The following is a 72,089-nucleotide window of genomic DNA, read 5'->3' as shown; positions in this document are numbered from 1 at the left end:
CAATCACTTCAGACTTTTGAGGCAAACACATGTGTGGTAAATTATTGTATCGTATCAATGATTTTACAAGTTCTACTACTTTGCATTACGAGTGCCACTATAGCATGTTCTTAGTTGAAGGCACTTAGAAAACGAGTTTAAAAAGTACTATATATATATCAACATTCTTAACATTCCAAGGAATTATATTATGCACTTTCTAATATATCCTAGGTGTTCTCTATAATTTAGAAAAAGAAAATACGATTATGTACGTAGTCCACGTACGTGTTACCTTGAATTTCTTTATTCAATTGAAACCATTTTTTTCCGGCTTACGTCGTAGTTGCGTGGATTCCCTACGGGTGTTAAACGACTTAGTTTTGATCAGAGACGGACCCAAAATTTTAAAATGATAAAACTATCACCGTCGAATAAAATTTTAAACAAAATGCTAGAGTTTGAATCGAACCCAAGCAACGCACAAAAAGTCAAGTTACCTTCAAATCGACCAATGCAGCTGCCTAAGATTTAAATTTTAGGTTGCCAACATAAATATAAATGTTATTTAAAAAATATAGATTTTTCCGAAGTTTTAGGGGCGGGTGACCCCCTACTAAGGGTGGCATGTGGGCCGGTTAGGCCCGGCCCGGCCCAGGACCGCAAGCCCAAATAGGCGGTGGGCCTAAACGGTCCTAACCGGATAGGACCGTGACCGTGGGGAGGTGGGCTGGGTAGTGGGTCGGCCCCATAGGTGAGGCCCGCGAGACCGGGACCGGCTGGAAAATGGGCCGGTTCAAGCGGTCCTAAACGGGCCCAACAGCTAATTTGTTTTTTAAAAAAAATCTGCCATATTATAGCCGTCATGGCATTTTAAATATGGCCATTTTACCTGTCAAAATAGTCGTTGGCTATTTATAAAATAGTCATTTAACCTCCCCCTCAACTTTATTTTAACCCCAAACTTTTTATAGTTATATATACATGTTAAGATATATACATGTTAAGATATACTATAGCTATATATACATGTTAAGATATATGTGTATATAGTAAATCGAATATAGCTTATATATCCTAAGATGTATATATAGTATAGTATAGTATATATATATAAGCTTATATATATATCGAGTCACCCCAAGAGCAAGGTGGGGAGTTCTTGGAGGGAGGGAGCCGAGGGTCTATCAGAAACAACCTCTCTACCCCAGGTTAGGGGTAAGTTCTGCGTACACACTACCCTCCCCAGACCTCACTAGTGGGATTATACTGGGTTGTTGTTGTTGTTGTTGTTGTTGTTGTTGTTGTTCTATATATATCGAATATAGCTTATATATCTTAAGATGTATATATAGTATATTATATACTATACTATATATACATCTTTATATACTATATATATACATCTTTATACATCTTTATATATACATCTTTATATACTATATATATATATATATATAGTATATAAAGATGTATATATAGTATAGTATACATCTCTTTATATATATATATATTATAACGCATTGCTTTGAATATCTCTTTACAATATTTTTGTCTTTAAATTTGAATTAAAAAATTTAGGTCACAATTCTATAATATAATTTACAAGGAATTGCCTTAGATATTTTTATTACCATTTTTTTTCTCTAACTTCTATGATTTTTTTAAAAAAATAGAAAGTATCTGTTGGGCCCACTTAGGCCCGCTTGGGCCCAATTAGGCCCGGGACTGGCCCACTTAACCCGAAACCGTTAGTTCGTGGTTCCGATCCCGGATCAATTCCGACAAGAAGCCCGCGAAGTCCGGGACCACTTAGGACCGGACCCGCTTAGGATCAGGCCCGTGAAGCCCACTTAAGACTGGGCCCGACCCACATGCCACCCTTACCCCCTACCCAAAGGGTAGGTATGCCTATTGGTTTGATGTAATAACAATGATACTTACATATAACTCTAATTAGCTAATGAGCTCTCATTAGTGACCTATATAGTTTAAATCTTAAATTCAGATATATTGATTTTAGATTTTTTCTCGTAATTTTTATCGTCAATTGAACATAAGGAAATATTTAATATAAACGATATTTGCTAATAAGTCGTTTAAGTGAATGAGATATGAGGTCCTGTACTAATTATGTCAATGACGGAAATGCTGATATTTTCGCTTAATGGAGATGTAATTATATATGTATCTACAGATGTTTCGTTTATTGATAAACAAAAAGAAAGAAAGTTGGAGCGGCAAAGAGCATGCAAGTAGGACTGTAGGGTGCAATAGTTTGGTTCGTTCAGTTATTTTATAAAATTTGTACCATACCAATTTTTCAGTACTTATTCTATTATGTATCCGTCCCAATCATGTCGGTTTCTCTTCGGTATCGGTAAGGTTCAGTTAATTTTTGATTTTTTTTAAAAATATCATGTAAAAAACATTAATAAAGTAGAATGTCATAACATACATATTTTTATAGGATTTAGCCAAACTCTCTAGACAATTTTACTGTTTAAATGGTGATGAATTAAGAAAATATGAAATATGGCTAGAGTATAAATCCATCAACTACTCTACATCAGTGTAAAAGAAATTAAGCAAAGACAAAGAAAAAATAAATTACACTAGTAGAAAAATATTAACTAAGCTGGGACTCATGAATAAAATCTATAGAAGATTAAATATTCAAAAAGATAAATCTAAATTATACGAAAGGAAACATATTCAATACATTGTAGTTTGCTACTCATAACCGCTAGAATACTTTGTGTCTTGCTAGTGAATATGTTAGAAATAATTTAGTTTCCGTAGGAGTAGCATATTAGGTTTGGGAATTAGAGTTTTTATTTTAATTACTTGTTGGCTTGTAACATTTTTCATAATTCCTAGGCCCGAGAAAAAATTTAATTATTATTTTTAAACTTAACCTATATATTATTATATTTTCCACATGTAAATTTATTCGGTAAGATTCGGTATTTTTTTGGTTTATTTTCATAAAATAAAAAATCTACCCTAATTATTGGTACGGTTGTAGATTTATATAACAACCTACGGCTTTATTAATTGAAACCTAAAAATCGGTTCGGTGCGATACGGTTCGGCCGATTTAGTCGGTTTTCAAATATCCATTGACACCCCCGCAAGTGAATATTGGAAGGTATCATATATAGGTAAATTAATTAAGTTGTACTGCTAAAGATAACATTATTTAGATGATTAGGGTATTATTAATCAATTCCATAATAGATTGAGGTTGATATTTTTTGTTTAGTTATAAAGTTAAAATATATATAAATTGCTCAAAACATCGACCCTACTTAACCAGACAAATAATCAGATGCGAAGCTTAAAAGACCAGCTTGAAAGAATCTCAAGATATTCTGTGAATTGAGGGCCGGACTTCGAGTGCGGGGTGCATGTGAACTTATTAATTTTTGTTTAAATCTTATATATGTATTAAGAATTTGACTAAATATTTTACAATATTTGATTCTAAATCTAATTATTGTTATATATTAAAACTTTAGGTTGGTGTGTAAATTTTAAATTTTGGATCCTCTTCTCTTTTTTTTTTTTTTTTTTTTTTTTTGTGTGTGTGTGTGTGTGTGTGTGGGGGGTTGGGGGTTGTAAAAAGTAACCAAATCTCTGTCTACAAGCTACGAAGAGATATGATTTTCTTTCAGCTTATAGCACAATATTGTGAATCAATCATCTGATTGTGAAGTTCCCTTGTGATATTAAAAAATGGGAGGTTTGTGGTGGATAATTTTTGATTAATTAATTGGCTGTAGAGACTCCATATCAGAAGGTGGGTGACATGAACTGACATCAGACTCATCAAATTAGATGGTTATTATTTGATTTGATGTACACGGTAGATATTTAATTATATTGGACTAAGATCATAGTATAAAATTTGGGTTCTATCCTAATTTCAAGAAATGTTGATCCAATATGGTGTTCTATGGCTTAATTGCCGGCAAATTTGCTCAATCCATGCTTGAGAGAATACATGGGCATCCAGCTAAATAAGCTCAATAAGTTGTAAAGATACATAAATATATAGGACAATATTCAATAATCTTTTCTAACATGTGCACTTATATCATTGGTTATATCAGGATTAGGATTCTAATGCTGGTACAAAATTTGGGATATTTATCTGGTAGTTAGTTACCGGTATAAATTTTATATCGAAACTTAATTTGGTACTATTATTTTTCATGGGAGGCAAAAGTTTGAGTGAATAAATTGTAGTTTAAAAAAATATTAGCTCACATTGGATGTGAAATTATAGTGTCAAGATATGCTATACATGGATAAAGTTAACAAAATGAAATTATTACCCCTCAAAGGCCTTATTCACTGTCGTCACTGAAATATTCATTGTTAAATTTTTTTTAATAAAATCGGATTTTGTCCGATTCTATTATATACTGCTCAAATACATATGTCAATTTATATAGTACCATATATTCTGTTATATACACTGAAACAAATAAAAAACTATCCAGTAATCCAGAAATTATTAGCCCTATGATCATATTTCAAAATTATAATCCCTACAAAATTTTGTCTTGAACTTTTATGTTAAATTGGTACACCACTTATAGACTCGGGGGGAGGGGAAGGGGGTAAGAGGTGAATATCTATAGTTTTTGTAAGAGTTAATACCCTAAAATTCCACTAAACTATAATGTTTTTGTTAGTTTCCTATTCAAACTATTCGGTGTCCCCAAAACCCATGAACTATATTGATTTTCATATTAAAAACCCATCTTTGCATTCTCAGAGGTGCGTCTAGTACACACTCCTAATTATCTAAAAACGTGTCATGTAGCACTACATGTGGCTATTTAACTCAGCCTAAAACCCGCCTAAACTATCACTTTTTTGTCAATTACCTACTTAAAGTCTTAAACTATCTGGTGTCCCCAAAACCCTCATGAACTATATTCCCTTATGATGTATTCCCTTGTCTAACTGTATTAACTTATGGTTTGTATAAAGGTTTTTATATAGTTTACTCATGATGTATTACTCTCAGATGATTGATTAATTTTAGGAGTCTTGGCCAAAATAATATCTAATATATTATGTTAATTTCAGGTTTAATTATGATTGTGCTTTATGTTAAATTCCAATTGAATAAGTCCTTATTTATATTCACTTTGTAGCACAGTAAAAATATAAATAAAGGTATATAATTTTGCATATCTTAAAAATCATCTTATATTACATATAAAAGATTACAAAAGGTAAAATTTCACAAATAAGAAATCAATTGGCCAACAATTACATTCTCTAATTTCAGATTACATAAAGAAGGTTCAAGAGATTCAACTTTATTCTCTACAAGGTGTTGAGTTTAATAAGAAGATTTAAATTGATATTCTTTCAACAATATGTGTAAGATATGAAAGAAGACTAAAACAAGAAAGAGAATAAATCATTTCAGAGGAAACAAGAGAGGGAAGAATTTTTTCAGAGGAAACTCATATTGAGAACTGAAGAACAAAGGTTAAAAAATAAAGAAGAAGGTGAAAAATAATGAAGAAAGGTACAAATATAAGGAAGAATGGTGAAAAAATAAGGAAGAAAGGTGGATAAAACTGAAGGAGAATATTTATTAAAAAAAATAAGTATGAAAGAGGGTTAGGCTAATTAGCCATTATTTTTTGTCATGTGAGCCATTTTGATGACTTTTTTCAGCTGTCACGCGCTCCCAAGCGAGTGTTTACACACGTTATGCCAGTTCAGCAACGAATGGGTTTTAATATGAAGGACAATATAGTTCAGGAGAGTTTTGAAAATATCAAATAGTTTAAATAGAAAACTAACAAAAATATGATAGTTTAAGGGGTTTTAGGGTATTAACTCTTTCTGTAACCTATTAAAAGTTTACCTACCAAAACCCTGACAGTTCACTTACTACCACCAGACCTAGGTTTAAACCTTCTAATCCTAGTAACAAATAAGTGAAAAAAATAAATAAGATATAGATTTTTTACGTGAAAAACCTCCTTGCTCAAAGGATTAAAACACATGATCCAATTATAAGATTTTTCTCACAACGCTTCACTAAAGCAATGAGCAGTTTCAGGTTACAAAATATTTTATAACCTAATTAGAGACAAAACTCTAGTCACTTAGCAACCTACAATCAATATAATGGTAGCTACTATCCAGGCACTACAACAAATTTCATTATCAGTGATTAATTATTCTGTCACCTAAAATTCATATTTCGTCACAGAATGCTTTTTGTGACGAATTTTTTTTTGTCAAACTTTCGTCTCTAAAACACCGTCACTAATAGTATGCAACGACAACTTTATATTTCGTCACTAAATAAAGTTATATTAACTACAAAATCTGTTTTTGTCTCCAAATACATAGTATTTATGATGAACTTGTTTGTCATAAAAAGTGTAAAATTTTTGTAGTTAAAAGCATTGTGTCGTCGCTAAAAAGATCTTCAATACTAACGAATCTATTTTGTCACTAATTATCATTTTAATTGGTGACGATGTCAATTGTCTTAAAAGCTATGCATAATTTGTAGTTAAAAGAATGTGATTCTGTCACTAAATGGTTATGCTTTATGTACAAAAGAAAAGTTTCGTCTCTAAATAGATAAATTAGCGACAAATTTGTTTGTCCGAGAAGGAAATAATTTCGTAGTTGAAAACTATTTTTGTGTCTCGACAAATGATACTATTAGTGATAAGACTAATTTGTCATTATATATTGTCTTAATTAGTGACAATTTCAATTGTCATTAAATATTAAGTTAATTTGTAGTTAAAATATATTTATATTATTAATATGAAGGCCATTTCTGGAGAAATAATTTTTTGTTACTAAATGTTTTTTTGCGAGAAATTGCATATATATATTTATCGCTTTGTAATCGCACTATTCAACACTATAGTTAAATAGTTTGTTATTAGTTTCATGTCTATTCAGTTTTTTAAAATTAGCTTATGCAAATTTAAAACATCACAAAAATAAAATAGAAAACGTAATACCAAAAATTCATACAAAATCAGATACTAATACATCTATAATTATTGTAAGATAAACATGTGACTACAAATTCATTGAGTAAATAAAGCGAAATAACTAAAGCATAAAAAGTCTAATTGAAATACATGAACAATGGTAAACTAAAAAAGACAAGCATGTTGCTTCCTCATGTGCCAATGCAGCGTCCCTTATCTACAATCTTCCCAGACACTTTTTAGACCTTCATATACCTGTGTGTAAAGAAAAAAATTTATAAATACTTTTGATTTCATTATTTTAAGTAAAATATATCTTCAAACAGAATTCATAAAACTAACTTTAATTAGTGAATCAATAATAATAAAATAAGAAAGAGATAGTAACTTCTATACAAAATCGTTAACTATACAATATACCCTACATAAAAAATTTTGAAGAACAAAAAAAGTATTTTAGAAAAAAAAACCCTATATCAATAGAAATTAACCTCCTCATCAAAAGAATATCAAGAATTCCTTCCTTAAGCCATAAATTAAGTCCCTCAATTATAACAAAAGACGATTTTCTCAGCAAAGGATTGTGGAGTTGCTCCTTGTGTTATTCAACTCCTGCATATAAACTAAAAAATAGAACATTGGTAAATGTTGTTAGAAAATTTTATGAGGTAGAGAAATTAAGAAAGTCAAAACCAAAGAGAGGAGTTGGTTTACCTGGTTATAGAGGTCGGGGATGATGGCACCTGCGATAGTTGGATGTGGATGGCATTAATTGGGATAACAGAAAGCAATTGGGAGAAAAAGAAGAAGAAGTAGAAAATAAATGGTACGAATTTCTCCTTCTTATTGGAGTCTATGTAGTTGTATTTGAGTTGGATACCTCAAACTTATCTAAGTAGGAGATTGTTCGTGGTTTATAGGGCGGGAATGGATGAGAGAGGGAATTTTACACGAAAATATTGGAGGGAAAATAAAATAATTGAAAGTTAAATTTTGTTATTTTATCTTCCCTCCAATATTTTCATATAAAATTCCCATAATTATGACTTCCTTAAATATTGAGATAAATTATTTTTCGCGTTAATTCTTACCAAATATAATGATGAAATTATGGCCAATTATTTTGAAAAAATAATTCAAAGTTATACAACAGAACTACGATAAAATTTTGTTGTAATAGCTTTTTACGAGATAAATATTTTATTTATTGCAAGGGATTAGCAACGAATTTTCCCTCATAATTTTAATAAATTAGATGTGGCCGATAAATTTACGTCAAGAAATAATCAAGACGGCACATATTGTAACAAGTATAGTATTTTATTTAAATGTTATAAATATTACAGTCTCTATAATTCCTCCGATTCTTCTTTTCAAGGATATAAAATAATTTTAGAGACCTTTGAACTTGATCTTGAGTCTATATGGTTGTCACGAATGATAATCTTGAATTCAGTGAACAAATAACTTGCATTCGCACTCCTTGAATCTTAATTTATTCTTAGTTCTTAAGCGTGAGCTTGATCTCTCAAGTGTCTTGTCTAGTATCCCTTCTTGCATTTTTATTAAGTACTCTTTTATTTTTCTTTCTTTCTTTTTCATTGATTTATTCTTTCAAAATTTTCAAGGTCATATTAAAATTACTTTTCTTATTCTGTCACTGTAAAATTTTATATAATTAAATTAAATGTGTATATAAAATTAGTAACAACAGAGGATGTAGCATATAGTCAATGAATTTTGACTCATTCTAACTTTTTCGGCACAAAGTATAGATATATGTAAATCGTAAAAATTTATTATCTAAGCAAATTAATTTTGAACCTATAATTTCAAAAAAATAATAATAATGGATTCAATGGCAAGAATTTAAAGTTTGAAGCCATGAAATTATATCTAAGAAATATATCTTCATAATAGTGCATCAATCTTCTTGAAATCCTGAATTCACCCTAGTCCTAACAATCTCTAATGTAAATATAAAAAGAACATATTGAACGAAGTTATAATTTTGTCCAATCTAACACATTATTTTAAATCGGTAAAAACAATGAAAGACAAATATATACCACTTTATTTTTTCAAAAAAAGAAAAGCTTACATTCGCTTTTGTTTACCCTAAAAAACGGATAACAATTAAATTTGTTAGTGGTTTTAATGATACATGGGTTAATTCAATACAAACGATAAATTGCGTTAGATCAAACAGATAAAGGACGTAATAAATTGTCAAACCAATCAAGATGAGTAATCCCGAACTTAGTAACAGCTTAATGAAATGCCTGCCTTCGATCCCGGTCTTACGTTACTGATGATTTGATGAACAAAAGTAAGAACTATGAATAACAGAGAAAATAAGATTATATTGTCTTGATGTGCGTGTTACTGTGTCTCTAATGAATAATCATACTCTTTTTATATAATATGGGAGTTTTACCCTACGTACAATTACATAAAAGGTAAAAATCTCATGTTTAACTAATCGTCGGTTCTCTGCCAATACGTGCCGAGATTCACGCCCTGACATCCGGCCGGTCACAGATATCACAGTCTTTTGTTGGCCGTGCTCGATTATCTAGTAATGCTCTCTGTCTATTTTGGATGAATTTTTGGAGTTCTCAAATGGTCAAGCTCAACAAATTTGCTTCTCAAAGGCAATATACCACCAACATAAATTGGACCTTTACAAGCCTTCTTGTCCACATATTTCATGGCCTTAAACAATTCGAATCCTCCTTTGATATTTTATTTTTATTATCCTTAAAGATTAAAGATTTACGGCTATCGACAAAATTAATTGTTGAATTATTATTCTTGGTGCATAATTTGGATTGATACATTGAGTGTATTTGGGAGGGTTGACTTTTTGTAATTTGGGAAGAATATGGTAGAAAGAGAAGGTTAAATAAAGAAGAAAATCTTGAAGGGTGGAAGAAGTAGCTTGTCACCATATAAGAATTTGAAATATAAACACTTTTGGTTATAGAACACTTACACACTTCAAAGTCATGAAAATCCCTTCTGAAATCACCCAAATCCGAGATTTAAAACTAAAAAATGAGTAAAAATGGCGACTTCCGAATTTATGGGCTCTGCCTAGTCATTTTCGCATCTGCGGATAAAAGTTTCGCATTTACGGACTCGCATTTACGATGCCGGGCTGCCAGATGAAGTTCCGCATCTGCGGACATTCCTCTCGCACATGCGACATCCGCTTTTGCACAATATTGCCGCACCTGCGAAGACCCCAGGCCAGCCCAGTCTCGCATCTGCGTAATTTTCGTCGCACCTGTGGCATCGCACCTGCGTCCAAGACCCTCGCAGGTGCGATTACATCAGAGGCAACAAAATTCCAGAATTTGCTTAAATTCACAATTTGATCTGATTTCAATCCGAATCACACTCAGGGTACTCAGAACCCCGTCTGAATATACCAACAAGTCCCGTAACATAATACGAACTTACTGAGGGTCCCATATCACGTCATACAATGCTGAAATTACAATTCACACCTCGATTCGAACTTTTGAGTTTTAAACTTTTCAATTTGCAAATCTCGTGCCAAAACATATTAAATGAATCTAGAATGACTTCAAATTTGGTACACAGAGTGTAAAGCACGAAGGGTGTTGTCGTGCCATTTGTGAGTGTAAAAGCACGAAGGTTGTTGCCGTGCCAATTGTGAGTGTAAAAGTACGAAGGGTGATGCCGTGCCAAATGAGAGTAAAAGTACGAAGGGTGATGCCGTGCCAAATGAGAGTAAAAGCACGAAGGGTGGTGTCGTGCTATTTTTATATTATCAATTGCTCATTTTATTATTGATACATTAATTGGCTGCTAATTGACACTTCTCCTGCTGAAATTATTATATCCTTCCCTTTTGCATGTTCCCGCCCAATTTATAAATTATTATTTATTGTATTATTGTTACTTCGTATTTGTATATAATTGTACAAATTATTTATGTACGTGTCTTGTCATAGCCTCGTCACTATTTTGTCGAGGTTAGGCTTGATACTTACCAGTACATGGGGTCGATTGTACCGATACTGCACTTTACACTTCTTGTGCAAATTTCGGAGTTGGTCCTAGCGGCGTACCGTAGATTTGCCCGGATACAGCTACCAGTGGAGACTTGAAATATAACTGCACAACGTTCGCAGTTCTGAAGTCCCCTTCTATATTGTCTCAGATGTGTATTATATTTCAAACAACTTGAATTTTATTCAGACCTTTATTTGTATTTTTCTAGAAACTCGTACACTTGTGACTCCAGTTCTAGGATAGTATTTAGACATTGTTATTAATATGGATTATTCACTACATTCCAGACCTTACTTCCGCATTTGTTTTCTTGGTATTAATTAATTTAAAATTTTATTAAAATGGCTAATTATATTCTATTGGCTTGCCCAACAAAGTAAAATATTAGGCGTCATCACGATTTCGAATATGGAAATTTCGGATCGTGACAAAGGGGGGTTTGAGTTTCTCGAACTTGATAATTTTGATAAGATGGTTATTTCAATCACAAGTGAAATTAGTCGTAAAGAAGTAAGTATATGTATCATGTATGCATAAACTTCAGATTTATAGTTAAATACGAAGTATGAGTTTTTGATTTTGAACTACACATTTTTTTATAGCCAATTATTGCATGATTCAACTACAAAGTTAAGTCGTAGCCATTTAAAATTACATATTTTGTGACAAAATTTTATTGTGACTGAATTGTAAATTAAATAGAGACAATAAAATAATTGTCACTAATTGCTTGCACTATTAGTGACAAAAATTAAGGTCACAATTAAATATAAAATTTTATCGCTGAAGTTTACAATGTTTAACTACAAATTCTAATTCGTCACTATTACAACAATATATATTTTGTGACGAAAATTTTTCGTGTCCAAAAGTTAAATAGTTCTAAGACAAATAATGGTTCGTCACTAATTGAGTACATCATCAGTGACAAAATAATTTGTCATCAATAACTTTAAATTTGTGGCTAATATTACTCAATAAATGGCGCCAACTCATTTTTTGGTGGGAAACTTTAATGGACGAAACTTTGCTACGAATTTTTATGTTTCGTCACTAAAAGTATGTGATTCATATATTTAAAGACAAATTATTATTTTTGTCACGAACAATGAACAATTAGTGACAAATTTTGTATCGTAACTAATAATTTCGTAGCTAAATTTCACATTTGTTGTAGTGAGGGGCGGATACATGTGGAACTAAACGGTGCCACGCGACACCGATTCGTCGAAACCTTTTACGAAATATATCTAGTAATATTATACGGGTATAATAACATTAAAAAAATGACGCCACTTGACATATATTATTTCTTGGCATGCTGGTTAAGTTCCTAATCTCTTTCTAAGAGTGCGAGGTTCAAACCACAGCTAGATGATATTTTTTTCAAATATTTGAGAGAGCTTCTATTGTTTTTAACTCTACAAAATCAATGGACTAAGACTATTTCTTGTTGAGTAATATGATAATTAATATTATTTATTCTTTGCTCTTCTATAAATATCGACACCACTTACTAAAAATCTCGTGTCCCTGCTACTACCTCCCAGCTAAAACTTTATCCTAAAGACAAAAGATCTCACCGAGCAAAACCTTACACAGTGCTTTTAAATAAGAAAATAAGATTATAACTCAAATTGCACGTACTACAAGATCTAGAAAAAACTAAAACAATTGAAATGGACTCAATTGCTTGAACTTGATCCTCCAGTTTGTCTTTCTTGCTCACAGAAATTCTTTTTGCTTGTGTTCTCTCAATATTCTCAATGCGTAGCTTGGAAGAAGTCAATTATTAACAATATATAGCACACTGTTAGCTACGAGGTTCAGAGGCGAAGTCAGAATTTGAAAATTATGGGTTTAAATTTTGAAGATTTAACCCAAATAACTGTCCATCCAAATACTTAAACTAAAAATAGCCGGTGGAGGTATAACATATGCATTATTTATGTATTATATGTGTATAATTGTGTATAATCAATGTATATGGCTAGAAAAAATAAACAATGATTATGACTGACTATTTGTGTAAAGATCCCTTAAATTTTCAACCCTTTTAAATCACTGAATGCTAAATTAATAATTTATACATATTCAATAAATTATTAAAGACAAATATATTATTTAAATTAAAGCTACTGATTTCGACCGAACCCGTATTCCACGTGGCTGGCAAGGTTAGAGATAAACTTGGAAAGAGAATAAAAATTTCCTAATCCTAAAAAATAAAGGAAGTGTATCAAGAAAAATATTCTCCAATATTTCTTAACTTCCCTATAAACTTAACCTCTGAATTAACAGAAAAGATCTGTCAAGATTCTCTAATATTTAACCGGCTACCAGGTCATCAGATTGAAATAATTAAATATCTCGCGCGAAAGTGAATCCCTGCTAGAATTGAATGTGAGCACTATGCTAGAACCAACTAGCAGGATCATGGTCTTTAGCTTGCAAAAACTATTTCACACAGCTACATATTTGTTAAGCATCAAAACTCAATTTCCAATATTTTCTTAGTACAATTGCAAACCTTTTGCTGTTCCGACCATTCCAATCAATTGGCGCTTGTGTCCAGGCGGATCCAGAATTTAAGGTTTATGGGTTCAGCATATAAGGGTTTAGCATTTCAATTTATTATAATTTTAAAGTTATGAGTTCATATTTATTATTTAGTACAATTTTAATGAATATTTCCATATAAATTTATACTCTGCATCGAAAATATTAGGTTCAGATGAACCTGATATTTGTATGCTGCATCCGCCCATGGACTCCTGAACAATGCATAATGCCCAAAGAGACAGTGAGCTGAGACATTTAGAGGCTCCATCAGTGCCAGAACGATATATGTACATAAACTGAATTAATTATGAATTCCAGAACACAACCCTATAATTCAAAAGCAAGAACTTTGCGGTTTTTATAGATCAAACTTATAAAAACTTAAAGCTTTGCATATAACACTAGGTTGCTGTGGTGTAGTGGTTATCACGTTAGTCTTACACACTAAAGGTCCCCAGTTCGATCCTGGGCAGCAACATTATGTTTTTGTTTTTGTCACTTTGATTATGCTCGCCATTCTTATACTTTTGTTGTACTAATAGACTTTTCCGATACATTATTTCCTTAAAAAACACCATAGCCTTTCTTCTATCAAGTTCAACTAAGATTTTAACAAGCAATTTATTCCCTTCCAAGTCATGCACAAGAGCTTCTATTGTTCATTTAGTCTTTGTATAAAAAATGAGGACCCAAAATGCCTTGCGCAAAATACAAAATTGGTCGGCCGAAACTAATTACATTCGTTAACCAAAAGTATTACAACATATGTTTGTTTTTTGTTATAATGGAAGTATATACAAAAATATGCATTTTATCGAATATTATTTTTGGGAGCGGCTAAAAATATACATTTCTCAAATGTCTTCGACTTGGCTTTACTCCTGCTCTTATCATCTATTATACATATTCGCTACAATAGTTCAAAACCTCAGCCTGTAGCTTTCAAATCTTGGCCATCATAACATGAACCAAAATTTGGCAGTTTATATAGAAGCAAAGCTTGGCATTTCTACTTGAACTATAAGAACAAAAAATGTAGTCCTTTTTGTCATTTATTATATAAATTGTAATAGAAACACATTTGTGTCAGGTTCTTAATCTACTATAACAAGATTATGCGAGATCGAAGAACTTGTTAATTTTATCGTATAAACAAGGTTAGTCGCGGAGCAACTCTTGTTCAAGATAGGTAAACAAAAAATTATGCATATGTTGAATCTCCTTAGCTTCTTCGTTTATTAAATTTTTTATATTTTGATCGACTTTCTTTAGTCAAAATTTCGGCTTCGTCACTATGCAAGGTTAGTCGCAAACCCTTGGAAATATTATGTTGCGCCAGCCCTTATGAGAGCAACTTATTCTGCATCATGTTGTCTATTTGAAATTCAACATATATCTTATTTGAGCTGGATACTTACTTTCTGAAAATTTCTATTCGCTTTTTTATTTTATTTTATGTTGTTTTGACAATTTTGAGTTTTGCACGTAACATGAAACTGAACTTGACCATGAAATGTTGGAGTATTTGTTCGACCAAAAAATATAGATCTTGGTTTAACTAATTAAACTTATATAGACGAGGGTAAATCTTTGTTAACAACAATATGCTTGAAAGAAATCCTAGTAATATGACGAATGACATGCAAATCTGTTCTAACAGGTACGACAGCATGCAATAGTCGATGGTCAAGAATCAAAATAGAAATAATGCAGCATTGAATGTAGATGAACAATAATAAATGATATTTATGTAAATAAATGCAAAGGAGTCACCCAAGACAAAATGAAAGTAATGAATATTCTTTTTGACAATGATGAGCGATGGACAATCCTTTGAATATTTCAGTTATTCTCGAATCTGGTAAAAAAATGTAGACAAGAATCTTAGCGAAAATGTTATGTTTGTATCATTGCAATAAGATCTGATTCTCTCCTTTAAAGTCAAAGAGTCTTTTACAAATGAATATCACATGTGCCCTATCATTATCTCTCTTTCTATTTATAGGGAACATGTTCCTAAAAACCCTAATAGTACAAGTGTAGAGAATATCCATTAGAATATTATTTTCAATATCCTATGTTAAAACTAGCCGTTATAACACTATCAAGGGTGCTCAACCTCGACCTCGGTCCTTGACGACTCTTCGGCTTCCATCCTTGCTAACTCTTCGGTTTAGGCCTTGCTGACTCTTCAGCTTCAGCCCTTATTGACTCTTAGACCATGACCTTCATTGACTCTTCGACCACTGCCTTCATTATTGATTAGATCGCCTCGACCCTTGGCGACCTGGAGATGCTTTACCGACATCGTTTTGACTTATATTCTAGAGATAGATTTTGACCCATATATACAGTATCTTGAAGTTGCAGCAAGAGATATAATGAAATGAGTGACTTCTAGGTAAGTGTCCCCAAATGAAGACAAGGCAAAGTTGTAGTTTAAGAAATAAATAAAAACTTATGAAACTTGTAGTTTTAAATATGTCATAATATTTGTGTGGCTATAAGACATTTGTAACTGGTGAAACATTACGTATCATTTATGTGGCTATAAAAACTTCTGATGAGTAAAATTGATAGTCTAAGGTTAAATTATTTTAAATATAAAAATGTGTTATTATTTTTGGAACAAACTAATAAGAAAAGTTTCACGTAAATTGAAAAGGAGGGAGTACTAAGGTTTTGCTCTTTCATTGCTATTGGTTTTGACTTCAGCTTTTTATTAATTTGGTAAGCACAATGTTATTGATAAGCACAATGTTTCACTTGTGAGATTATACTTGGATTGTTGTTGGTAAGCACAATGTTGTATTGACTTTTAAATTTCATTGTTTTGATTTTTAAGCAAGTCGAAGGTTTCCACATGACAACTTTTGAAGATGATTATGTCGAGGAGAGCATAATTGCAGTTGGTACTTGCAGGTGGGATTTGATTCAAAATATATAGTTGCTCTTTGAAGCTTTCAAGGAATTTGTCTCCTGCCATCAAAATGAATTTGTGAAGTGAAATATACCTAACGTAGAAGTGCAAGAACTTGAGTCAAAACTAGAAATGAAGTGATTGGGATCCCACTCTTCTCAAAATCATTTCTTTTTTAGAAAAGCAGGAGCCTACCTTGTCAGCAAGCTGAATGGAATGGACTCAGGCTGGTGCTAGTTCAAAGTTAATGAAAATAAGGATCTTCTATCATCTTTTTTTTCAAAAAAATAAAGTGGTTGTAGATCCAGAATTTAAATTCAATGAGTTTAAAGTATGTACGCATGTTAGAAATAGGTATCTTCAGTGCACAAAACATTTTGCGTTTAGGCAATTTTCGAAAAAAAATCGCAACCTAATGAGTGCGTTATAAGCCGTTTATCCTGACTTAAGCATCAGTTATTGATTGCATAGCTCGAAGCTGTGACCCAATAGATCATAACTTTACCCTTGTTTCAAGGCTTCAATCATGCATATTATTATTATTATTATTATTATTATTATTATTATTATTATTATTATTATTATTATTATTATTATTATTATATAAGTAAAATAATTAATATACATATAAGTACATAGTTCAGAGTTAAAAGCGTGATATTGTTTATTATGCGTTTGTCATACCTTTTTTTTTTATAAAGAAAAAAGCACTTCCAGTTTAATTTTATATTACTAAACAGCAAATATATATATTACATGGTAGGGGATGTGACCACATCTCCCTGTTAAAATTGAGAATGGACCCCTCCATTCATACATCAAAGTTAGAGAAATCTAACACTACAAGATTTGGAGGATTCCTCACAATTGTCAAGTTAAGCTTTGCAAAAAACTACTTTATATTTACTACGTATGATATCACTAACTAACCATATTCCAAAGTAATACTTTCTTTCTTCGGTTTAATTATGATCTTCTCAATTTATGTAACACCTTTTTTATATTTTAAAAATAATTTAAATTAAAATTCTCAATAAGTGAAGAATAAGGATTTACACAAATCTTGGAAAACATATTTGATACTCTTTCCTTTTACTTTTTTTTTTTGGGTTCTTAGTTATCCCTTTTTTTACTTTATTGGAGTCTTTGTTATGCCGTATTGTATGACAATTGCTTAAAAGGAAAAGAAAAGCAGAAATAAAGAAGCTTTTCAAAACGCATAAAATTGAAAGAAAGCTTTCTTTCTAAAATTGTATTGCAAGTAAAGCAGAATGCTTCTATCACAGCTCTCCATGATCTCTGGGCCTGCAGTTGTCCCCAAATGGAATACTCTTTGGAGAAAAAGTAAAGGCAAAGTTTATAATACAAATGTTAATATGGCAGATGTATAAATATTTTTGTAGAATATGTGTATAACCGTATATAATCAATATATTATTTATATATATCATCTAGAAAAACTAAGCCGGTTGTTTGTATAAAGATCCCTAAAAATTTTGAGTTAATTAATACGTTGACTTTTACTTTATAGAAATAATATTGTAAATTTACAATTATATAAACAACTTAGAAATTGATAATTCATTTTTAAAGTCGATCGAGTTTTTTTTACCATAATATTTTCATATCCCGTTTAATTATTTTGAATTGTTAATTATTGTGTCTTATCGAACTTTTTACGTAGTTTTCAAATATGTAATTATATCTTAAAACTTAAAAGTTTTATGTCCGAAATTCATGATTAAAATTACAAGTTTGACTCTCGAAATTCAAACTATATATGACACATAGATTGGGAGAAAGCAATAAAAATATAAACTACTTAAGTTTCAATTAACAATAATGACAATATTTTGGACGGAAAAAAGTATTTAAAAAGCCAAAGAAATTAAATAGACACTCTGCTCACGTCTAATTTATCTACCAATGGAAATCAAAAGGAGTTAGATGCATCAAAGGAAACTCCACCTCTACCTTATGAGTTGGATACCACGAAGCTTATCTCTTTAAAACCTTTCCCTTTTGCCAAATATTTCTCTTCTCATTCTTGAAATCATTTGGTTTCTATTTTTCCTCTGAAAATTTTTCTGTGTTTTTATTTTCTATATTTTTAAAGGAAAGGGAAATGGGGAGTTTTGAGAAGCAAGTGAAGGAGAGAGCACAAGAGCTGAAAACCCTTTTCAAGAAAGGAGTGAAGATTGTTGGAAAATCTTGCAAGAAGGGTTGGTATAAGGTGAAGCAAATAAGGAGTTGAAGCTTAGCTTAAATTTTCAAAGATTGATCTTTATGAACATGGTGTAATTTTTTTTTTTTTTCATTTTATTTGAGATTTTTGGGATTTGGGAAAGAATGATTGGAAAAATCTCACCTCCAATGCTTGTACCAAATTATATTAATTTACTACAAATACGTGGTGGATTGATAAATATGTCATGTAAGGTTTCGAGTCGTAGAAGTGACCACTAATACTTGTATCGGGATAGGTTGTCTACATTACACTCCTAAGAATTTGACCATTTTCTAAATCTTACGTGAATACGGAATACTTTGTGCATCGACTACTCTTACGTGGTAGATTGATAAACTATTACCTAACCATGATTTAATATAAAAGCCCATATGATTGATCTGATGGATGTGAGTAGAGTTTTTGAGAGTTTGTCACTAGACTTCGTTAGATTGGTTTAGCAGGTACTTTTTGTGGGGGTTATCAAAATTCAAACAGCTGGTTTTGATCTGTGCTCTTTTGGGTTGTTAACCTTTTTCCTCTACCATTCGATTTAAATTCTAGAGAGCTTAAAATGATATTTCAGTGTTATGCTTGACTTTATTTAGTATTTGCGTTAGTGATTGGAAATTTGCATTGTTTTATTTACAAGTATAACTTGCTGTACAATTTAAGAAATAAAAACAAATAAAATGGCGAGTAAAGAGAAACAATGATATTACTATAACTTGGAACATTTTTAACCGATACTTCAATTTTTCCAAGTAAAAGAACCTAAGAAAGATGTTGTATTTGCAGGACATGTTCTAATAGTGTTCTAACAATGTTCCGTCAAAAAACCGGCCGAAAAACTGACCGAAGTCGATCGATTTTTCAAAATATATATTTTTAATTTTTTTTTTTACAAAACCGCCCAACTTTGGTCGGTTTTCTTTGGCGCAAAAATATGAAAAACTATTTTTGCGTCCCGCGAAATTTATTTTTCAAGAAACCGATCACTTTTGGTTGGTTTTTCATTTAAAATAAATTAAAATTAATATATATAAAAAACAACCGAAATCAGTCGGTTATTTTCGCGCGAAAATACAATTAAAGAGTATAAATGAAATAAAAGACAGTCTTAAAACAAAATGCATCAATGGTCTAGTGGTAGAATAGTATACCGACCGACTTCGGTCGATTTTTCGTCAATTTTTTCTTTTTTGGAATTTAATTGACCAAATGAAATTTGTCGAAAAATACCGACCAAAGTCGATCGGTTAGCTCTACCGACCTTACGATTACCAACCGCCACGAATCGGTCGGTCCGCCACGAATCGGTCGGTTTTCGGTCGATTTTTGCCAATTACCGACCAACGTAGGTTGGCTTTGGCGGTCGGTTTCCCCCCTTTTTTTTAGTAGTGAAAAAACCTTTACAAATAAAGAGCACCTCATTTCTGTATCAGAAATTTGGCCTCCAACTAAACAGGAAAATAGCTACATTGTACTCTAATTACATAGGATTTGTTGTACTAAATTCCTACATCTACGTGCTCTATGTGAATTCTTGGTAACCTGTATTCTTTCTATAATCTACTGCTTTATCTGTTGTACTGCATCCTCTTTATGTACAGTAAACCCTCTGAAAATCTTCTAGTTTCTTGCACGCCATGTGTGGTAAATCATATCCCCATTGATAGCAGCTGCCAATTCTTTCTTTTAGACCTTTCAATGTTTCCTGTTTATCCTATCCAAAGACCGTGAGATGTTCCATACTGGTATCTTGATGTTTGTCCATTGATTTACCTCTTGCCTTAGAGTTGTGATTCATTTACACTCCACAAATAAGTGGATGTTAGTTTCAGTCATGTGGGTATTACATAGATAACACCTGCTATCCTCCACTGGAACTTGCAACTTGAGTAATCTCTCCTTTGTGAGTAGCCTCCCATGCACCGCCAACCACACTATAAACCTTTGCTTAGGTTGATCTATTGAGGTCCATATCAGATTAGCTATCTTCAACTTAGGTTGTTCACCGATGAGAGCAAGATAACTACTGGTAATAGAATAGCCACCACTTATAGTAAGCTTATAATTATCATCCTCATACCAGCTCTGCACTTTATTTTTTAGACCATTAATCTTTCTCCAGTACCAACTACTCTCTGCGGGGTCTGATGGTTCCATACATTTATTTTTGTTCTCATGTATACCCCATGTACCCATTTACCCAAAAGGCTTCTTTACATTTAATAAGATGCCATAATAACTTACCCACTGATGCCATATTCCAATTTCTGCAACCCTTAACATTCAATCCTCCTAACTTCTTAGGATAACAGATCTTTTCCCAAGCAACCAAGGATAGTTTATTTCTCTCCTCTGAGCTGCCTCAGAAATATTCTCTGCATATCCCGTCAACCTCCTTGAGTATACTTTTGAGGTAATATGTACACTGTGCCCCCGAAGTTATGGATGGAAAACAACACCGCATTAATAATTTGCAGTCTGGCAGCATATGATAGAAGCCTTGAGTAGGTGACTATGATCCTTAGAGTGATTTTCTCTACCAGTATATGACAGTCAAGCTTATTCCATTTCTTTGGGAAGAAGGGAAGTCTAAGGTTCCTTATGGGAAGAGTACCTAGCACAAAACCAGTTATTTCAAGCAACTTCTTCTTAGTATTATCATCTACACCAGCCATGAAGATACTAGATTTGTCCATATTTGCTTTCAACCCTGTTACCTTGCTAAAGTGATTTATTGCCTCCATAACCTTTTAACTGAGCTTTCATTTCCTTTACAAAATATCATCAGATCATCCGCAAATATGAGATGAGTCAGCTTTAGTGTTTTGCACATTGGATGATATTTGAAATCAGGAAGTTTGCTAACTGTCTTCAACATCCTTGATAAGTATTTCATAACAAGCACAATTAGAAGAGGAGATATAGGATCACCTTGCCTAAGCCCTCTCTTCCCAACAAAATATCCATGACTTTCTCTATTGACTTTAACTAAAAATATTATAGTAGACACATACATCATAATTCACTGAGTAAATTTATCTAGGAACCCAAAGCCCCTCAAAGCTTCTTCTAGGAACTCCCAACTCACCATGTCATAGGCCTTCCTGAGATCAATCTTCATAAGACATCTTGGAGTTATTTTCCTGTTATAATGTCTTAGAATTTCATGACAGATTAAGACATTGTGCAACATTGATCTCCCTAGTACAAATGAAGACCGACTCTCTACTACTAAGTGATCAACCAATGCCTTTAGTCTCTTGCATAGCAATTTGAAAATGCACTTGTAAAGTACATTGCAACATGATAATGGTCTATATTGGCTAGAAAATTCTGGATTGTCCACCTTTGGGATAAGAGCTGTGACTGTTGAGTTGAGTTGCTTGAGGAACTTTCCATTGTGAAAAAATTCTATTACTGCCTCTGTGATATCCTGCCCCACTATAGGCCAAACAGCCTTATAGAAACCACTCCCAAAGCCATCTGAACCTGGACTCTTGTTGCTGTCAATATGGAACACTTTCTCTTTAACTTCCTTATCCACAACTGGCCTTAGTAAATCCAGCTGTTGAGCAGTTAACAAAGTAAGGCCATTTTTTAGAATGCTGGTAAAAGCTTGCCTCTAGAAGTAGACCTTTTTCCTAATAGTTCAGAATATTAATCCACAAATAAGTTTGTAATAGACCCTGGATCAGTTTGCCATGTTCCTGCATCATCCTTAAGTTGTGGCTTGTTTTAGCTTCCTATGCTTTATAATTGAGTAAAAATATCGTGTGTTATCATCTCTTAACTTAATCCACATAGCTTTACTTATGTGTTGTAGGTATATTTCTGCCAAATGTGAAGACTGTTTGAACTTCTGATAAGCCAAGGATTCAGCCTGCTGAACCTCTTTATTCAAAGGATCCCTTTGGAGTTTCAACTGACTTTGCTTAAGCAACTTCCTATCTTATTATGCTTCTCTCACAATATCTTGAGAATATTGTGACTTCAGAACCTTCAGCTTATTCTTAAGTAGTTTCAACTTTTTCACTACTTGATACATTTGGTAGTCCTCAATACTATCAGCCCACTCTTCTCTTACTATTGTATTAAATTGTGGATGTTGAGCCCACATGTTACAGAACAAAAATGATTTTTTAAACTTACTTCTTTCCTATACGAGTGACACTTTTGCAGGATAGTGATCACTGATTCCTTCTGAGAGAAATATCGCCCTATAAGCTGGCATTACATCTAGCCATTCCCCATTTATGAACACCTAATGAATCTTTGAAAATATCCTTTGTTATTCATGTTTGTCATTCCAAGTTTACCTATTGCCTTGTGCTGGTTAAGGAAAATCTAGGCAGCAGTGTTAAATTCCAAAATCGAGGGTTTGAACTCATTTTTCATATTTTGAGTTAGAGACCACAGATTTAGGTGAATTTTGAAGGGATTTTCAGGGAGTTGATTGGGGTAAGTGTTTCTCACTTGGTTTTGGTTAAATTCCATGATTTTATCTTGATTTTAATCATCTAAATTATGATTTGGGGTGAAAAATTGGGAAAATAATGGAAGAATTCTTGAGATGGAATTTTGAGGTTTTGAAGGGGATTTTGTTGTCGGATTTTGGTAAATTTGATATGACTAGACTCATGAGTGAATGGGCTTTCAAGTTTTGTAAATTTTGTCAGATTTCGAGACATGGACCCGTGGGCCGAGTTTGAGCCAATTTCGGGTTTTGGGTTAATTTGATAGTTTTTCTTATGGAATTCATTCCATTAGCGTATATTGATGGTATTGTACTGATTGTGAATAAATTTGGAGCATTTGAAGGACGAGTCCAGAGGAAAGAGCATTGCAGGGTAGAGTTTTGACCGATTTGAAGTAAGTAACGATTGTAAATCTAGTATTGAGGGTATGAAACCCCAGATGTTTCGTATCATTTTACTATTTTGAAGTGACGCACATGTTAGGTGACGGGCGTGTGGGCATGCACTGTTGGGGATTTTGACTTGGTCCGTCCTGTAGCAACTGTGAAGTTGCATATTTTTTTGAAACTATATGATACTTATATGTTTTAGAAAGAGTTTCTGTAAATTGGGCTGAAAGCCATGTTTTGGGCCTTGTGCCAGTGTTGTTTGGACCCTTAGGGGCCTTTTCTTACTATCCTCTCACTGTTTTCGATTGAAATTCTATACTCAGTCATGTTTATACTTGCTCACTGCATAACTCAGTTTTATGACTCTATTTTGATGCATATACATATTGTTTTAGGCTGAATGCCCTGTTTTTACTGAAATGCCCGAGTGACTTGAGAGGTTTATGACTGAGTGAGGTCGAGGGCCTGATTTGTGAGGATAATTATGGGATCGGGTTGCACGCTGCAACATGTTCGATATAGGTCGAGGGCTTGAATGATTTATGCCATGATTTGGCTTGATATAGCGCTTGGGCTGAAGGAGCCCCTCCGGAGTCTGTATACACCCCTAGTGAGCGCAGGTACCTACTGAGTGCGAGTGACTGGGAGGCATGAGTGACTGGGAGGCATGAGTGATTGTGAGGTATGCCCGAGCGGCATGAGTGATTATGAGGTATGCCCGAGCGGCATGAGTGATTGTGAGGTATGCCCGAGTGGCATGAGTGACTGTGAGGTATGCCCGAGAGGCATAAGTGACTGTGAGGTTTGCCCGAGGGGCTGTATATGAGTGATGTTTTGCCCGAGGGGCTGTTTACGATTTCATCATTTTTGCTCACCTTTGCATTGAGCCTTTTTTTGAAAAACTGTTGAAAAATATCTTTAAATGATTTTTACTGGAACCGGGTTTAAACGAGATGATTTGATTCAAACATCGATTTTTAAAGCATGCCTTACTTTACTAAATTTTTATGATATGAACTTGATATGCTTTATTGCTCATCACTACTGCTCAATCTTTATTTATTATTATTACTTACTGAGTTGGCGTACTCACGTTAGTCCGTGCACCTTGTGTGCAGATCCAGGTGTAGCTGGGCACGGTAGTGGTTGTTGATTATTCTGGTTGCAGATTTTGTCGGGAATAGAAATGTAGCTTCTTAGCGATCGCAGCCCCTGCTCTTCTCCATCTTATCTTCCTTTAGTTGTATTTAGCTATTTTCCAGACTATGTTAGTCTTGATATTGTTAGACAAATGGTAGTAGATGCTCATGACTAGTGACACCCCGATGGCATGCTTTTCTTTTCCGCACTTTTGTTTTGATTGGAACTCCTTTGAGAAGGTTTCTATGCTAAATAGCCTTGAAATTATCCTTGAAATGAAAATATCAGTTGGTTTTGGAATGATTCGGCTTACCTAGTACCACGATATGCGCTATAACGACTGGGGTTAGTTTAGGGGTTGTGACAGATTGGTATTAGAGCCTAGGTTACATGGGTCTCACGAGTCATGAACGAGGTTAGTAGGGTCTTGCGGATCGGTACAGAGACGTCTGTACTTATTCTCGAGAGGCTGCATAACCTTTAGGAAATTCCACATTTTTGAATTCTTGTCGTGCGAGTCTGTTGATTCTAGTAACTAAACATCTGTTGTTTCATTCTCTCATAGATGGTGAGGACTCGTGCTACTGTTCAGGAGGGCTAGCCACAGTACCACCAGCCAGGGCCGCGAGAGGCTAGGGCCACGGTAAAGGCCGTTGTAGGGGCAGAGGTGCAGCCCATACAATAGCTGGGGCAGTACCTGCAGATCCACCAGTTGTCCAAGGTCAGGACTAGGTTCCAGTTATTGATGCACCAGCTCAGTTACAACCCATGCCTATTATGATTCCAGGCCTTCAGGAGGCCCTACCTCAGATTCTGACGACGTGTACCAGCCTTGCTCAGGCGGTCTCTATCTCGACGGCCGCTGCCATTTCTCAGGCCGGGGGAGGCATTCAGACTCCCGTCGCTTGCACACCCGAGCAGCTTGCTTAGGGACTTTAGACACCGGAGGCACCACCAGCCCAGCCGGTTGTAGCTGCATAGGATTATGTGGTTCCTGCCATGCTTGAGGATGATCAGCATAGGTTGGAGAGGTTTGGGAGGCTCCAGCCGCCACCTTTCAGTGGCACAGAGAGAGAGAATGCTCAGGACTTCTTGCACAGGTGTCAGAGAATACTCTGTACTGCTGGTATTCTGGAGACTTGTGGGGTCTCATTCACTACCTTTCAGTTTTTTGGGGCTGCACTCAGATGGTGGGAGACTTACGAGAGGCGCAGGCCTGTTGGCACAACACCCCTTACTTGGCAGCAGTTCTCCGTGGTCTTTTTGGAGAAGTTCGTGCCTCAATCCCGCAGAGAGGAGCTGCGCCAGGGTGATATGTCTGTGACACAGTATGAGATGCGGTTCTCTGAGTTGGCTCGTCATGCTCTCTGGTTGGTTCCCACGGACAGGGAGAGGATCATTAGGTTTATTGATGGTCTCACTTATCAGCTACAGTTGCTCATGACCAGAGAGAGGTTGTCGACATTGCTCGGCAGATTTAGATTGTTTGCGATCAGGAGAGGGTTGAGAGGGAGGCCAAGAGGCCTCGTGGTCAGGGTGGATTCAGTGGTGCTCCTTTTGGGGGTCAGTTCCAGCACGGTAGAGGTCGTCATTTCAGACAGGCTCAGTTAGCTCGGCCACTTCACCGTGGTGCATCATCTGGCCATAGTTCTCACAGTTCTTATCAGGGCAACTCATCACTTAGTGCCCTTCCAGCTCAGAGTTCGTCCCATGCTCCACCAGTTCTGGGCTCCTCTATGCCAGGTTCTTCTACGAGTTATCCCGGTGCTAGGGGTTCCCTTCAGTTCCCGCTACCAGCACCAAGGAGTTGTTTTGAGTGTGGGGAGTTTGGGCATATGTGTAGGCATTGTCCTCATCGTCATGAAGGTCTATCTCAGCAGAGGAGTCAGCCTCCAACTTCAGCACCAGTTACCTCACCACCCCCCAGTCAGCTCGGGGTAGAGGTCAGTCAGCTAGGGGTCGCCCTAGAAGGGGAGGCAGATCAGGAGGTGGCCAGGCCCATTTCTATGCCCTCCCTGCCAGGCCAGACACTATTGCTTCTGATGTTGTGATTACAGGTATTGTCTCAGTTTGTCACAGAGATGCCTCAGTATTATATGACCCTAGTTCCACATATTCATATGTTTTCTCGTATTTTGCCCATTTTCTGGATATGCCCTGTGAGTCTTTAGTTTTATCTGTTTATGTATCTACTCCTATGGGCAATACTATTGCTGTGGATTGCATATATCGGTCGTGTGTGGTGACTATTGGGGGTCTGGAGACCCAAGTGGACCTTTTGCTGCTCAGTATGGTTGACTTTGATGTGATATTGGGTATGGATTGGTTATATCCATGTCATACTGTTCTAGATTGTCACGCTAAGATGGTGACGTTGGCTATGTCGGGATTTCCGAGAGTTGAGTGGAGCGGTTTTATAGACTATGTACCTAGTAGGGTAATTTCGTACCTGAAGGCTCAGCGTATGGTTGAGAATGGTTGTCTATCCTATTTAGCCTTTGTGAGGGATGTTAGTGCAGAGACTCCTGCCATTGATTCTGTTCCGGTGGCACGCGATTTTCTGGATGTGTTTCTTGCAGACCTGCCGGGCATGCCGCCTGACAGGGATATCGACTTTGGTATTGATTTGGTGCCGGGTACTCAGCCCATTTCTATTCCACCGGATCATATGGCACTGGAGGAGTTGAAGGAGCTGAAAGAACAACTTCAGGAACTCCTTGATAAGGGATTTATTCGGCCTAGTGTGTCACCTTGGGGTGCACGGTTCTATTTGTGAAGAAGAAGGATGGTTCCATGAGAATGTGTATTGATTACAAGCAGTTGAACAAAGTTCTCCAAATGTGAGTTTTGGCTCGGTTCAGTAGCATTCTTGGGGCATGTGGTATCTAGTGAGGGTATTTAGGTGGATCCGAAGACGATAGAGGCGGTGCAGAGTTACCCTAGACCGTCCTCAGCCACAGAGATTAGGAGTTTCCTTGATTTGGCAGGTTATTACCGTCGCTTTGTGGAGGGATTTTCATCTATTGCATCTCCCTTGACCAAATTAACCCAAAAGGGTGCTCCATTCAGGTGGTCGGACAAGTGTGAGGATAGCTTTGAGAAGCTCAAGACTGCTTTGACCACAACTCCAGTGTTAGTTCTGCCATCAGCTTCAGGTTCTTACACCGCATATTGTGATGCCTCGAGGATAGGCATTGGTTGTGTTTTTATGAAGGAGGGTAAGGTGATTGCCTATGCCTCGCGCCAGTTGAAGATCCATGAGAAGAACTATCCTGTCCATGATATTGAGTTAGCAGCCATTGTTCACGCCTTGAAGATTTGGCGTCATTATTTGTATGGAGTTCATTATGAGATCTATACTGATCACCAGAGTCTGCAATATCTGTTCAAGTAGAAGGATCTTAATTTGTGTCATCGGAGATGGTTGGAGCTTCTTAAGTACTATGATATCACTATTCTGTACCATCTGGGGAAGGCCAATGTGGTGGCTGATGCTTTAAGTCGCCGGGCAGAGAGATTGGGGAGTTTAGCATATCTTCCAACAGCAGAGAGACCTTTGGCATTGGATGTTCAGGCCTTAGCGGGCTAGCTTGTCAGATTGGATATTTCAGAGCCTAGTCGCGTATTGGCTTGCGTGGTCTCCAGGTCTTCTCTTTATGACCGTATCAGGGAGCATTGGTATAATGACCCCCACTTGCTCGTTCTTCAGGACAGGGTTCGGAGAGGTGATGCTAGGGATGTGACTATTGGTGATGACGGCGTGTTGAGGATGCAGGGACGGATATGTGTGCCTAATATAGATGGGCTTCGGGAGTTGATTCTTGGGGAGGCCCACAGCTCACAGTATTTCATCCATCCGGGTGCCGTGAAGATGTACCAGGATTTGAGACAGCACTATTGGTGGAGGCGGATGAAGAATGATATAGTTGGGTTTGCAGCTCGGTGTCTCAACTGTCAGTAGGTTAAGTATGAGCATCAGAGACCAGGTGGCTTGCTTCAGAGATTAGAGATCCCAGAGTGGAAGTGGGAGCGGATCACCATGGACTTTATAGTTGGGATCCCACGGACTTCGAGGAAGTTCGATGCTATTTGGGTTATTGTGGATCGGCTGACCAAGTCCGCTTACTTCATTCCAGTTGGTACTACTTACACTTCAGAGCGGTCGGCTGAGATTTACATCCGAGAGATTGCTCGCCTGCATGGTGTCCCAGTTTCCATCATTTCAGATAGGGGCACTCAGTTTACATCGCAGTTTTGGAGGGCAGTGCAGCGAGAGTCAGGTACTCAGGTTCAGTTGAGCACAACTTTTCACCCTTAGACTGACGGGCAATCCGAGTGCACTATTTAGATATTGGAGGACATGTTGCGCGCTTGTGTCATTGACTTTGGTGGTTCATGGGACCGGTTCTTGCCACTCGCAGAGTTTGTATATAACAACAGTTATCAGTCGAGTATTCAGATGGCTCCGTACGAGGATTTATATGAGAGGAGATGTAGATCTCCAGTTGGATGGTTTGAGCCGGGTGAGGCTAGGCTCTTGGGTACAGACTTGGTCCAGGATGCATTAGATAAGGTGAAATTGATTCAGGAGCGGCTTCGCACGGCGCAGTCTAGGTAGAAGAGCTATGCGGACAGGAAGGTCCGTGACGTATCTTTCATGGTTGGGGAGAAGGTTTTGCTGAAGGTATCACCCATGAAGGGTGTTATGAGGTTTGGGAAGAGGGGCAAGTTGAGCCCCCGGTTCATTGGGCCTTTTGAGATGCTTCAGAGGATTGGGGAGGTGGCTTATAAGCTTGCCTTGCCACCCAACTTGTCGAGTGTGCACCCAGTGTTTCATGTTTCCATGCTCCAGAAGTATATTGGAGATCCGTCCCATGTTTTGGACTTCAGCACGGTTCAGTTGGAGGGTGATATGACTTATGATGTGGAGCCAGTGGCTATTTTGGATCAACAGGTTCGAAGGTTGAGGTCAAAGGATATAACTTCAGTGAAGGTGAAGTAGAGAGGTCAGCCTGTGGAGGAGGCCACCTGGGAGACCGAACGGGAGATGCGAAGCAGATATCCACGCCTATTCAAGACTCCAGGTATGTTTCTAGACCCGTTCAAGGACGAACGATTGTTTAAGAGGGGGAGGATGTAACGACCCGGTCGGTCGTTTCGGGAGTTATAGCCTTATTTTCCCAATTTCTATTTCCTTTATGCTCTTAAGCTATATTATGATATACCGGGTTAGTTAATTCGGGTCCGGAGTGGTTTTAGAGTGGAATGAAACACTTAGTCTCTTATTTAGAACCTTAAGTTGGAAAAGTTAACTGGAAGTTGACCTATGTGTAAACGATTTCAGATTTGAATTCTGATGGTTCCGTTAGCTCCGTTAGGAGTGCGTCCGGAATGTGATTTGGAGGTCCGTGGTAGAATTAGGCTTTAATTGGCGAAATTGGAAATTTGGCGATTTTTGGTCGGCAGTGAAAAATTTGATATCGGGGTCGGAATGGAATTACGGAAGTTGGAGTAAGTTAGTAGTGTCATTTTTGACGTGTGTACAAAATTTGAGGTCATTCGGACGTGGTTTGGTTGGTTTCGGCATTAGATGTCGAATTTGGAAGTTTAGAAGTTCTTAGGCTTGAATCCGAGGGTAATTTGGTGTTTTGATGTTGTTTTGAGTGATTCGAAGGTTCGACTAAGTTCGTATGGTATTTTAGGATTAGTTGGTATGTTTGGTTGAGGTCCCAGGGGCCTCGAGTGAGTTTCGGGTGGTTAACAGATCGTTTTTGGACTTTGTAAAATGGCTGATCTGTTGGTATGAACTTTCTCGTTTCCTTATACGCGATTGCGTGGGTAGGTCCGCGATCGCGTAGGCTTATTTAGGGGTAGAGGCGAGTTGTTCTATGCGATCGCAGGCTTTGGGACGTGATCGCGTGCGTGTGTGAAGTTGTGCTTCGCGAACGCATGGGCAGTGCCGCGTTCGCGTAGAGGTATCGAGGCGGTGAAGAGGTAAGGTGATTGCTCTATGTGATCGCGTGAGTTAGGATGCGATCGCGTAGGTTTGGGAAGCAGTGATACGCATTCGCGTGGGAGATTTTGCATTCGCGTAGAGTAAATTTCTGAGGGGGCGAAGTTGTTCTTCGCAATCGTGAGGACTTTTCCGCGATCGCGATTAAGAAAAATCTGGGCAGCAGTGTTAAATTCCAAAATCGAGGGTTTGGACTCATTTTTTATATTTTGAGCTAGAGACCACAAATTTAGGCGATTTTGGAAGGGATTTTGAGGGAGTTGATTGGGGTAAGTGTTTCTCACTTGGTTTTGGTTAAATTCCATAATTTTATCTTGATTTTTATCATCTAAATTGTGATTTGAGGTGAAAATTGGGGAAACAGTGGAAGAATTCTTGTGATGAAATTTTGAGGTTTTGAATGGAATTTTGTTGTCAGATTTTGGTAAATTTGGTATGACTAGACTCGTGAGTAAATGGGCTTTCAAGTTTTGTAAATTTTGTCGAATTTCGAGATGTGGACCCGGGGGTCGGGTTTGAGCCAATTTCGGGTTTTTGGCTAATTTGATAGTTTTTCCTGTGGAATTCATTCCATTAGCGTATATTGATGGTATTGTACTGATTGTGAATAGATTTAGAGCATTTGGAGGTCGAGTCTAGAGGCAAGAGCATTGCGGGGTAGCGATTTGACCGGTTTGAAGTAAGTAACGATTGTAAATCAAGTCTTGAGGGTATGAACCCCGGATATTTCGTATCATTTTACTATTTTGTAGTGACGCACATGCTAGGTGACGGGCATGCACTGTTGGGGATTGTGACTTGGTCTGTCCCGTAGCAACTGTGAAGTTGCATATTTTGTTGAAACTATATGATACTTATATGTTTTAGAAAGCGTTTCTATAAATTGGGCTGAAAGCCATGTTTTGGGCCTTGTGCGAGTGCTGTTTGGACTCTTAGGGGCCTTTTATTACTATCCTCTCACTGTTTTCGATTGAAAATCTGTACACAGTCATGTTTTTTACTTGTTTACTGCATAACTCAGTTTTATGACTCTATTTTGATGCATATAAATGTTGTTTTGGGCTGAATGCCCTGTTTTTACTGAAATGCCCGAGTGGCTTGAGAGGTTTATGACTGAGTGAGGTTGAGGGCCTGATTTGTGAGGATAATTATGGGATCGGGCTGCACGCCGTAACATGTTCAATATAGGCCGAGGGCCTGAGTAATTTATGCCATGATTTGGCTTGGTATATTGCTTGGGCTGAAGGAGCCCCTCTGGAGTCTGTACACACCCCCAATGAGCGCAGATACCTACTGAGTGCGAGTGCCGAGTGCTGAGTGACTGGGAGGCATGAGTGATTGTGAGGTATGCCCGAGCGACATGAGTGATTATGAGGTATGCCCGAGTGGCATGAGTGATTGTGAGGTATGCCCGAGAGGCATGAGTGACTGTGAGATTTGCCCGAGGGGCTGTATATGAGTGATGTTTTGCCCGAGGGGCTGTTTACGATTTCATCATTTTTGCTCACCTTTTCATTGAGCCTTTGTTTGAAAAATTGTTGAAAAATATCTTTAAATGATTTTTACTGGAACCGGGTTTAAACGTGATGAGTTGATTCAAACAACGATTTTTAAAGCTTGCCGTACTTTACTGAATTTTTGTGATATGAACTTGATATGCTTTATTGCTCGTCACTACTGCTTAGTCTTTATTTATTGTTGTTACTTACTGAGTTGGCATACTCACGTTACTCCCTGCACCTTGTGTGCAGATCCAGGTGTAGCTGGGCACGGTAGCAGTTGTTGATTCTTTTGGTTGTAGATTTTCTCGGGGATAGCAAGGTAGCTGCTTGGCGATCGCAGCCCCTGCTCTTCTCCCTCTTATCTTCCTTTAGTTTTATTTTGCTATTTTCTAGACTATGTTAGTCTTGATTTGAACTCCTTTACGAAGGTTTCTATGCTAAATAACCTTGAAATTATCCTTGAAATGAAAATATCGATTGATTTTGGAATGAGTCGGCTTGCCTAGTACCACGATAGGCGCCATCACGACAGGGGTTAGTTTAGGGGCCGTGACAGGGTTTTCGGTTCTTAATAAGCTAATGATAAGTCGATAATAGTAAAACGACACTATACAACAATATTTTAAGTACTACTAGAGCATAAATTCAAATACCTATAGTGATAGTTCTTTTAGCTATTTACATTTGAAACTGTAGCATCTAATATAAAGCAGAGTATTAAAGTTGTAGCAATAATATAAGATAGAAAACTGTACCGGGTGAACTAAGTTGCAGTACATGATAGAATCAAAAGAACAAGCCAAAATAAAGGTTCCAAAGTACAATCATCACTTTGTTGAATTAATGATAAAGTATTCATTGTAATAAATTAGAATCTTACGTTCATAAAAATCTTCTCAAACTTTAGCCCATAGTCTTGCAATTTGAGTAGCTTTTTTTGACTTTTGTGATAGATTGTTTTGTAACTCTTCTGTTAGGCAAAAGTAGATACGTAGGATTAGAGAATTTGAGTCTCTTAAGGAAAATAAATTGGCTAATTCCTATTACTTTGGGGTTAGGCAATCTTTTAATATATAAGTAGTATAAACCAAAAAATATATATAATAATTAAAATGTAGAAAATATTTAAAAGTATTCACAAAAAGATATGATACTTTATATAAATAGTTATTAAATTTTATATATAATTTATCGATTTGGTTCGGTTTATTTTTTGATTTTTTATAATAGAACCAAAACCAAACCAAATATTATCGGTTTTTAAAATTTAAAACCAAAACAAATCCAAATCAAGAAAAATATCGGTTTACTTAATCGGTTTGGTTCGGTTTTCATTTTGGATCAGTTTTTTGTCAAACCATGAACAACCCCACTTATCCCATAGTTCCTTCCTCTGTTCTCTAGTAGTTAATGCATATACATAAGCAATTCAAATGTCATTTGAAGAGGAATGTAATGAACTTCACAGTTGATTACTTGAGCTGACATACTCATAGGAATAACCTTGTAGTAATGTGATGACCCGGTAGGTCTTCAGTTTTAGCCCTAAATTTTATATTTCAAACCCTCGATTAGCTCCATTTAGACTTTCTTGATTTGTGTGCGCAATCTATGTCCTTTTTCAAAAAGGGTTTTATAAGAAACTTGACAAAAATGTGAAATCGTGCCTTAAAACTCATTTGAGTTGACTTTGGTCAACATTTTATGTTACAGGACCCAGAACAGAATTTTGACAGTCTCGGTGAGTCCGTATTGTCATTTGGGACTTGATCGTATGTTCAGAATCGAATTCGTAAGTCCCTAACTTGAATTATCACCATTTGTTGAAAACTAGAAGTTTAAAGGTTTAATGAAATTCTAAGTTTGTCTGTAGTATGACTTTGTTGCTACCAAGTCCGGATTCTGGTTTCGGAACTTGGCATAAGTTCATTACAGTATTTATGACTTGTCTACAAAATTTGGTGCAAAACGGAATTTATTTGGTGTGATTCAGACGTCCGATTGTTAAAATGGAAGTTCATAAGTATCTTTGAAAATTTCATTCGTTTTGGTGTCCGATTCGTAGTTTTAGGTGTTATATTGGTGTTTTGATCACGCGAGCGAGTTCGTATAATATTTTTGGACTTGTGTGCATATTTGGTTTGGATCCCCGAGAGGTTGCAGATGTTTTTGAACTCAAGGAAATTGCTGGTTTAGCATATCCAACCTTAGTCCAAAAGACTTCATTGCATTCTGAAAATGCCCTACGTAATTTCAAACCGAGTGAGCTTACATTAGTGGTGATTTACATGAGTGTCAAGCCTATGGTACTTAAAGCAGTACTTCTGACATTCTTTAGAGAGAGATGAGCAAACCTTTCACAAATCTTTGAATTGATTACTACATTATTAAGTGAGATGTAAACGGAGAGTAGAAGAGGAGGAGTTTGGGATTCACAATAACCTACATAAAAGAGCGAGCTTCCTTGATGGATTAAGTCAACTCTAGATGCTCAAGTGCCACATTAGAACTATTTGTGCTTAAAAGTTCAATCCATTGCCTTGTTAATAATTCATAAGTGTGTGGGTAATTGTTTATCCCAATTGATGTGTGATTGATGCATTTTTTATTAGCTGGAATAGGTCTTAAACTGTGGAGGTGGGAATTACCTTATTTGCTTGAGGAAAATCAAAAGCTTAATTTTGGGGGAGTTGATGAGTGAGGATTTTAACTACTTATTAGCAATTTTTTGCTTTCGTTTTAGTCCAAACGCGTTTATTTGTGTTCCCGAAAAATGATGAAATATGCTTAATTGCAGGAATGGTAGCAAATGAGCCTCAAAGATGAAATCCAACTCAAGAAGTAGTAATCTGAACTAAGGACAAAAACAGGCACATGAGCTCTAAAGTGCGGACCGCAGATTCTCATCTGCGGTCGCAGATTGTGAAGCAAAGGCCAACAGAGACTTGTGAGAAGTGCGGTCGCAAAAGCAAAGCAAGACCAAATTTTCACAGAACATGCATATGAAGATCAACGGAAGTGTGAACCGCACATATAATTGTGCAGCCACAGAAGATCAGTTATGCGGTCGCAGTTGTAAGCAGAAGAGCCATGTGCGGCCGCACTCCAAAATGTGCGGACCGTAGAAAGAGAGAGATGCAGTCGTGATTCAGAATTGTGCGGTCGCAAGATTCCAATCCTGTAAAGCTGAAGCAAATTGCGAACCGCACATGGAATTGTGCGGCCACATAAAGGGCAATTTTGTCCGAAAATTCCAGCACTGTATAAATAAAAGAGTTTCATTTTTTTAGGTCAATATTTGTAAATTTTGACATCAGCAGCCGTTTACTTTGCTTCTTTTAGTAGTTTTAGCTATTTTGAGCTTTTTGAATATTAGTTTTATCATTTTAATCATTAATATGGGTTTAATTATCACTTCTTCTTCTTTATCTTCTAATTTAAGCATGAGTAGCTAGATTTTTACTAGGGTTGTGACCCAACCCTAGGGTGTGAACTTGATGTGTGTTTGATTTATTGCTTGTTTATGGTTGAGTGCTGATTATCTAGCCTTGTTCTTGCTTTTAATTGAATATTTAATGGTTGCAAATATTATTTCATGCCTAATTGACTTGGTCTCTACTTGAGAAAGATAGACTTAGTCTAGGAAAACTTGACTAGCAAGGAATTGGGTCAATCGAGAGATTGATAAACCCAATTAAAGGGTTGAATCTAGAGATAGTACAATCCTACTTGAGCTTATTATCAACTGCTTGGTCAATACCCATTTGAACTTGAGAAAGCTAAATTGGGCAAAATCACTCTCTGACCGAGAGGTAATGAGTGAGTACTTAAGTGTTGATATCTATAATACACCCCGACCAATAAAACAAGCTTTAAGGCTTACAAACCATTAAGCGAACACCTAGGTGAATGTCATAGCTCTAGGCCTTTTCTATCATTTGAAAAACAACCAAAAATAATTTCCTAGTTTAAATTCTTAGTTTGTAATCTTAGTTTAAATTAGACCTAGAAACAACCCAATTTTGTGAAAGTACAATTTGAAATAATTCAAGCTCATACAAACTATAATATATATCCCTATGACCCATTCATAGCTATTTATTGAAAATCGACCCCGACTCCTTGTTGGGTATAACTATTGCATCAACCGTTTTCATATCCTCAAATTGAGGGGCAGGGAGCTATAAATGGGTTTTAGGGATATATATTATAGTGTATGAGCTTGAATTATCTCAAATTGCACTTTCACAAACTTGGGTTGTTTCTAGGTCTAATTTAAACTAAGAATTTATTTTTGGTTATTTTTCAAATAATAGAAAAGGCCTAGGGCTATGACCTTTACCTAGGTGTTCGCTTAATGGGTTATAAGCCTTAAATCATGTTTTATTATTCAGGGTGTATTATAGCTATCAACACTCAAGTATTCACTCAATACCTCTCGGTCAGAGAGTAATTTTGCCTAATTTGGCTTTCTCAAGTCCAAATGGGTATTGAACAAAGCAGTTGATAACAAGCTCAAGTCGGGTTTTACTATCTCTAGATTCAACCCTTTAATTGGGTTTATCAATCTCTCGATTGACCCAATTCCTTACTAGCAAAGTTTTCTTAGACTAAGTACATCTTTCTCAAGTAGAGACCAAGTCAATTAGGCATGAAATAATATTTGCAATCATTAAACCTTCAATTAAAAGCAAGAACAAGGCTAGATAATCAACACCCAACCATAAACAAGCAATAAATCAAACACCCATCAAGTTCACACACTAGGGTTGGGTTACAACCCTAGTGAAAATCTAGCTACTCATGCTTAAATTAGAAGATAAAGAAGAAGCAGTGATAATTAAACCCATATTAATAATTAAAATGATAAAACTAATATTCAAAAAGCTCAAAATAGCTAAAACTACTAAAAGAAGCAAATTAAACGGCCGCTGATGTCAAAAGTTACAAAAATTGACCTAATAAAAAAATAAAACACTTCTATTTATGCAATGCTGAAATTTTCGGACAAAATTGCCCTTTCGGAGATTCTGCGACCGCACAATTCCATGTGCGGTCCGCACTTTGCTTCAGCTTGATAGGATTGGAATCTTGCGGCCGCATAATTATGAACCGTGGCCGCATCTCTCTCTTTCTGCGGTCCGCACATTTCGGAGTGCGACCACACATGGCTCTTCTGTGGACCGCACAAATACAACTGCGACTGCATAACTGATCTTCTACGGCCGCACAATAATTGTGCGGTCCGCACTTCCGTTGATCTTCATATGCATGTTCTCTGAACTTTTGGTCTTGCTTTGCTTCTGCGGTCGCACTTCTCACAGGTCTCTGATGGCCTTTGTTTCACAATCTGCAGTCCGCACTTTAGAGCTCCTGTTTCGATTTTTGTCTGTGATTCAGATTACTCTTTCTTGAGTTGGATTTCATCTTTGAGGCTCATTTTCTACCATTCCTGCAATTAAGAATATTTCATCAGTTTCTGGGAACACAAATAAATGCTTTTGGACTAAAACGAAAGTAAAAAGATGCTAATAAGTAGTAAAAATCCCCACTCATCAACTCCCCCAAACTTAAGCTTTTGCTTGTCCTCAAGCAAATAAGGTAATTCCCACCTCCACATTTTAGGAGCTATTCCAGCTAATCAAAAATTCATCAATCACACATCAATCGGGACAAATAATTACCCACACACTTATGAATTATTAACAAGGCAATGGATTGAACTTTTAAGCACAAATAGTTCTAATGTGACACTTGGGCATCAAGAGTTGACTTAATTCATCAAGGAAGCTCGCTCTTTCATGTAGGTTATTGTGTATCCCAAACTCCTCCTCTTCAACTCTCCGTTTGCATCTCACTTAAGAATGTAGTACTCAATTCAAAGATTTGTGGAAAGTTTGCTCATCTCTCTCAAAAGAGTGTCACAAGTTCTGCTTTAAGTACCATAGGCTTGCCCCTCATGTAAATCACCATTAATGAAAGATCACTCGGTTTGAAATCACGTAGGGCTTTTTCAAAATGCAATGAAGGCTTTTTTACTAAGGTTGGATATGCTCTGATAGAATGAGTTCATCTTTCCTTAAGCACTCCATTTTCTCTTATCGGCTCATGCTTTGCCAAAATTTTGAGGCATTTTCTTTTCCATTGGGGGGTTAGAGAGCTTAGCCTCACTCTTTCTTGGTCATGATATTTATTTACTCCTTCTTTGTTTTCTCAAATGGGTTGACTAGGGATAACAACATTGGTGGGCCATGAAAAATTTCAAGCGGGTCAAGGAGAGCCTACAATCACTTCTCAAGCCAAGCAAAACTTAAAATTTCGCCTAGAAACACATTTGGGGTAAGTTCTAGACCATTTGCACCGGTACTTGTACTTGCAACAAAAATATCTCACCTCTAACGCAGTTGGAGTTTTAAAGAAAAATAGAGTCGAGGGCCCACAACGACCATATTCAAGATTGAAAATCACTATGGCTCGACTAAACCACTCGATGATTGCCTAAGTCAACACAAGAGTTACAAGGTCACTAACTAGAGCTATTTCTTTTTCACAAACCTTGTTTTTAATCATAAACACATAATTAAGTGTGTTGGTACCAAGTGAAACATGTTTGAATCTTTGAGCTTTGATCAATTAGGTCTTTTTATTCATTACTACTACTATTCTTGACTAAACACCAAAAACTGACTCAATCCCTTAAGAAGGTTGTCACGCCATCCGTCGTTGGGAAGAATTGCCCGGTTCACACAAAAACTATCTTTGGAATGAACCGCGACATTAAGAAAACCAAAGGCTTATTGACCACTAAAAACATAAAAAGAAGCTACAAAATTAACAAGAAGCTATTAGACTAAACAAGAAGCTACTGAATTAAACATTGACTAATAAGAAAACAAAATAAAGAAGCTACAAGGCAAGCTACTAAAAGCATAAATGAATATACATAATGAGAGAGGAAAAGAGAGAATATATACATTAATAGAGAGAGAGAGGAATATATACATAATAAAAAGAAAAAGGGAAATGTTATCAGTTATTACAAACCAAATGTCAAATTATCCAACTATCAAATAGACTCCCCCCCTCCCTAATAAAAATAAGCAATATCCCAATGCTTAACAAAATAAGAATAAGGAAAGGTAAGAGTAAAGAGGAATCCCTATGTGGCCTTGGATATCTCTGTGTCCATAGCAGCGTCACCACTCTCAGCCTCTTCTAAATGGATCTCATCATCCTATGCTCTAGGAGTTGTTGCATTGGTGAACATCTGTCATACCGCCTTAGCAGTGTCGGCAACCAGGTATGGCTCCTCAGACTGGCCAGCCGGTGCCACTGGTACGACTGGATCTACTGGTGTTGCTGGATCTGCTGATGCTGGTGGGTATGACCCTATGAGCAAATGGAATGGAAGCTCCCCAGCTGTTGCTATCTTTGTCACCTCTCTCCTCGACATGTAAACTGATTTCTTGGACGCGTGGTATTTCCTCATTTTCTTTACCTGCTTCCCCATCTCCTCAATCACTGATCCATGTGCCACCAAGGTGTTCATGATGGTGATTTGGTTTTCCAAGATCTTCTTCAATGTGTTTTCCACTGTTGGAGGAATATGGGGTGTCAGGGTGGATGACTGTACTAAAACAACACTGGATAAGTCAGACAACTTTGCAGTAGCTGTCTGCTTCCAGTTGTTGAGGCTCGCTAATGTTTGGGAGACTCACAGCGCAAATACTGGATGAGTGGGCATAGGCACTGGCCTTAAAGTCAAGGTGGAGGGAACTGATGCTGAAGTCCATGAAGAAGAGGGTGGAGTCATTGTAGCTGCACTAGTAGAAGACACTGCTGTAGTAGGAGGCATGTCTGCTGACTCTGCCACTACCACAGAAGGCTTATCAGACTGGCCCACAGTAGTAGTCGGTTGATCCTTATTCTTGGGGTTCCTCGGGTCCTTCAGAGACTACCAAGTGAACGACTTCTTTGTCCAAACCTTTGTGTCCAAACCTTTGGCTCCACCCCCACATCCGTAAGGTACTCCGTGATAGTGTTGGGATAGGGGTAGGAGCTGTCACTTTGCCTTCCAACCAAAGACATGTTGGCCGACATCACGACACCCACATTGATTGGGTACCCGACCATGATAGAGGCGACTAGCACTACTCGCGGGATTGGTATATTTGTTTCATTCTGGCATGAGTCTATTCTTCTACACAAAAACTCCTTCCATCCCCTTGCCTCAAAATTCAGGGTGTTCCGCTGAATAGGAACCCCTGTTGTGATCTATGGTGGTAGTGGTCCCGGAGGTGCCAGAATCTCAGCTAGCCATGGGCGAGTTGCATCGCCCATAGCCATCTTTTCCAAGTACTGCACCAACTCAACATCCTTCAACCCTAAGTATGTGTTCAAGGTGCTCTGGTCAAACCTCACTCTCAGATTCCTCACTTTCGTCACTTTGGTCCCCTTCTTTATGTGGACCATATTGGCATAAAATTCCCAGACCAAGTACTCATTGTCATCTATCACATCTTGAGTGAACCATGTCCACCCCTTCATCTATCTGAACTACCTCAGCACTGCTGGGTTGTATTTCTCAAGGTCTTTCAACAAGAACTGATGCTCAAGAATGAGCGATCTCGACGACCACCACTCTCGGAACCTATTGAATGCAGTTAGACTGACGAACCTATCTTCCCAGATTTCTTTCTTCTTTGACCTCTCAAGGCCGACAACTCTGGTATTTCCCCCTCGGCCATCATCCAGGATATCATCCACATCCACTGTAGTAGCTGGTGCATCGGGGGCATGTGTAGTTGAAGGCTCCGAAGCCTGACTGTTCCCTTCCGACCCCTCAGAAGTACTCTCAGAAGAGGTAGGCTCATTTCTCAGTTGTTATCTATCTTGAGGCCGCTATGGCTGTGGTTTCATAGCAAGCTGCTCTTGCACTGAATTTCCCTCCGATGCTTCCCTAGACGGGGCATATGAACTTGATTCGGAGGGCTCCGGCTTTCTACCTCAGCATGCTGAGGTTTTCTTACTAATTACTTTTTAGAGGGCGAGGGATAAAGTGCTTTTGCCTCTACCTCTGGAAGGTTCACCCATCCCCTTTGATGTATCACCACGACCATGTGATCTAACCATATTCTGCACAAAACAGCAGTAAGAGTCAGTTCTAGTTCAAGTGCAGGTAAGTAGAAAATTTGCAGAACAAAACAAGTTGTAGGGTGGGGAATTGCGGTCCGCTCAATAACAAGTGCGGCCGCAGGTCTGGTTGTGCGGACCGCACAATTTGAAAGTGCGGTCGCAGAGATGAAACTGCTGTCCACACAATTCTTTTAGTACTACCGCACGTATAAAGTGCAGACCGCACATTTTTTAGTACGGCCGTATAGTGAAATCCTTAAAACTGGCAACTCTCTGAAGAAAGAGAATGCCCCGATCTGCGGCCACACACAATTTTCTACGGCCGCGATTGAATTTTTGTGGATTGCACAATTTCAAGTGCGGTCCGCACTGTTGCCTAACCAAATTCACTAAGCATACCATTCTGCAGACTGCACAATTCCTTGTGCGATCGCACATTTCAAAATCAAATCGGTCACAATCCTTTAGAGTTTCAATATTTATGCGCAAATTGGATATGGTAGAAGCAATTAAACATGATAAACAAATTACCCATTCCCCAAATATCAACTAGGAGTTTACCTAACAATTACACGCCATATAGACATGAAAATGATAAATGGTCTAAAATAACTAATAAATTATAAATAACTAGGAAAATTGAAAAATTATAGAAATGATTTGAATATACTAGTGATGAAGTGGTGTTAAGGAATGATCTAAGATGCTCAATTAAGTGGCAGATGATTGGCGTAGTAGTGTGCAAGATTTTAGCCTTTGTGATACTTTCTCAAAGGGTGAAAAGTCTCAACAGTAGCCTTAGGGCTACTATTTATACTATGCGGGCTTTGCTAAGGGTTCAAGAGTCGAGTGCGGGCGCAAAATTCATTTTGCGGTCCGCAATCTGTTACCTTTTCTTCAAACTTCCTCTGTTGATCTGCGGTCCACAGATTTTGGTGTGCGGCCGCAGTTTTTGGTGCGGACCGTAGATTTCCTTGTACGGCCGCACTTTGGCCAATTCTCTGACAGACAAACTTCAGAGAGTTTGCAATTTTGCCATCTCAACTTGTGTGGTCCGCACAAGAATTGTGCGGCCGCAATTGTCTTTTTGCTGCAACACCACAAATTGTGCGGTCCGCACTTGTTTTCTTACTTAGCCAAATTTTCTGAGCCTAGTTCTTGTAAAGAACACACATTTCTGCAACACACTTCAAATCTAGTTATCACAAACTAAGACCTATCTAAGCAAAGAAAAAAAAAAGAAAATGAAACATGGGTTGCCTCCCAAGAAGCGCCTGATTTAACGTTGCGACACGATGCAGATTGCCCTCACTTCAAATGAATCACTGCCACCACGTGGTCATCATTAGCTTTGCCCAAGTAATGATTCACCCGATGTCCATTGACAATAGAATACCTCATCATTTTTGTTCTTCAAGTCCAATGCACCAAAATGTGTCACACCCACAATTTCAAACGGACCACTCCATTTAGATTTCAACTTTCCGGGAAACATCTTCAATCGTGAGTTGAACCACAAAACAAGATCACCCACCTTGAATTCCCTGTTTCAGATGTATTTGTCATGAAGGTACTTCATTCTTTCTTTGTACAAGGATGAACTTGAATAAGCATGGTAACGGAATTCATCTAATTCATTCAACTGTGCAACCCACAAGGTAGCAGCTGTATGCCAATCAAGATTTAACTTCTTTAAAGCCCACATGGCCTTGTGCTAAAGTTCCACCTGAAGATGACAAGCTTTGCGAAACACCAACCGTTATGGAGACATCCCAATAGGAGTTTTGAAAGCAGTCCGATAAGCCCATAGTGTATCATCAAGCTTCTTTGACCAATCCGTCCGGTTAACATTCACTGTTTTGGACAAAATACTCTTTATCTCCCAGTTGGAAACTTCCACTTGACCACTTGCTTGAGGATGATAGGGAGTCATAACTTAATGAGTGAGACCATACTTGCTAAGCAAGATGTCAAAAGCTTTGTTGCAAAAATATGACCCACCATCGCTTATGATAGCCCGCGGAGTACCAAATCTTGTGAAGATGTTCTTATTCAAAAATGCCACCACACTTCTTGCTTCATTGTTGGGTAAAGCAACGGCCTCAACCTATTTAGACATATAATCAACTGCGACCTTGTAGGTGTTTCCACAAGAACTCACAAAAGGTCTCATGAAGTCAATACCCCACACATCGAAAATATCAATCTCCAAAATGGTGGTGAGGGGCATTTCATTTTTCTTTGAGATTCCACCGGCCCTTTGACATTCATAACAACGCCTGACTAGATCACTTGCATCCTTGTAAAGAGTGGGCCAATAGAAACCACAACTTAGCACTTTGGCCGCCGTTCTTGCTCCACCATGGTGACCCTCTTACGACAAAGAATGAAAAGTCCCAAGAATTTCAACTTGTTCCTCCTCCAGTATGCATCTTCTAATCACTCCATCCGTATAAATTTGAAAAAGATGCGGTTCATCCTAATAATAGTCTTGACAATCTCGTTTGAGCTTCTTCCTTTGGTTTGAAGAGAACTCATCCGGGATAATACCACTCACAAGAAAATTTTCTAGATCCGCGAACCATGGCATCTCTTTTATTGAAATGGATAAGAGTTGCTCATCGGAGAAGGAGTCTTTGATTTCAAGTCCATCATGCGGCCTCCCCTCCTCCTCCAAACGAGACAAGTGGCCCGCCACTTGGTTTTCACTTCCTTTTCGATCTTGGATTTCTATGTCAAACTCTTGCAACAAAAGCACCCATCTCATCAACCGGGCTTTGGTATCTTTCTTACTCATAAGGTAACAAAGTGGCGCATGATCCGTGTGAACAATCACTTTTGCACCCATCAAGTACAGGCGAAACTTCTCAATAGCAAACACAATGGCAAGGAGCTCTTTTTCGGTCACAATGTAATTGAATTGGGCATCATTTATTGTCTTACTAGCATAGTAGACTGGATGAAAGATTTTGTTGATACGTTGCCCCAAAACTGCTCCAACCACCATATCACTAGCATCACATATGAGCTCAAAAGGAATGCTCCAATTCGGGGCGGTGATAATGGGAGTAGTTATCAACTTGAACTTGAGCAATATAAATGCTCTCCTGCAATCATCATTGAAGTGAAATTTAGCATCTTTCTCCAAAATCTTGCACAAAGGTTTCACCACATTGGAAAAATCCTTTATGAAACGCCGGTAGAACCCCGCGTGACCCAAGAAACTTCTCACGCCCTTCACGGATGCTGGAGGTGGAAGTTTAGAAATCAGCTCTATTTTTGCCTTGTCGACCTCTATTCCCTTATTTGAAATTTTTTGGCCAAGGACAATACCCTCCTCAACCATGAAATAACATTTTCTCCCAATTCAACACCAAGTTCGTTTCTTCACACCTTGCCAAAACCTTATCCAAATTTGCCAAGCAATCATCAAAGGAATCCCCGACTACCGAAAAGTCATCCATGAAGACTTCAAGGTAGTCCTCTACCATATCCGGAAAGATCTCCATCATACACTATTGAAAAGTTGCCAGTGCATTGCATAAGCCAAATGACATCCTCTTGAAAGCGAAAGTGCCATAGGGACAAGTGAAGGTTGTTTTCTCTTGATCTTCCGGGGCAATAAGGATTTGATTGTAGCCCGAATATCCATCTAGAAAGTAATTGAATGACCGGCCGTCCAACCTATTAAGCATTTGGTCAAGAAAGGGTAGTGGGAAATGGTCTTTCCTTGTGACTTTATTTAGTTTCCGATAGTCCATACACACTCTCCACCCGGTCACCGTTCTTATCGGAATTAACCCATTCTTATCATTGGTGACCACAGTTATGCCCCCTTCTTTGGAACACATTGCACCGGAGAAGTCCACGAACTGTCGGAAATGGGGTAGACAACCTCGGCATCTAACCACTTTATGATCTCCTTTTTGACTACGTCTTGCATGGCTTCGTTGAGTCTCCTTTGATTCAATGGAGGGTTTGGCATATTCCTCCAAGTTAATCTTGTGCATGCAAAATACAAGGCTTATTCCCTGAATATCCGCCAAAGTCCACCCAATAGCTTTCTTCCTCTTGTGGAGCACCGCCAATGTAGAGTCAACATGCACGTTAGTCAAACAAGAGGAAAGAATTACCGGTAAAGTAGAGGAAGGGCCAAGGAATTCATACCTAAGATGTGGAGGCAATGGCTTCAACTCCAAGATAGGAGGCTCTTCAATTGACGACTTTGTAGGAGGAGTTTTCCTATTTTCGAGATCCAAGGAAAGTTTCCGAGGTGCATAATTGTATGACCTCATCCCTTGCAAAGAATTTACACATTCCATGAAGCCATCCATTTCATCATCATCAAAATTTAGAAAAACGGCCTCCAACATGTCACCCACATTAATCGTGGCACTTGTATCATCAATAATCACATCGGTCACCAAGTACACGAATGAACACACTTCATTGCTATTCGGTTGCCTCATAGATTTGCACACGTGGAACACCAACTTTTCATCACCCACCTGAAAAGTGAGTTCACCAGCTTCAACATCAACAAGAGCCTTTCCCGCAGCAAGGAAAGGTCTACCAAGAATAATCGGCACCTCATAGTCCATTTCATAATCAAGAATAACAAAATCCGCCGAGAGAATGAACTTGTAAACCCGAACCAATACATCCTCAATCACCCCAACGGTCTCTTCATTGTACGGTCGGCTATTTGTAATCTCGTAGATGTGGGTCTTGGTTTCCTAATTCCCAATGTTTTGAAAACCGAATATGGCAACAAGTTGATACTCGCTCCAAGGTAACAGAGAGCTTTTGCAAATTCGGCACTTCTAATGGTACAAGGAATTGTGAAAGCAACGTGATCTTCCAACTTTGGACCCATCGAATTCACAATTGCACTCATTTGGTGAGTGACTTTGATCGTTTCAAAATTCATCAATCTATTCTTTGTCACCAAGTCTTTCATAAACTTAGGATATACGGGCATTTGCTCCAACGCTTCAACTAATGGCATATTTATAGAGAGACTCTTCATCATATCAATGAACCTCTTGAATTGATTCTCGCCATTTTTCTTGGCAAGCCTTTGAGGATAGGGAGGAGGTGGCTTAGGCAATGGTACCTTAGCTTTTTGCACTACATTTCCGGTATGTCAATCACATGATCCCTCAATGGGTTCACATCCTCTTGAGTCTCTTCCACCGCGTCATCAATATTAATCTGCACTTCATCATTTGCTTGTACCACATTGTTCGGGATCTCCTCTTCTTCTACCACTTGCTCATCATCCACGAGTCGCCTTTAGCTTGAGGTAGGTACATTCCCACCTTTTCCACTTCTTGTAGTAATGGCCATGGCATGCCCCGTAGTGTTCCCACCCTTCGGGTTCACTACCGTATTATTTGGTAGTGCCCCTTTAGGACGAGAATTTAAAGTTTGAGAGATTTGACCCATTTGCACTTCTAAGTTATGGATTGATGTGTTGTGTGAAGCAAGTTGGTCATCGAAATATGCATTCTTCTCCATTAATTGCTTGAATATGTTCTCAATACGACCCATTTCATTGTTGGAGGAACTAGGACCATGAGAAGGATAAAGAGGTGGGTTGCTCGGTTGTTGGTACATTGGGGACCTTTGAAAACCCGACCCCTGATTTCCTTGGTTGTTGTTCCACCCTCCTTGGTTGTTGCGTCCCTAATTTCCTTGATTATTATTGTTTTTCCAATTCCCTTGGTTATTGCTTCCACTCCAATTGCCTTGATTGTTTCCACTATTTCAATTGCCTTGATTATTCGAAGGTCTCCATTGTTGTTGACTAAGGCCTTGGTAGTTGTTTATTTACCATTGAAAGTTTTTCACATATTGGACCTCTTCATCTTGATCATTGTAAGAATCTCCTTGATCAAACCCACTATCATCTTGCATAAAATTGTACATTCTTTGTTGCACATGTGGACTTCTTGGTATTCTCTTGTTTACCATCATATTGACTCCCTCCATAGCATTGACTTGCCTCGGGTTTTGCACTTTTTGAAGTTGAGCATTTGCCAATTAGTTCATGATGGTTGTCCGCTCGGCTATTGCTTGCCCATGGTCATGTAACTCTTTATGAAGAAGAATCACATTTGGATCACCTTGTGGGACATTGGATCTATATTGCCATGCCAATGAAGTATCCTCCATTTCATACAAAATATCACACGCCTCCGCATAAGGCGTAGTCATGAAGTTCCCACCGGCAAGTTGATTCACTACACATTGGTTGGTGTTGTTGATCCCCGGATAGAAAGTTTGTTGAGTCATGTTCTCCGTCAAATCATTGTTAGGGCACTCTTTCACCATTGTCCTATATCTTTCCCATATCTTTTGTAGTGGTTCATTAGGCTCTTTCTTGAATGCTAGAATTTCATCCCGAAGAATGGCCATGTGTACGGGAGAGAATTACTTTGAAATAGATTTCTCCGCTAGTTCATCCCAAGTATGAATGGAATGATTTGGAAAATGTTCCAACCAATCTAAGGCTTTCCCCCGTAGAGAGAAGGGAAAAAGCCTTAGCCTCAAAGTGTCCTCGGAGACATTTGTTTGTTTGCCCCCCCAACACGTATCAATGAACCCCTTCAAATGTTTATATGCATTTTGACCTGGTGCACTGATGAACAACCCTTGTTGCTCGAGCAAAGTGAGCATCACATTGGTTATTTGAAAGTTGCCCGCCCTAATACGAGGTGGGACTATAGCACTTTCATACTCTTCATTCGGCAACACCCGGTGTGGAGCCGCTCGTGGTAGAGATGGGGGTGGAACATGCACATTGTCTTAAGGAGGCCGGCCTCGTCTATTGGCTTGAGGTTCAAGATGGACATTATCCATTGCATCATCATCAACGTCCACATCCCCCACGGCTATGTTTTCGAACTCGTTGTTTGCCATGATTGCACCTACAATACTCACACGTTAGTAACAAGGAAGGAAAAAAAGATATTCCAAAAAACACACCTAAATATATAGCTAACACCATTGTTAGCTCCCCGGCAACGACGCCAAAAATTGATCTTGTCCAATTTCACTCTTCTTTTTGAGGATATGAAAACGGTCGATTAAATAGTAGTACCCAACAAGGAGACAGGGTTGATTTTCCACAGGGAGCTATGAATGGGTCTTAGGGATATATATTATAGTGTATGAGCTTGAATTATCTCAAATTGCACTTCCACAAACTTGGGTTGTTTCTAGGTCTAATTTAAACTAAGATTACAAACTAAGAATTTAAACTAGGAAATTGTTTTTGGTTGTTTTCAAATGATAGAAAAGTCCAAGAGTTATGACCTTCACCTAGGTGTTCGCTTAATGGGTTGTAAGCCTTAAAGCTTGTTTTATTGGTGGGGGTGTATTATAACTATCAACACTCAAGTACTCACTCAATACCTCTCGGTCAGAGAGTGATTTTGCCCAATTTGGCTTTCTCAAGTCCAAATGGGTATTGAACAAAGCAGTTGATAATAAGCTCAGGTCAGGTTTTACTATCTCTAGATTCAACCCTTTAATTGGGTTTATCAATCTCTCGATTAACCCAATTCCTCGCTAGCCATGTTTTTCTAGTCTAAGTCTCTCTTTCTCAAGTAGAGACAAAGTCAATTAGGCATGAAATAATATTTTCAATCATTAAATCTTCAATTAAAAGCAAGAACAAGGCTAGATAATCAGCACCCAACCATAAACAAGCAATAAATCAAACACCCATCAAAATCTAGCTACTCATACTTAAATTAGAAGATAAAGAAGAAGTGATAATTAAACCCATATTAATGCTTAAAATGATAAAACTAATATTCAAAAAGCTCAAAATAGCTAGAACTACTAAAATAAGCAAAGTAAACGGCTGTTGATGTCAAAAGTTACAAACATTGACCTAAAAAAATGAAACACTTTTATTTATACAGTGCTGGAATTTTCGGACACAATTGCCCTTTTGGAGGTTCTGTGGCCGCACAATTCCATGTGCGGTTTGCACTTTGCTTCAGCTTGATAGGATTGGAATCTTGCGACCGCACAATTCTGAACCGCGACCGCATCTCTCTCTTTCTGCGGTCCGCATATTTTGGAGTGCGACCGCACATGGCTCTTCTACAGACTGCACAAATACAACTGTGACCGCATAGCTGATCTTCTGCGGCCGCACAATAATTGTGCAGTCCTTACTTCCGTTGATCTTTATATGCATGTTCTCCGAACTTTTGGTCTTGCTTTGCTTCTACGGCTGCACATTTCATGTGCGGACTGCACTTCTCATAGGTCTGTGATGGCGTTTGTTTCATAATCTGCGGCCGTAGATGAGAATCTGCGGTCCGCACTTTTTGTCCTTGGTTCAGATTACTCCTTCATGAGTTGGATTTAATTTTTGAGACTCATTTTCTACCATTCCTGCAAGTAAGCATATTTCATCAGTGCTTGGGAACACAAATAAATGCTTTTAGACTAAAACAAAAGCAAAAATGTGCTAATAAGTAGTCAAAATCCCCACTCATCAGCCATCCTCCCATTCCATTCGAGTCCCCGCTTCAGGCATCTCATAGTGGTTCAGGGAGTCATGGTCCTTATGTGCCTTATTTTGGGCAGCTAGCCTACAATTCAGCATATGCTCCTATCTGTGGGACTTCGATTCAAAGCTATCACCGTGGTTATCCGGCCCTTTCAGGTCTGCTTCAGTTTCAGCAACCACAATAGCAGAATGGGTATTTTGAGTGTGGCGGTACTGGGCACATCAGGAGGTCCTGTCTGAGATTATTAGGTGGCATGCCACAACAAAGTTCTCGTGCCATGGTACCGGCACTGGTTTCTCCATCGCCCGCTCAGCCATCCAGGAGCAGGGGTCAGGCAACTAGAGGTGGGGGTCAGGCCGTTAGAGGTGGAGGCTAGCCAGCTAGAGCCCATCCCAGAGACATAGTTCAGAGTGGTGGGGCCCAACCCTGATTTTATGCTTTCCCATCTTGGCCTGAGGCTGAGTCATTTGACGTTGTTATCATAGGTATTGTTCTAGTTTTCCATAGAGAAGCTTCAGTTCTATTTGACCCGGCCTATACTTATTCCTACGTGTCATCCTATTTTGCTTCATATCTAGCTGTGCCTCGTGATTATTTGAGTGCTTCTGTGTATGTGTCCAAACTTGTGGGAGATTCTATTATTGTAGATCGTGTCTATCGCTTGTGTGTGGTTACTACTGGGAGTCTTGAGACTAGCGTAGATCTCCTACTTCTTGATATGGTAGATTTTGATGTCATCTTGGGTATGGATTGGATGTCACCTTATCATGCTATATTAGATTGTCACGCCAAGGCGGTGACCTTAGCCATGCTGGGGTTGCCTCGATTAGAGTGAAAGGGGACTCCTGGCCATTCCACCAGCAAGGTTATCTCTTTTGTGAAGACTCGACGTATGGTCGAGAAGGGGTGTCTAGCTTATTTAGCTTATATTCGCGATTCTAGTGCGGAGGTTCCTTCTATGGATTCAGTACCAGTTGTTCGTGAAGAAGAAAGATGAATCAATGAGGATGTGTATAGACTATCAGCAGTTAAACAAGGTCACTATCAAGAACAAGTATTCGTTGCCGAAGATTGATGACTTATTTGACTAGCTTCAGGGTGCCAAAGTGTTTTCGAAGATTGATTTGAGGTATAGATACCATCAGTTGAATATTAGGGCATCTGATGTCCCTAAGACGGCTTTTCAGACTCGGTATGGGCATTATGAGTTCCTAGTGATGTTATTTAGGTTGACTAATGCCCCGACATCATTTATGGATTTGATAAATTGGGCGTTCAAGCCCTATTTGGATTCTTTTGTGATTGTATTCATTGCTGATATTTTGATCTACTCCCGTAGTCGAGAAGCGCATGAGCATCATCTTCGAATTGTACTTCATACTTTGAGGGATAGTCACTTATATGCCAAGTTTTCAAAGTGTGAGTTTTGGTTAGACTCAGTCGCCTTTTTGGGGCACGTTGTATCGGCAGAGGGCATAAATGTGGATCCTAAGAAGATCGAGGCAGTATAGAACTGGCCTAGACTTACTTCATCTACAGAGATTCGGAGTTTCCTGGGTTTGGCAGGTTATTATCCCCGGTTCGTGGAGGGGTTTTCATCTATAGCAACTCCATTGACCAGATTGACCCAGAAGGGCACCCCATTCAGATGGTCGGATGAGTGTGAGCTGAGATTTTAGAAGCTCAAGACTGATTTGACTACGACACTAGTGTTGGTATTGCCCACAGGTTCGGGATCTTACACATTGTATTGTGATGTATCTCATATTGGGCTCAGTACAATATTGATACAGGATGATAGGGTAATTGCATACGCGTCGTGGCAGTTGAAGGTTCATGAGAAGAATTATCCTCTTCATGACTTAGAATTGGAATCCATTGTTCATGCGCTGAAAATTTGGAGGCACTATCTTTACTGCATGTCGTGTCAGGTATTCATGGATCATCGGAGTCTATAGTACTTGTTCAAGAAAAATGATCTCACCATGAGTTAGAGTAGGTGGTTGGAACTGTTGAAAAACTATGATATCACCATTTTGTCTCATCCCGGGAAGTCCAATGTGGTGGCTGGTGCCTTGAGTAGAAGATCTATGAGTATGGGTAGCCTTGTGTATATTCCAGTTACTGAGAAGCCGCTTGCTGCAGATGTTCAGTCTTTTTCCAGTCAGTTCATATGGTTAGATGTTTCAGATCCCAGTTGTGTTCTAGCTTGCACAGTCGTTAGGTCTTCTTTGTATGAGCGTATCAGGGAGCATCAGTATGATGATGCTCATTTGCTTGTCCTTAAGGAGCGCATCATGGTGTTGCATTAGGGAGCGCATCACGGTGGTGCCAAGCCGGTTACTGTTGGAGATGATGGGATTTTTGTATTTGTGTGCCCATTATGTATGGGCTTCGTGAGTTGATTCTTGAGGAGGCCCACAGTTCCCGATATTCTATTCATCCGTCGCCGCTAAAATGTATCAGGACTTGTGGCAGCATTATTGGTGGAAGAGGATGAAGAAGGATATAGTTGCATATGTAGCTCGGTGTCTAAATTGTCAGCAATTAAGTATGAGCATCAGAGGCCTGGTGGTTTGCTTCAGAGGTTATAGATTCCTGAGTGGACGCGGGAGCATTTTACTGTGGATTTTGTTGTTGAACTCCCACAGACTCAGAAGAATTTTGACGCGGTATGGGTCATTGTGGACAGGTTAACCAAGTCAGCACATTTCATTCCAATGGCAGTTACCTATTCTTCAGAGCGGTTAGCTGAGATCTACATCCGTGAGATCGTCCGTCTTCACGGTGTGCCTGTGTCTATAATTTCTTATCAAAATATGCAGTTCACCTCACACTTCTAAAGGGATGTACATCGTGAGTTGGGCACGCAGGTTAAGTTAAGCACAACATTTCATCCCCAGACGGAAGGACAGTCTAAGTGCACTATTCAAATATTGGAGGATATGCTTCGCGCTTGTGTTATGGATTTCTGGGGTTATTGGGATCCGTTCTTGTCACTTGCGGAGTTTGCCTACAATAACTTCTACAACTCGACATTCAGATGCTCCCTATGAGGCATTATACGAGAGGCAATTCCGTTCTCCAGTTTTTGAGCCGGGGGAGGCTCGGTTGTTGGGTACAAATTTGGTACATGATGCCTTGGATAAGGTCAAGATTATTCAGGATCGACTTCGCACAGCTCAGTCTAGGCAGAAAAGTTATGCCGACCAAAGAGTTCGTGATGTTGCATTCATGTTTGGAGAGAGGGTATTTCTCCAGTTTTCACCTATGAAGGATGTGATGAGGTTCGGAAAGAAGGGCAATTTGAGGACCTTTGAGATTCTTGAGAGAGTGGGTGAGGTGGCATACAAGCTCGCATTGCCACCTAGTTTATCAGTAGTCCATCCGGTGTTCCATGTGTCCATGCTCCGGAAGTATCATGGTGATCCGTCCCATGTGTTTAGATTTCAGCTCGGTGCAATTTAACAAGGATTTTGACTTATGATGAGGAGCCGGTTCGCTATTCTAGCCCGGTGGGTTCGACAGTTAAAGTCTAAGAGGTATCCTTTAGTTCGAGTGCAGTAGAGAGGTCAACCGATAGAGGCAGCCAAGTGGGAGACCGAGTCAAACATGCAGAGTAGATATCCACACCTTTTCACTAGTCTAGGTACTTGTTTATGTCCGTTCGAGGATGAACATTTCTTTTAGAGGTGGAGAATGTGATGACCTGATAGGTCATCTTCAGTTTTAGCCCTCAATTCTCTATTTTGAAACCTCGATTAGCTCCGTTTATCCTTCCTAAATTTGCGTGCGCAATCTATGTCCTTTTTCAGGAGGGTTTTTATGAGAAAATTGATGAAAATGTGAAATCGTGCCTTAAAACTCATTTGAGTTAACTTCGATCAACATTTTGTGTAACAGACTCAGATTAGTATGTTGACGGTCTCGGTGGGTCTGTATTGTGATTTGGGACTTGGGCGTATGCCCGGAATCGAATTCGTAAGTCCCTAGCTTGAATTATCACAATTTGTTTAAAACTAGAAGTTTAAAGGTTTAAAGAAATTCAAAGTTTAACCGTAGTTTGACTTTGTTGCTACCAGGTCCGGATTCTGGTTTCAGAACTTGGTATAAGTTTATTACAGTATTTATGACTTGTCTTCAAAATTTGTTGCAAAATGAAATTTATTTGATGTGATTCGGTCGTCTGATTGTTAAAATGAAAGTTCTTAAGTATCTTTGAAAATTTCATTCGTTTCGTTTTGGTGTCCGATTCGTAGTTCTAGGTGTTATTTTGGTGTTTTGATCGCGCGATCGAGTTCATATAATATTTTGGACTTGTGTGCATGCTTGGTTTGGAGCCCCGAGGGCTCGGGTGAGTTTCAAATAGGTTGCAAATATTTTTGAACTTAAGGAAATTGCTAGTTTAGCTTCTGCTAGTTAATGATGTGTTCTTCTTCGCGATCGTGAAGATACTCCCACGATCGCGAAGAGTAATTGGGAACTGGGGAGGAATTGTACTTCGCGAACGTGAAGATATTTTCACGAACGCGTAGGGTATTTCGCGATCGCGTAAGCAAACTAGGCAGTGCCCTTTGCGAACGCATCAAGTATCTCGCGTACGCGATAAACACCTGACGCCCAGTCATATAAACTTCTAAAAATTGGGATTTCACTCATTTTTCACCATCTTTCCTTTTGAGCTCGGCCTAGAGGCAATTTTAAAGAGAAAATTTATGATCCTTTCATAGGTTTGTGTACTTTAACTTATTTCCTTCCATATCCATCATCACCCATTAATTTCTAACCTTAATGTCACATCCTTAGTCGTTAACTAAGTACACGTGCGGTACTTGACAACTCGCTCACGATCTTGCACAACTTGCTCACGTTCTTGCTATGCCAAGTCAGCCTTACTACACTCAAGATCGCTAAGATAATGGTAGAAAGAACACAAGAGAATTGTTAAAGGAAGCTTTGTATTAGAGAGAACTTTAATTGTTTGCTTGGTGAATTACAAATTAATGGTCCCCTCTATATACTAGTCTCCTAGGGGCTAGTGTATAAATATTAATTGTTACACAAGTCCTTAATATTTACAAGATAATGGCTTTCTCTAGAATTCTCTACAAGCCTAGAAGATTCCAAGGACTTTCCTAGCAAATCCATAGGGATCTAGGGTCTTCCAAAAGAAATGTCTATACTTTTCTAGAATCTTCTCACAAATGCTAGCCTTCCTCCTATGTAATCTTTCACGTGGCTTTAATATATGCCAAATGGCACCTATGTGGTATGATGACATGGAGGGTCATCACACACTCCCTCACCTAATGTTGCAACGACCACGACGCAATGCTGCTGCCTAAACTCTCGGATCTTATCTTTGAATTGCCATAAGTCTTCATATCGTTCCCATGTGGCCTCCTCCGGTGATTTCCCCTTCCAATGTACAAGGAACATAGCGGTGGCTTTTTGCCCTTGTTGTCACCTGGCCTGGTAATCCATGATAGCCTCAATCTCTCTATCATGCAAGAAGGTGATAGTTATAGGCGCTCGAATTGATTAGCCCCTACTCGGATCATCCTTATCTTCATGATATGGGTTAAGCATGCTGGCATGGAAGACATGGTAGATCTTAAGATACGATGTCATGTCAAGCTTGTAGGAGATCTTTTCTACCTTGGCGAAGAACTTAAATGGCCCTTCATACTTGCGAATTAGATTCTGATGCATGCCCCGCAGTGTCTTGAACTGTCTTGGGTTAAACTTCACCATGACCATGTCCCCAACTCTATTGTTCGTGGGATGCCGCTTACGGTCCGCAAACTTCTTCATCTTCTTAGCTTCCCCATCCAAGTAGGACTTAGCAGTGTCAAGATGCTCCGCCCATCCTTTGGCCTTATAATAAGCCCCCAAATTCATTCCCTCGAATGCGGTTGGTAATGAATTTGGAGTTTGTGGATGTTGGCCTGTGGCTAGCTCCGCTGAAAGTTATAAGAGAATTGGGCGATGTCTAGGAGCCTTGCCCAATCTTTCTGATGCGCGCTTACATAATACCTCAAGTAGCATTCTAGTAAGGCATTGACCCGTTCTGTTTGTCCATCCATCTGGGGGGGAAACTAGTGGAAAAGTGCAGTTGCGTGCCAAGTATGTCGAATAACTCTCTCCAAACACTTCCAGTAAAACGGGGGTCTCGATCATTGATATTATGCCTTGGTAAGCCCCAATACTTCACCATGTTCTTAAAGAATAGTTTTGCGGCTTCCTTGGCAGTGCAACCTGGTGATTTGGGCATGAAGGTGGCATATTTTACCATAACCGTTGGACTTCGGTAGGCAAATGATAAAGTCCATAGTCACGCTTTCCCATGGATGTTCTAAAACTGGTAGTGACTCCAAAAGTCCTCTGAGTTTTTGTTGCTCAAACTTGTCTTGTTGATAGACAAGACAAGTCCGTACATAAGACTCTATGTCATCTCACATACGTGGCCAATAGTAGACTGACTCAACCAAGGCCCTAGTGCGACGTTGGCCTGGATGTCCAGCCCACATTGTGTCACGACTCTCCCTTGTGATTCACCATCTAATGTCTCCAAACTTAGGCACGTAGACCCGCCGACCTGTGGTAAATAGTAGGCCATCTTCGACCCAAAAATGTCTCATATTGCCCTGGTTGGCTAACTTGTTAAGTTGTTTGGCTGTTGGATCTTGCTGCATGCCTTCTTTTATATCCTCACGAATGTCCCATCTTGTTGAAGTGATTGCAGTAAGCTCGATTTTTTGGCTCAAGGCATCGGCTACAATGTTACCTTCGCCCAGCTTATACTCCAGCACATAATCAAATTCGGCCAAGAAATCCTTCCATCTAGCCTGTTTTAGTATGAGCTTCTTCTGCGTTTGAAAGTAGCTAGTATCTACATTGTCAGTCTTGACCACAAACCTCGACCCGACCAAATAATGTCGCCACGTACGAAGGCAATGCAAAATGGCAGTCATCTTCTTCTCTAGCACCATGTAACGCCGCTTCGTCTCATTTAACTTGCGGCTCTCAAATGTTATGGGATGCTTATCCTGCATCAAGACACCCCCAATGGCAAAATCAGGGGCATCTGTATGCACCTAAAATGTTTTTGCAAAGTCAGGTAATGCCAAGACTGGCTCCTCTGTTACAGCTGCCTTGAGGTATTCAAACGCCCTTTGACAATGCTCCGTCCAAACCCATGGCTTGTTCTTCTTTAGAAACTCAGTTAATGGTGCGGCCTTTGCTGAGTAGCCACTGATGAACCGATGATAGTAGTTAACAAAGCTAAGGAAGAGTCTCAACTCAGTTACCTTTATATGTGCCTCCCAATCTTGGATAGAACGTACCTTAGCCTCATCCATGCATAGCTCTCCATTGCTAATAACATGGCCTAAGAAGTACACCTTTGATTGTACAAAATCACATTTCTCCCTCATGATGTATAGCTCGTTCTCCAAAAATACTTGGAAAACCTTCCTTAAGTGCTCCATGTGCTCCTCCAAGGTGTTGTTGTAGATGGCTATGTCGTCTAGGTAGATAACCTCAAACTGATCAAGGCAGGGATGAAAAATGTTATTCACAAGGGTGAAAAATTTGGCCGGTGCATTGGTTAAGTCGAAGGGCATCACCAACCACTAAAATGCTCCAGATCTCGTCACACATGCTATCTTTGGCTCATCCCCTTCTGCAATGCGAACCTAGTAGTAGCCCTTGCGAAGATCCACCTTGGTAAAGTACTTGGCTTGCCCAAGTCTATCGAACAAGTCAGCAATGAGCGGGATCGTGTACTTATTCTTCATTGTGACCTTATTAAGTGCTCGGTAGTCTATGCACAAGCGCAACGATCCATCCTTCTTCTTCTGGAACAATACTGGTGCATCGAAAGGTGCCTTTGATAGGCGAATGTGACCAGCATCTAGCAGCTCTTTTAATTGTTTCATGAGCTCCTCTAACTTAGGAGATTCCATACGACATGGGGAAAGTGCTGGTGGCTTAGACCCTGGATCCAACTCAATCTTGTGATTCATCTCTTGCCTAGGCGGCAAGTGCTTAGGCAACTCCTTGTGCATGACATGTTTGTTTTTCTCAAGCAACTTCTCTATGCAAGGAGGCAGTGTCTCTTGAAAGCTCTTGTCTTCCTCTGGACTTGTGATGGTTGCCACTAATGTCGGCTCCCCCTTCTTGATCCCCTTGAAAACCTGCATAGTTGATAGTTGTTCTTGTCTCTATCCGTGTTGCATAGTCATTGTAGGTACCATGCAAGCTCCTTCTTGCTCCATAACTAAGAGATGTTGGAGATAGGGGTCGATCAAAGTATGACAATGTCCAAAGAACGCTTGCCCCAATATGATGTCAAAGATATCCATAGCGGTTACGGTAAAGTTTGTCATACCTTTCCAAGTTTCCAATTTGACACCAACTCCATTAGATACCCCACGAGCATTCTGTACCTTGACATACACAGTCTTAATGCGAGAGTTGGTTGGAGAAAGCTTCAATTATAGTTTCTTTGCGGCAGCCTCAGTCACGAAATTATGACTTGTTCCAGTATCCACCATTGCACTAGTAGGCTTGTTGTTGATGGTGAGATCTACGTATTTATTTCCATTCTCTTTAGGTTGGATAGCTTTCTTCGTGACAGCACCACATAATCCGATCTTACCCAACTGTGCGGTTCTCGAACTCTCTACTTGCGACTGCTCCTTCCATTCATAGACCATGGCACTAAGGCTCTTTAGGTCGGGACAATTCCTGAAGCCGTGCGACCCTCCGCATATGTAACATCCCTTCTTCTCGGCCTGTGCCTTCTTCTCGGCGTAGCCCTGATGGCCACTCAACTTTTTGGAATCTTAAGTCTTGTAGTATTGTTGTTGTATCTCCTTGCCTTTGCCACGGGCTCCCCCACTTTTGACATTGTTAACCTTTGATTCTTTGCCTTTTCCTTTGTCATGCTTGTCATGCCTGAAATCCATCAGTGATTCAGCCTTCACTATGGCTTGGTCTATATCTGCGACTTGTCGGCATTGCAACTCCTACTTAGCCCCATTTTGTAACTTGTCCATGAAGTGAAACAACAAGTCATCATTGGTCAGGTAGGGGATTTGAAGCATAAGAGTAGTGAACTCCTTGACATAGACACGTATGCTCCCCATTTGCTTTAACTCCCTAAGCTTGCACCTTGCCTCGTCCAAGACATTGTTTGGAAAGAACTATCGCTTAAACTCGTCTTTGAACTAATCGCAACGTGATAATAGTACATAGACCTTTATCCATGTAGGCCATCTTCCTTATCGACCATAGCATGGTAGTCTTTGAGAGGTACAACACTGCATTGTTGATCATGGCCTCGTCGTCCCTCACTTTGCTGTACTTGAAGTAGTTCTCCAAGTGCTAAAGGAAGTTTTCCACTTCTTGTGCATCACGAACACCTTTGAGCATCGAGGGTTTGGGAGCGTCGATCTTGGACTCTTTCGTGACCACAACATTGTTGGCTGCCTCGGTCACGCCAGCATTGACATGCTCCTCGAGTGACTCTATCTTTGCCTTCATAGCACAGATAGTACTCAAAGACTCCATGAGTCTACACTCTAAGGCAGTGATGGTTTTCCTTAGTTCCATCTCGGTCTGTGTCGTCCCTCTAAGTCATTTCAGATACTCTCAATCTCTTCAAGAGTGTGCCCCTCAAAAACGCTAAGGGTGCCTTCCACCTTCCCCAAGTGTTGGCCAAAAATCTCCACGACGTCCATCCCCGCGTTCATGTTCATCACCCACTCTTTACCGAGCGAGACGTCCTCGGGTAGGACCTCCACTTCATCCTCGCTCGCCTCAATGGAAGATAGTTCTTGGGATGTAAGCCCTTTGCTTGATACAACCTCGGGTGCCATTGTTGGTGGCATTTCTCTTTTTGTTACGTCCACTCTTGCCAGCAGCATCCTGGATGATGTTGGCTTGGGTGTTGGCAACGTTATTTTCTCTGTCGTTCACCATTCCCTTAGTTGCAACTTTTGCTATGATACCACGTTGTCACGTCGTTAGTCGTTAACTAAGTACATGTGCGGCACTTGACAACTCGCTCACGATCTTGCAAATCTTCATCACGTTCTTGCTATGCCAAGTCAGCCTTACTACACTCAAGACCGCTAAGATAATTGTAGAAAGAGCCCAAGAGAATTGTTAAAGGAAGCTTTGTATTAGAGAGAACTTCAATTGTTTCCTTGGTGAACTACAAATGAGTGGCTCCCTTTATATACTAGTCTCCTTGTCGTGCCCCGTTTTCTCGCGAAAGCGGGCTTCGACGTGTGACAACACTTTTAAATTAGGAGGGTATTAAAAGATAAGAGTCGACACCTAACAATTTTTAAGGTGCGTTAGGACACCTATTTGCAAATAACTTTGTTTGACTAGTCAGTGTCACCAAAAATCGGATAAGGGCTCAAATTACCTCAAAGAGAAGGTGTTAGGCACTCTTCGAAGTCCATAACTGTGGGCCCCAGCCGAACTTTAAACTATGCAGATTACGTGATTTGGCTAGGTGATCAAATAAACAAAGGGAAGTATAGAAGCCAAAGAGTCTTATCATAACACATTGGGAATTGGTACAAATCCTAAATGATTACAAGGATACAAATGCATTGGTCTATGCTAAATGACTAAATGTAAATACCAAGTATATAAAGGAAAGGAGGGGGGGGGGGTCCTAAGTTTTTTAGCCTAAAGGATCACCCCGTGAAACATAAATAATACTTTGCAACTCCCTTTAGGTAGGGGTTGCTCATATTATTCAGCGGGCATAGACTATCATCTCCTGCTACCCGATTACTATGTTGAAGTTGTTTACTTAAAAGCGTTCTAATTCAATTCTAAGTCGTACCCTACGCGTGCGCTACCTGTCCCGTGCCTATAGTCCATGAGGCTTTGGACCTACTATTTGGGTGGTTCTAGACTTGACTTAGGTTGCTCAAAAAATAATAAAACTAAGAGACATTCAAAACAGATTGGACTTTATGTAAAGACAATTAAAGGACCAAGTTAGCCTCCACACATAACAACAAATGCGCGGGGGCAGATTTCTGGTAATGCAGTAGACGGTTTCAAAATTATAACATATTTGGGTTGTTAAATCCTATAGGCATGGTTTCTATGTGAGTCTGATTAATATTATCTAGATAGTACTGCAGCGTATAGGCCAGTTAAAGCATCACAAGTCCTATATGCATGATTTCTAATTGTTCACGCGATGAGGCAGTGAAGCGATATGAATTACCAGCTTACTAGTGTTGATTTTATAAACATGTTTCTTAGGCAAGCGTCAATATCCTATAGGCATGGTTTTTAGTAGTTAAGATATGTCTTATATAATTATCCCTACAGATATGTCGTCAAAGTATGATAATAACAAAATTACTAATTAATTGATTAGAATCCATAGTCATGACAATTATAGGAGCAGTGCACTAAAAGCAATAGAAGTAATTAATTGATCTATTAATTGAAAACCTATAGACATGGTATCTAGATGGGCAGTAACAAACATGTGTTATTCATCCTATAGACATGCTGTCTAAGTGTTGAATAGTAGACATGGAAACAATGCAACAATTATTTGGGTCAACATATTTTGACAAGTTAAATGAAGTGTATGTGCGTGAGTCCTATAGACATGATTTCTATTAATGTGCATAAATAGAGCAAGTTTAACAAAATAGCACATAAAACACTTAGACCCTATAGGCATGTTTTCTACCCTTTCATGCAAATATTGGAATACCCCAGCCCCCTTTTTATTAACTTCCCATCATTCTTCATTACAAGTTATTACAGACCATATTGAATGATTACAGGCCCAAACATAAATATAGAATAACCCAGCAACACATCTGGGCCTTCAAAACAGCTTAAAACTTCATATGGACTGCAAGTCCAAATTCCAAATGCAGACCATCCTAGACTTTCAGTACAACGACAGGTCCAACATACCAGGCCCAAATAAATGACTTACTTTACCCAAAAAGATGCCAAGTTCAGCCATACAAGCGATAAACTATTTATAGAATTAACTGGACATCTTAGACACTTAATTCTTAAAGATATAGCTAACAACATCCCTAGTTAAGACATATAAACAAGACTAGGCTAGATTGAAGGCACACAAGATACATATGAGGCAAGTTGAGGCTTGTAATTCCAAAAAGAAAGTTGAAGAACGACAGAATTGTCCACTATAGGATAATGAACAATTCCAAAAAGAGTTGCAAAGTAAAGCATGATCCAAAATTAGCCTAAAGGACTTTAGACATAAGAGCTTTACATGAAGGTCTAGCATAATCAAGGGTAGGTACAAGTGAAATAACAGTCTACACATAGAAATTCTAACATGGGAGCCTAGTGAGCATAACAAATAGACTAGTGGGCATAGTCTACAATGGTTGACAAATAATCACATGGGAAGACTTAACATGACGAGCATCATTCATAATACCAAAGTTCAGAAACATTGCCAAAATTAACAGGATAGGTAGGCATCAAGACTTAGACTAGTTGAACATATATAAAGAAAAAACTATGTACTGAAGTCTTTGGGCAATATCTGAGGAATACAAACTTGAACAAATACATTATGCTTTACAAGTAGCAAGGAAACATGTCATGCTGGTTCAGAAGTTCAAGCAACACTAGCATTTAAAAGTTACATGCATAGAGCAACCATAAAGAAATTAACAAGATGTACAGGAATGACACAATAGGAAATAATAAATTAGGACAAATTCTGGGTGTGGACTAATCTATCATAAGAATCTGAAATAAACAAGGAGATGAACTCATGACAAGCAGCAGAATAACATTCAGCGATACATAAACATACTAAGCTAAGCAGGCTTAAGACAGTAGGAAACTTAGAGCCTTAGGTAAGTTCTGATGCTAGGAAACATAAGACTACTAGATTACTTCAAATCAAAGAGCACCATAAACATAGTAGCATATTGGTTCATCAAATTTTGAGTGACATAAATATACAGAGCATGAACACAAGCATAGAAAAAATTGAAATTGCGAGAGTCAAAGGTACTTACCAGTTACAAATTAACGAGCAAACAATAAGAAGAGCAATTTCCAGAGGTAATTCAATTAACAGTAACAAAGAGCAGAATAATCCCCAAATTCCCAGTGCGTCAGAGTTCCCAAGGGTTTCGAATGAACCCCGAGAAGTGCTCGTACTGAGAAAGAACACAATCGAATTTTAATGGCCTTGGCTTTCAGCCGGCCAAGGTCTCAGATTTAAGAGTATAACAAATGAGAATGAAAGAATAATAGTGATTAAGGTCCCTTCCAAGGGGAATTGGGAGGGGTTTATATAGCATCAAAATTAAGTACCCAGCAAGGAAAGATAGTAAATTAAACACAAATAAGGAAAACGAAGCATGCAAAAATCAATTAGAATCAGTTTTAGGGCAAAATCCGGGAAACCCTAGTTTAGATGAAGAACAAAAATGGAAAAAACAATCTCACTGGATCAGAGCCATGAGGCCTGGTAGTAGGTGTATATAGACAAAATATCATCTAAATCTCGAAGTTCTGGAGATGGTTTCTTTATTTCGGATCGTATACTTGCCAAAGATAGGCAAGTATTATGTGATACCAATACCATATAAATAGTGGAGATATCAAACATATATGGAAGGAAAATCATGGGGAGATTCCATATTAGAACTTGAATTGGGGAAGATTTGAAGAGGCGGTTGTTAGGGTTTGAGAGGAGAAGAAGAGAGTAGAGAGGATTTTAGGGCGGCAGTTTAGGGGAAATGGGTTAGGGTTTCGAGGGGGTTGGCTAATTAAAAGGGTAGGGTGATTGTAGACCGTTGATCTTGGAAGATCAACGATCAGGATCAAGGAATTGGCGGGGCGGGTTGTCTAACAGGTCACGACCGGGTTATTTTAAAGAGGGTCATTTGGTTTGGGCTGGGGCGTTATTGGGCTGAGGTATGGGTATTTGGGCTATTGAATTGGTCCGAAATTGGCTCCAAATTTGGGCTATAAATTAAATGCACTAAATTATTTAAATAAAAATAATTAATAAGTAATAAAATATTACTTATGCAATAAAATGATTGAAAATAATAGCTTAACATTGTAAAAAAAAAAAACTAAAATGCTATTTTAGCATGAATAATGTAATAATTGTAATTATACATAGCATATAGGCTATTATTGTAAAATTATGTAAATAGCTTAAAAATACTAATGTAATTATGTGAAATAAAGTAAAAAATGTTATAAAACATATATGTGGGTGTAAATAATAAATTTTGATGATTTAGTCATCACAATAATTTGAAGGGATAATTAATGAATATTTGAATAATTTAAATACAGGAAAAACAATTTTAAAGCATTAAAAATTATAAAAAAATTATAGAAAATACTTATATGACTCTTGTAAATTAGATAATGATGCAGAACGCTATTTTTAAAGTATATATACTATTGAAAAAAATATGAGGGCAAAATTAGGTATCAACAGCTGGCCCTCTTTACCCGGTAAGAATGAAAGAGTTGTGAGGTAAAGAAAATGATGACTAATTTTGTCCGAAGTGAGTGAGGAATGATGTACTTTGAAAATGGGGGACAAACCCTGGCTCTTGAGTTGCCTACATATCCCTAGTTTTACGGGAATCAGGTCGTGTGTAGTTTTGGATCCAACGGCGAACAAAATCGATGGAGTTGTTATAGGAGTGGTCGTATGTTTTGAAAAGGTTCTTTTTGGGGTAGTATAGTGTTGTAAGTAATGGATAAATTTAAGTGTAGTCATGAATGCAAGTTTGGACGTTACGGGTGTATCACAAGGCAGATATTTGATTGGTTATAGAGTAAAAGGTAGTCAATTACTGGTCGTCGGTTACGTTTGAAGGCAGTCAAATGATGTGAACGGAAACCGGTGCGAAGATTGCTCTTATTTATAGAACGGTTACCTTCCGAGTTACCTTTAAAACTTAAAACACGGTGCATGCAAATATATATAGGTTATTGCAAAAATTTAAACATGAGGCAAATTCCCTTTGGACAATGAAGGTTGTCCTCGGACGATGAGGATGATGTCTTTGGACCATGACGTCCTGGGCCATGAAGCATATGGTAAGGGATTCGTAGGCCATGAAATGGTTTCCTCGAGCCATGAGGATAGTGCCTCTGGACTATGATGCCTTTGAATAATGATGTGTAGTTTCGAGAGATCCTTAGGCCATGGAATGGTGTCTTCAGGCCATGAGGATAGTGCCTTCGGACTATCACACCTTCGGAGAATGTGGCAATGTTTTAGCCCATGAGATGCAAATATATGATCGTTTGATAGAGGAAACAAGTGATGCTTAGTTATATGCGAGGACGAGAAAAGACAAGGCTTAGTCTTGTATGAGATGAGAGTAGTGCTTAGCCCTATACGAAGAAGGGAGATAGTGCTTAACCTTATGAAGTGTAGTGGAGACAGTGTTTAGTCTCATGCAAAGAGAGGCAATGTTTAGTCTTATGCAAGGTAAGGGCAGTGCCTAGCCCTATGCAAAGATTGGAGACAATTCTTAGTCTCATACAAGGAAAGGAGAAAGTGCTTAGTCTCTGGCAAGGAAAGGCAATGCTTAGCCTTATGCGATAATGGAGGCAATGCTTAGCCTCATACAAGGAAATGAGACAATGCCTGGTCTCTGGCAAGGAAAGGCAATGCTTAGCCTTATGCAATAATGGAGGCAATGCTTAGACTCATGCAAGGAATAAAGACAGTGTTTAGCCTCATGCGAAGAAAGGCGATGCTTAGCCTTATGCAAGGTGAGGGCAGTGCCTAGCCCTATGCAAGGAGTGGAGACAATGCTTAGTCTCATGTAAGGAGAGGCAATGCTTAGACTTATGCAATAATGGAGGCAATGCTTAGCCTCATGCAATAATGGAGGCAATGCTTTGCCTCATGTAAGGAGTGGAGACAGTGTTTAGTCTCATGCAAAGAAAGGCAATGCTTAGCCTTATCCAAGGAATGGAGACAATGCTTAGTCTCATGCAAGGAAGGCAGTGTTTAGCCTTGTGCGATGATGAGGGCAATGCTTAGCCATATTCAAGAAAAGCAACGAATAGTTATGAGAGAGTGAAGTATTTCTTAGCTTGACGTCTTTGCGTTTGGCAACTTTGTTGTTATGAAGATAGCGATTTTGCTGTGTGTACGTATTTGCGAATATTCTTGTTATGTTTATTGTGCCTGCATTCAAAGAAATATTTTAGGTTAACGGGGGAACGGTTGGCTCATGCTCTCGATTTTCTTGCTTTGCCTTTTACCTTGAGACCCTACTTGAGTTACCCCGGGCAACGTTTGGCTGCCATAGAAATGAATTTTCGAAAAACATGTATGTATTTGACAAATTATTATTTTTTGAAATGTAGAAGTTTGAAATGCACGAGATCAACTAATTTGGATGTACTGATGACTATGACGCATTTCGAGACATCGCAACCTCCTTGCTTTAGAATTTTGAGGGTCATCCTCAAAATTCTGCCCCATTTTAAGTGCATACTTCTAACAACACATTCCTTGGCTGTTCCAAACGTGATGAAATCGGACAAACTCACGATCTTGCCCTAGTTTTTATCATGGGAGAAATGATGATTTTATTAGGATGTGACTGTACCCACAGGGCTGCCTACATATCCCCTCTTAAACGAGAATCAGGTCAAGCTTAGTTCATTTGCATCAAGTAGAAACTGCAAACAATCTTAAGCATAGTATCTCTTTACTGCGTCTGAATTGATAGGTTTGCCAAATCTCCCTGTCCATTTCTGCAAGTATAAGTGTTCCTCCTATTAATACTCGGTGAAACATGTAAGGACCTTGACAGTTGGATGAGAACTTCCCCTTGGCTTCATCCTGGTGCGAGAAGATTCGTTTTAACACCAATTGCCCTGGTGCGAATTGCCTTAGCCTGAACTTTTTGTTGAAAGCTCTCGCCATTCTGTTATGGTAGAGTTGACCGTGGCATACCGCATTCATTCTTTTTATGTCAATAAGATCTAGTTGTTCATACCGGCTTCATACCCATTCTATATCACTGAGCTCAGCTTCTTGTATGATTCTTAAAGAAGGAATTTCCACTTTGACGGGAATATCGACTTCAGTACCATAAACCAGTAGGTAGGAAGTTACCCGAGTTGATGTGCGGACTGTGGTACGATATCCAAGTAAAGCAAATGGCAGCTTCTCATGCCATTGTTTTTAATTGTCCACCATTTTCCTCAATATCTTCTTGATGTTCTTGTTGGCAGCTTTTATGGCTCCATTCATTTGCGGCATGTATGATGTGGAGTTCCTATGCTTGATGTTGAAGGTTTCACACATGGCTTTGATCATATCGCTGTTGATATTGACGGCATTGTCAGTAATTATTGACTCCGATACTCCAAATAGACAAACAATGCAGTCCCGAACAAAATCCGCTACAACCTTCTTAGTTACAGCTTTATAAGATACAACTTCAAACCATTTTGTGAAGTAGTCTATGTCCACCAGAATAAACCTATGCCCGTTTGAAGCAGCGGGTTCGATTGGGTCGATGACATCCATACCCCAAGCGGAGAAAGGCCAGGGTGAACTTGTTGCATTGAGTTCATTGGGTGGTACTCGTATCATGTCAGCATGTATCTGGCATTGGTGACACTTCTGAACATACTTGATGCAGTCTGTTTCCATAGTTATCCGGAAATACCCTGCTCTTAGTATCTTCTTGGCTAAGATGAAACCATTTATGTGCGATCTGCAGTTTTCGGCATATATTTCCTCGAGCAATCTGGATGCCTCCTTGGCATCGACACACCGTAGTAATCCCAGGTGAGGAGTCCTTTTATACATAATTCCTCCGCTTTGAAAGAAATGGTCGGCTAATCTTCGAAGCGTGCACTTCTAGGTATGGGTAGTAGTCTTTGGGTATTCTCCCTTTTCCAGGTACTTCTTGATATCGTGGAACCACAGATTTCCATCAGTGTCTTCTTTAACATGAGCACAATAAGTTGGCTGCTTATGAATTCCTATTGGGATAGGATCAATGAAATTCTTGTCTGGGTGTTGTATCATGGAAGAAAAAGTGTCTAACACATCTGCGAACTCATTCTGGATCCTCGAAATATGTTTGAATTCTATCTTTATGAACCTCTTGGTCAGCTCTTGTACACAGTGAAAATATGGCAATATTTCGGTGTTCTTCATAGCCCATTCCCCTGGAACCCGGTGTACTAAAAGATCTGAATCTCCGATTACTAGCAGCTCCTGAACGTTCATGTCAACGACCAACCTGAGTCCCAAGATGCAAGCCTCATACTCCGCCATATTGTTGGTGCATGGAAACCTTAGTTTTGCGGGTACCGGATAGTGTTGGCCAGTTTTTGATACTAAGACAACTCCGATACCTACCCCTTTGAAGTTTGCCGCTCCGTCAAAGAACATCCTCCAACCATCATATGCCTCGGTGATATCTTCTCATATAAATGGCAGCTCCTCATCGGGAAAATACGTTTTTAATGTTTCATGTTCTTCGTCTACGGGATTTTCTACCAGATGATCCGCCAATGCTTTCCCCTTGACTGCCTTCTGAGTCACATAGACGGTATCGAACTCACTCAGCAATATTTGCCATTTTGCTAACTTACCCGTATGCATGGGTTTTTGAAAGATGTATTTTAGCGGATCCATACTTCATATGAAATATGTAGTGTATGCAGATAAATAATGTTTCAACTTCTGAGCTATCCATGTCAAAGCACAGCAGGTGCATTCCAGCTAAGAGTACCGGGCTTCATAAGGCGTGAATTGCTTGCTCAGATAATATATCGCCTGCTCCTTTCTTCCAGTTTCATCATGTTGTCCTAAAACCCAACCAAAAGCACCATCGAATGCGAACAAATAAAGCAGCAGAGGTCTTCCCGCTTCTGGCGGGACCTGAATTAGCGATTTAGATAAATACTCCTTGATTTTATCGAAGGCCTTCTGGCATTCTTTAGTCCAGCTTGTTACAACATCTTTCCTCAGCATTCTGAAGATTGGCTCACACATCACGGTTGATTGTGCTATGAAGCGGCTGATGTAATTGAGGGGCCCTAAAAAACTCATCACATCTTTCTTATTCTTCGGAGGTGGCAAGTATTGGATAGCTTTGACTTTTGATGGGTCTAACTCAATCCCTCGGCGATTGACGATGAATCCTAACAACTTTCCAGCAGGGATTTCGAAGGCACATTTTGCAGGATTCAACTTCAAATTGTATTTTCGAAGCCGGTCAAAAAATTTCTTCAAGTCTGCTATATGATCCGAACTCCTTTTAGATTTGATAACGTCATCCACGTACACCTCTATTTCCTTGTGTATCATGTCATGGAAGATGGTTGTCATGGCTCTCATATAGGTGGCTCCAGCGTTCTTCAGACCAAACGACATCATTTTGTAACAGTATATCCCCCATGGTGTGATGAAGGCTATCTTTTTTAGCATCCTGTTCATCCATCCAGATCTGATGGTATCATGCGAAGCAATCTACAAAGGAATAGAGCTCATGCTTGGCACAATTGTCAATCAAGATGCGTATGTAAGGCAACGGGAAATGATCTTTGGGACTTGCTCTGTTCAGATCTCAGTAATCGACACATACTCCCATCTTTCTTTGCAACTGGCACAATGTTGGCCAACCAAGTCGGATATTCATCCACTCAGAGAACCTTGGCTTTGATTTGCTTGGTGACCTCTTCTTTTATCTTCAAACTCATATCCGGCTTGAACTTTCTGAGCTTCTGCTTTACCGGTGGACACATGGGATTAATGGGTAGCTTGTGAGACACTATGGATGTGCTTAAACCATTCATATCATCGTAGGACCATGCAAAGATATCTTCATACTCTTTTACGAATCTGATGTACTCTTCCTTCTCTGGCGGTGATAGATGAATGCTTATACATGTTTCCTTGACTGTTTTGGAATCCCCTAAGTTAACGGCCTCAACTTCCTCCAAAATAGACTTTGATTTATTCTCAAAGTTTTCTACTTCTTTGATGATTTCCTCAAGTATTATATCATATTTTAGATCCACTGAATCACTGTCCTTATGTTGTGTTGTCTCTTTACATGTTACAGTCATAGGTTCATCAGGATAGGTAAATATTATGCCAGGAACTCGACGGGACCCGGTTTGGTATGACGGTCCAGTACTTGAGAACAATTCCTTCCTCCATGGTCTGAATGGTAGGGTCTTCCTCCTCCTCCTCCTCCTCCTCAACTATTGCACTGCAGTCCATGTCTTCTTCATCCAGAAACAGCTTCCTCACGCCAGCTAAAACCTCATCTTCCTCAGATCCCTACTTCATGCAGCTTGATAGAATGTCTGGTGTTGAGATGGTACCGGTTGTTCCAGTGGATAATAAGGAGCATGCCATGGTGGTGACCCATCCTGGTATTCCTTCCACGTGTATTCATATCCGAGTCCAAAAGTCGTGCCATGACGCTGTGGTTGTACGAGTTTAGTGATCCCTTGAAGATTTTTTTCGAGGCCCTTGCCGGGTTCATACCCCGTCTATAGCAGTATGCTTTCTATCTTGTTGCTCCATTATCGTTCTTTTCAAATGCATTGACTCGTTCAATGCGATGGAATGTTTCTCCACCTAGATTCTTTCTGTTTTCGAATGACTAGGATGGTCTGATTGGTGTAGATAGGGTTACTTCCATCTCCATAAATGATCACCTCCTGATGATTCCACTCAAAATTCACTGCCTGATGCAGGGTTGAAGGCATTGCGCTGGCATCATGTATCCAGGGTCATCCCAACAATATATATATATATATATATATATATATATATATATATATATATATATATATATATATATATATATATATATATATATCTAGCACTTGGAACTCGACATCAAACCAAGTTGGCCTCATCTGTAGATTGAGGTTGATTTCTCCAATGGTGGCTCTCTGAGATCCATCAAACACCTTCACATTCATGTTTCCCATCCGTATATCATGCAGGACTTTACCCAGTCTCTTCAGAGTAGTCAATGGGCATACGTTGAGACTTGAACCCCCATCTATCAAGACCCTGGCAATGAACTTATCCTCAAATTGCACCGTGATATGTAGCGCCCTGTAGTGACTCAACCCTTCTGGTGGTAATTCATCTTCATGTAAAGTGATTTTGTGGCACTCCAATACCGGTTTGACCATGTTAGCCATCTCCCCATTAGTGATGTTGGTGGGTACATAAACTTCACTCAACACCTTCATCAAATCATTCCTGTGTGTGTCCGAATTTTGCAGCAGTGACAAGATGGATATTTGAGCGGGAGTTTTGTTCAAGTGGTCGACAACAGAGTACTCTCTCGCTTGTACCTTTCTCCAAAGATCATCAGTTCCAGTCTCGACAATAGGCGGCTTAGATGCAGCCTCCTTGCTTGTTCCCCCCAGGTTCTCAGGTGCATAAACTATGCCAGTTCTGGTCATACCTTGTGCCGCACCTGTGTCCTCCATTTTTTCTTTTCCCTTTCTCCTTGATTCCACAACATAGACCCATGGGATGGCATCAGACTTGTAGGATGGCATGGGAGCTACCATCACAATGAAGTGTGTAGATACCTCAACTTCAAACGGCTCTTGAGTTTGTACCACAACTGGTGTGAGGGTGACTAGAGATGGTTTAGGAGCATCTCCCTCTCGAATGAGTCCGATAAACCCCTCCTGATCCATTCTTCATTAGTCTCTATCACATATACTCCCTCGCCTCTGTGATCCGGGAGAGGATTATTATGAAGATTTGGTGCAGCCTCTTTTGCATGTGTGACCTTAATGTCGATCAGTGTCTGAATCTTGTCTTTCAGTGTGCGGCATTCATCAATGGTATGACCCTTCATGCCTGAATGATAGGCACATATTTTGTTGGGGTTGATCCACTGAGAGCAATTCTCCATAACAACAGCAGGAATGAGAGTAACATAACTGGCGGCCTTTAGTCTCTCGTACAGTAGGTCTATGGGTTCAACAATTGGGGTGTATTGTCTTGGTGGTCTGCGATCGAAATTTGGTCGTGGATTCTGGTAGTTTTGGCGGGCGGGTGGTGGTGAATGGTAATATACAGGTTGAGTATTGTAGA

General features: G+C 38.8%; 2 protein-coding genes, 1 long non-coding RNA gene and 1 other non-coding gene across 4 annotated transcripts; 1 reads left to right on the top strand and 3 right to left on the bottom strand.

Moving 5' to 3' along the window:
- Positions 1–6,992: 6,992 nt before the first annotated feature.
- Positions 6,993–7,864, bottom strand: LOC108947710 (uncharacterized). Its single transcript, XR_001972245.3, has 3 exons — positions 7,692–7,864; positions 7,469–7,600; positions 6,993–7,232 (listed from the first exon to the last, which is right to left on the bottom strand). It is a non-coding gene; the product is annotated as an uncharacterized lncRNA (long non-coding RNA).
- Positions 7,865–13,988: 6,124 nt separating this feature from the next.
- TRNAV-UAC (transfer RNA valine (anticodon UAC)) lies at positions 13,989–14,061 on the top strand. Its single transcript has one exon. It is a non-coding gene; the product is annotated as a tRNA-Val (tRNA).
- Positions 14,062–46,065: 32,004 nt separating this feature from the next.
- Positions 46,066–46,404, bottom strand: LOC138897071 (uncharacterized). Its single transcript, XM_070183025.1, has one exon. The coding sequence runs from the start codon at positions 46,402–46,404 to the stop codon at positions 46,066–46,068; it is 339 nt and encodes a 112-aa protein (XP_070039126.1).
- Positions 46,405–67,856: 21,452 nt separating this feature from the next.
- Positions 67,857–68,279, bottom strand: LOC138897070 (uncharacterized). Its single transcript, XM_070183024.1, has one exon. It carries the CDS (start codon positions 68,277–68,279, stop codon positions 67,857–67,859), a length of 423 nt encoding a protein of 140 aa, XP_070039125.1.
- Between the last annotated feature and the right edge of the window lie 3,810 nt (positions 68,280–72,089).

The sequence above is a fragment of the Nicotiana tomentosiformis genome, chromosome 8, assembly GCF_000390325.3.
Source record: "Nicotiana tomentosiformis chromosome 8, ASM39032v3, whole genome shotgun sequence".
Lineage (NCBI taxonomy): Eukaryota > Viridiplantae > Streptophyta > Magnoliopsida > Solanales > Solanaceae > Nicotiana > Nicotiana tomentosiformis.
Note: the sequence above shows the minus strand (reverse complement) of the source record. Positions and strands in the feature narration are given on the sequence as shown.

Bases quoted from the DNA above. Each gene is read 5' to 3' on its own strand.
- LOC138897071 (XM_070183025.1), bottom strand. From the start codon at position 46,404: ATGCCATTAGTTGAAGCGTTGGAGCAAATGCCCGTATATCCTAAGTTT.
- LOC138897070 (XM_070183024.1), bottom strand. From the start codon at position 68,279: ATGGCGGAGTATGAGGCTTGCATCTTGGGACTCAGGTTGGTCGTTGAC.